General features: G+C 41.7%; 1 protein-coding gene across 2 annotated transcripts; it reads left to right on the top strand.

Annotated features, from left to right (window-relative positions):
- Window positions 1-11,521: 11,521 nt before the first annotated feature.
- On the top strand, window positions 11,522-53,817 carry LOC150081190 (uncharacterized). 2 transcript variants are annotated; one of them, XM_090379002.1, is made up of 8 exons: window positions 11,522-11,559; window positions 11,877-12,051; window positions 13,976-14,033; window positions 27,151-27,270; window positions 30,658-30,705; window positions 47,455-47,596; window positions 49,490-49,704; window positions 52,938-53,817. In XM_090379002.1, the coding sequence occupies exons 2-8, from the start codon at window positions 12,043-12,045 to the stop codon at window positions 53,060-53,062; spliced, it is 717 nt and encodes a 238-aa protein (XP_090235128.1). In that variant the 5' UTR covers window positions 11,522-11,559; window positions 11,877-12,042; the 3' UTR covers window positions 53,063-53,817. The 2 variants fall into 2 exon arrangements, with proteins under 2 accessions (XP_090235128.1, XP_090235129.1); XM_090379003.1 differs by lacking the exons at window positions 11,522-11,559; window positions 30,658-30,705 and having other exon boundaries at window positions 11,821-12,051.
- The last annotated feature ends 18,272 nt before the right edge of the window (window positions 53,818-72,089 follow it).

The following is a 72,089-nucleotide window of genomic DNA, read 5'->3' on the forward strand; positions in this document are numbered from 1 at the left end:
TTCCATTCAATGCCTCCTGTGGTCTTCCGTCAAAAGGATGTCAGATGACTTTTTCACGAATCTTTCAGCGTAAAGCACATTACAAATATTGCTTCCTCTGCATCTAAAAAACTTGGTTTTCTCTTTGGCTCTCGGTGTTACCTTTCTTCCAAACAGCTGCTCACTCTGTATAAATCGCAAATCCGCCCTGCCATGGAATATTGTTCCCACATCTGGGGTGGTGCCCCCAAAACCTCTCTCAGGCTTCTTGATTCCATTCAGAAGAGGGCAGTTAGGTTAATTAATGATTCATCTTTAACAAAGTCTCTCCACTCACTGTCTCATAGACGTACTGTTTCTGCTGCATGCCTCTTCTACAGATACTTCCATGGGCACTGTTTTTCTGAATTGGCTTCTATAATTCCCGCTCTCTCTCTTTCAAAACAGTCCGAAGCCAACATCCATTTACTGTCCAACTTCAAACTCACAGAACCAACTTTTCATCTTCCTCGTTTATTCATTCAACTGCCGTTTTCTGGAACAACCTTCCTTCATACTGTAAGATCTAAAATTTTACAAAAATAATATTTTATAAAAAGTGAGATCAATTTAAAGTAAAGCTTAGGAAATAGCAATATGGGACAGCAAACATTCCCAGTCACTAATATGTTATCGCAAAGGATTAAAATTAGACAAGGTTAAATTATAGAAAGGGAGCGGTAAACAAATGCTAATGGCAATGAAGGGGTCCGTTTCGGTTCTCAGTGCGCAGAACAACCACAACAACGGGAACGGTAGCAGCGACTACTGGCGAGCATGTGTGAATAATTAAGGCTCTGAAAGAACAAAGGGCAGTAGACTGAATATTGTCGGGGACATTCCTTTGATCGGTGACACCTAAAAAAGACACAAGTAGTAAATACGGGTCAAAATTGCTCGGATTAGAAATTAAACTGGCGTCTGGCTGTCGGCGATGGCAAGTTTGGTAGATCGTGTAAAATAAATCCGCTAAGTTTAACCAGGGGTGGCGAAGATAGTGGTGAACTTCAAAGCAGCGGACTGCCTGGGAAAATTTACAAATTTATTAAAATGAGCTCAGAAGGGACAGCTTGAGAAAGTTTAAATGCGCGAATGGGGAAGAATGAAAGTTTGATAAAAAGAAGAAGATTGGTTAAAGCTGAAAAATAAGGCGGACCTGAATTACGAGGGGCGTTGCTGAATTCAGAGAAACAAAAAGAGAGTGCGCGCAGTCAAGAGGGCACACAGTTGAGAATTTGGGAGTGTTTTGCGAAGATGAGTTAGAAGACAGACAGTTGAGAATTAGGGGGGGGGGGTGCTTTGCGAAAATGAGTTAGTGGGACACAGTGTTGTTTTTGAGAATGCTGGTGGGAAAATGAGATAGAGACAGAACCCCGAGTTGAGTTATGTGGGTGTTGATGGAAATGAGTTAGGACGGAGATAAAGTTGAGATTCTTGGTGCTTGGGAAAATGAGATAGTACAGAGAACCGACAGTTGAGATCTTGTGGGTGTTTATGAAAATGGGTTAGTGGGATTCTAAGTTGAGTTTTTTTTTGGTGCTAGGGAAAATGAAATAGTCAGCGGACACAGCAGTCGAGATTTTCGTCGATATAAGTAAAATGAATTAGTAACATGGACAGTTGAGGGTTCTGTTGTGGTAGGAAATATGTGTCAGTTAACAGTTCAGTGTTTGGTCGTGGTGGGAAAAGAGAAGGGTAGCGCCCTGGGAAGTTTTCTTCTTAAAAAGGTTCTTAATAGGGGGAGCGGAAAAACGAGGGTAGCACCCTATGAGTTTATCCTTGTGAAAGGTTTTAATAAGGTGGAGAGAAAGGGTTTGTGAGCTTCGAAAGAGTTTTTTTTTAAAAAGATGGAGCAAAGTCGTAGGCGGAGGAGTAACTCGATGAGAAGGAGCAGAAACCGAAGAATTAGTAGCTCAATGAAAGGGAGTGAAAACTAGGAATTAGTAGCTTGATAAAGAAGGAAACAGCGAATGGAAGTAGCCCGCATAAGGTGGAGAACGACGGAGTATATTCATACCGCTGAGTGCCAGTCCAGTCCAATCCAGATGGAACAGTGAGTTCAGCAGAGTACCAGAATTGTGACCCGCACGAAAATTCCGCTAGAAGTCCGGAGATGAATGCCCTTGACATATGATGATGATGCCAGTCCCAACAAGGAGCTGAAGCCCCCAAAACATAGGAGCTCGATTCGAAGAATTAAGTAAGTGACTACCACAGAGTATTCTCATTTCCCCCTAAGGACTGTAGGAACCCTAATAGCAGATTAGTGGAAGTTTAGAAAGATACGGTGAGATATATATATGTACAAATATACACATAATGTAAAGATAAGTTAGATAATAATTGTAATTTGACAGGTATAACTACATAAATTGAGGAAGGAACTAAAGGGGAGGATACGGGTGTTTAATGATAATAATGACTTTGATTATTGAATAATTAGACATATGTAGAAAGGCAAAGGAGAGAAATTGGATATTTGTTATTAGTTATTGTCTAACATATATATATATATATATATATATATATATATATATATATATATATATATAAATGTGATATATTTTGGAAGGGAAGGGTAGAGAAATACAGAGTAAGAGATAGCCTTCTAAATGTAGCTGGGACAAGCATTAGTCCAGAAATTTATATCAAATATATGATTTATCCTGATTAGAGAAGTTTCTGATATTATAATCCCCAAGACAAAAAGGGGCAGTAAATAAATCAGAAGAGCGAAATTCATAAATCAGTTTACAGAGTAAGAATTTGATTTAAAAAAGGGTGTTAACTAAACCTCTTAAGTATTTATGGATCACGTGTAAAGAAGAAGAAATTATAGCAGTTTTCTGTAATGATATTGATTGTGTTGTATAGAAAGGGATAACCTTGCTAGAGTAAAACCAATGTACGTGTATAACTGATGCTACATAGGCAAATTTGGATAATAATAGAATGTGCCTGAGAGTTGATAATTTTTTGTTGTATATATAAGTGTAAATAAACTATGTTATGTTATATATTAATGTGTGTGTTGTTTGTCATTCTTGAACTCTCAGCCTGTCCGAAGGGAATTATAAATAATTGAGAAGTTCCCTTGAATCTGGAATTCTCCTGTGAAGCAAAGTCAGATGCGTAAGTGGGGGAAATAAGTTAAAGTGGACAAACACATATAAGAGAACAAAACAAAATAAGAATAAGAAAGAAAGAATATTAAACCAAATATTAAATAAGTGATTATACACTAAATTTGTAGTTCTTTAATCTTATAAATTCCACCCTCCACAATATGTATTTCCTGAAAATTACAATCTACAGAAGTTCAAGTCCAATGTCAACAAGTAACTTCTTTTAACTTTTCAACCTTCAACCTATGCACAGTAATAAGTACTGTAGGTGCTAAAAAAAAATAGTATGGAAAACATATTTATTAAACATGATATAATGTAAGATAGTAAAATAATTATAAGGAATTGTGGGAGATGTGGTTTCTTTCTTTGGCAATCTTTACTTTTTATTTAATTTGATTTTACTTTATTGTTTATTATTAGTTATATTTTGCAGTTTACAATAATGTACCTATCATGTAAATCTAAGCAGACGCCATTATAGAATTTTTAGTGCGAACCCCCTGGAACACTTTCTTGAACCCCCAGGGGTTTGCGAACCAACGGTTGGGAATCGCTGCTCTATCATCTCAAGAAAGGAGTATCTACCAAAATTATGGACATTGAGAGTAATCTTGTTATGACCTGAAGAAAGAAAAGTTGAATCTTTGGGCAAAGTTCAATGAGATTTGGGAGGCCAGATGGCTGGAAAGTGAGGCTGGAAAAACTACAAAGATATTTATTGGAAATACTATGTTTGCACCAAACAAGAAGAGGATGGCATGGTTCTATCCTTCAATGACTACCTCTTTCATTATAACTGATCAAGGGTCATAAATGAAAAACTTTTTAACTTTCGATTGGTGGCCAGTCTTTTCTGCTTCTGTGCAGAAAGAGAAGATTGGCGTCACGTGCTGTTTTATTGCCCAGCCTATGAAGAAGAAAGGGCTGGTTTATTTAGTTCCTTCCCTAGTGTCAATGAAGATAATGCTTTTGTTATTGTTGAGAAAACAATTTGAAGCTCTACAGAGATTTTCTCGTAAAGTGTTTAAGACGAGATTGATTTTGTGGGTTTGTGGGTGTGTGACCCACAAACTGCCTTAGATGACCTGAAATGAAATATTGTTTACTGGTTATTGTGGCCGAGTACATGTATTGTCACGACTTTTGACCAGCATTTACTCGCTGAGTCGGATGATTTTAAACCTTTGTAAGATCCACTTAATATTTGTTGAATTATACGGTGTTATTATATAAAATTATTTAATTTTGTCTCAATTTTAAAATATTTATTGTCAGTTCTAACTGTATGTATTTGTATGTTGACTAATGATAACATCTAGGCCTGGTTATTCTGCTGGCTCTTCTACTTGGGGATGTTTCTTCTGAACTTCAAGCGGTGGTTTCCAATCTTTTTTTAATAACGGTTCCCCTAAGTAATTTATTTTATTTTGCGGCACCTCTACTTGATTTCTACTTGTTAGATCTGATTCTCTCTCTCTCTCTCTGTATATATATAAAATATCAAAAAATATAAATATAAATGTGATTACAATAATATAATAATATAATATAATTGTAAAAACCACATTTCATAATAGAAATGATATGTATGTAATAATTTTATTTTTTATGTATATAGGGGTAATAAGTAAACATCTATTATAGATCACCCCAAAATTAAAAAGATTCTGAACACCTCTTTATAATGAATTAAATAAATTAATTAATTAAAAAAAAAAGTTTAATTAACTTAAACCCAAATTACGTGGCACCCCTGCAATGTTGTTGCGGCACCCCGGTTTTCTTCACCGAATTTCTGTAGGAACTACAGAAATTCGGTGAAGAAAATTTGATAAAACGCCTTAATCTCACACCCTTTCAGATCATGAATTGGAGGGATTTTAGGTGCCACCCAAAACAAGAAATCTATATGCACGTGCCCTCCCTTATGACAAAATAAATCTGAACAAAAGCTATTTTGCGTGAAGACACCGTTGAAGTGATAACTTTTCTTTCTTATCTTAGATTAAAAAAAAAAAAGTATTTGCAAAACGCGGACTGGGGGTCGACATTATCAGCGGGTGGCACACATTTGTCGTCTCCGCCGTAGCCGTTTAACACGGCTACGGAGAACCATTGCTTCCGAAACGGGCGACATAATCTTTGTAACTCTGTCGAGCAATAATTAGGAAGGAAGAGAGATTTCAAGTCCTTAAGGGATTTACTCCCCCACACACACAGACAACTCACAGCTGAGCTCTGCCAAATAGTAGGGTGCTGATTGCACAACGAGTTGCACGGTGCAATCACTTCCCGGTTGCAGGAAAGTCACGTCATGTGACAAAAGACACCGGAGGAAAAAATATCCCCCTCCCTCTACCCCCTCCCCTCCTCTCCCCTCCCAAAGAAAATCGAGTGTTCGCAGCCAACCACGAATTGAAAAGGTAAACATGCTGTGTTCTTTAAGGGGAAAGTTTAAGGGTGATCCCTCCTGCAGGTTTTAGTTCTTTCGTAATTTGGACAAGGGTGATTAGAGGTGGGTGATGCTTCTCCCCATTTAACTCGGTATTGTCTGTTTGGTAAACGATTTTAATCATTCCGAACTTATTTTAAATTAAAAAATGTTTCTGAAAAATATCTCTTCGTCTTTCCAATAATTTAAGTCCAAACACTTAAAATCGCTCTTCCAATCATAAACGGTAAAAGAAACAATTTTTATTGGATTCCAACGGGTGTTCATAACCCGGCCTCTCCTAGCAACGTGCACTTCGATCGAATTTTATTGACCTTCTGCGATTCGTCGGCGTTTGTGGAGTGAACTCCGTTTTCGGAGGTGCGTCTGAACAGGGGGAAGTTTCCGAGGGGACAGCGATAAAGGGAAAAGGGGGAAATACAGCGCAACCGAAAGAACACCGAGCTTCATCGATCAAATCGTTGTTGGACAGAGACAACAGCGACGGGACTGGATTCGTCCTTCATTTGGACACGGTTCTGATCAAGCATCGGCTCGGCTTCAATTTCTTTTCTTTTCTTTTTGGGGATGCCGAAATACTCGCTTTTCTTCGTTCTTTGCTGGACGCGTTTCGATTAGACCGTGGGGGAAGGGGGCGATGAACGGAGGCCGGAAGGGGGGTTGTGCAGGAATTCTATTAATAAAGTTATTATTATTATTATTATTATTATTATTAATAATAATAATGCCGTCCCGGGGTGGTTTCCTTATGGAAATAAACAGATAATAATAATAATAATAATAATAATAATAATAATAATTTCACTTCAGAAAATGAATTCTTCGCTGCCGAAACCTCCCCAATACGATTTATGGTTTGTATCTCAACTAGACGGAACTTGAAACCCATCTGGCGGTATTCGCTGAACACCGCCAGATGGGTTTCCAGATGGGTAACAACCCTCGGGGTTTTCTTTTTGGTTTAACAGACACGACAGAGAGAGAGAGAGAGAGAGGTTTCTCTTCGGGCAATGAAGGGGATGTTCGTGCATCTGTATTGGCGTATCTTGAGGTTTTGCGACGCTCTCAACAAGCAACACCAGTCGGCGGTGCACCCAGAAATTTTGTTGTTGGCATTGGGAGGGGGAGGGGGAAGGGGAGGGAGGGTTTTCCTTCGTCCCACATCGGTTGCTTTTACATGCGTAATCATGTGACAGTGCACTTACATAATAAAAACCAAAATGTTCTTGTGGAATTTATCCACCCCCCCTCCCAATGGATTTGCCCTAAACGCACGCACAATCCACATTACCGCTAGTACGAACTCCGCGATATTAAAGAGCAGGTCAAGAGCCTTCTGGGGGGAGGTTTTTCTAGGTCTTTATAATTTATTATATTTATTTTAACCCCTTTTTTATATGTCCTCCCTTATATTTATTCTTACCTAATGAAGGAACTTTACAATTCCCTACTTTGCAATCTGACTCGTATGTCTCGTATCAGGAGCTTTCAGGTTCTAAAGGGGTTTCTATATTATTATGTTCCTCCATTGGGTTGGGCTGTATGTTCAAAATGACTACTTCAATATAGTACGTAGAACACTTCCGTATGATACCCTCCAGAAATTAAAACGAAAAAATCGACAACTTACCGGTACATTAGAGAAAAATATAAATAATTAAATTCAAATCAATTTAACACAATGTACCGGTAAGTTGTCGATTTTTTCGTTTTTTTTCCGTTTTAATTTCTGGAGGGTATCATACGGAAATGTTCTACGTACTATATTGAGGTAAACTCCTCTTATTATTTGTACTGATATTATTATCAACGTATAACATATTGAGTATTACAGCTCTGATTCATACTATCTGTTCAAAATGACTAAACAAAGACTTCGTTTAAAATATAACAAAATTTCATTAAATATATTAACATAAATGCAATAGTTCGATGATCCAGTACATATTATAATTGGCATTGTTCTGTTATTTTACAAGCATAAAATGGTTGGTTAAGATTAATTTTTTCCATTAACAACATCTTTCTTATGCCACTGTTTTTATACATTACTTAGCAAAACATTCTCTGTGTAAATAATGTTTTATTCTAATAGATCGGGCTTGTCTCTCACATTCCAATCTTCCCCTTTTAACAATAAGATCTCTCTGTTAGCAACATTAAGGGTAATTTCTTTCTAATTAGATTATTGATCTTTTCTAATACATTAGCATTCATCTTTTAAATCAATATTTACATCTCAATCTCTAAATTATGCTAGCAACCTTACTTCTGACTTGTCAGCTTACGACAGTTCAGTGTGTCACATAAATAAATATAACACTCTTTCTGAATTATCCCACATCCAAACTGTTACCTTACTTTACGTCACTCAAGAAAATTGTCTACATCTATGAATCTTCCTCTCTTTACCCTTCCTTATCTTGGGAACCTTATCTTAACTGCACATTTTTTTAAGTACAAGTCTCTTATTATATATGTTATAATGTCCCCCTTATGATTCCTAACCCTTCTTTAGAGTACTAGAATTTACGAGTGAATACTCATCTTAATTCGACACTTACTTCTGATACTGAACAGGATCTCTTGTTAGGGCCGTCCGTTTCTCAATGGGCTGTAATCTACGTCTGGTTGGGCATCACTGAGTCTCTTAGGAATTTATGGGCTGGTCTTCGATACTGCTACTTAGCCTTCGGTTCAGCTACTTTGGCGGACTCGGGATTACAAATTTACCTTCTCAGTTCACTTTTCTGCACTGCCTTTGCATGACGGACTAGGGTTATTTCTCTCCTTACACAACACTTATTTGCACTAACCACTTTCACGCCCTTCCGATAACGGACTAGGCTTATTTCTCTCTACTTTATTTCTTCCATCACCAAACAAATGACCAACTACACAAATGTTCTCTTCTTTCATAAAACTTATCTAACCTTTCTTAACTTACTGACTGCACTTAAACTTATCTAACCCTTCTCTACTACATCTTAACTTTGTCAGAACTTTCTCAACTGGCTGACAGGACAGGACAGGTGGCTACCCGCGCTCTTCCTTTTTGTTTTCCGAATTTGTGTAACGCCCTTTTGTGTTGGCCCATCTTCGCACAGAAATTGAACCACTCGTACATCAATATTTAAATTTACATCCCGACTATTCGCTACTGTGGGTTTCCCATGCTATGTCCATCCCCACTAGATTCAACCTCAAATTTTAACATCACTATTCCTTTCCCAGGCCGTCTGTTCTCTTTTGAAGTCGGCCGAGTCACAGACACCCCTTACTACTTCACATCTACCCTAAATTTCTGCGGAACAAGCTATTGCAGACAACCAGACGCTAGCCCTATCGTTTTGGACACGGTAGTAGTCGTGTGCTCACCTCCTGTTTGTCTTCCGAGTCTCTGATCAAAGGGACGCTCCGACTAATTCGGCTCACCTTTCTATTGTTCTACTGGTGGCTCTGCTACCCATTTTAGACCTTCACATTTCTTTACGGACTTAAAGCTGAGTGTTTATCTATCTGTTGGGAGAAATTTCGCGCAGTAATTCCCACGACTCTCCCTTCCCTTCGATTAGCCCTCACCTTAATTTAATCTCCCCCCCTCCCCATTTTTAACGATCCACTTTATTCAATTTATTTGATTCGTTATATTTTATTTTACAATATAACTGTTCCTGACGTATCCTTTCTTATTAAAAATCTCAGTTTCGGAACGACGATCTGTTATCTTTATATACAAATACTTGTAAGATTTTATATCTTACAGAACATGCGTCTCAAACCTTTCAGGTTGTTGATGATCTCTCAGTACCCTGTTCAGTTCCTCTCTCTCTCCTAGGATTGAACATTCATCGCAAAGGATGGACGATCCATCACCATCTATGCGGACTCCTACTAGAGAGGGACCCCTCTGGACGGGACTCTTTCTCACATGTGCGTCGCAACAACTGGACCACATGACCACAGCAGCTCTACTCCAACATGCTGCCTGGCATTCTGAACTAGGCACCCTAGCTCAGTTCACTTTTAAAACCACGTCCCTAGACAGGGAGGGGGAAGAGATGGTCCTCTCTCTTATCCCTTCCCCTGCCTCCCCCTTATTCGCCTGATGGGGCTTGCTCCACTGACACTCCTGGGATCGCCTTCACTTTCGTACTCAGAATTCTACCTGTTCCCCCCCTACCTGTTCAGTCTCCCCCAACTGTACCTTTACCGACCGACCGTGAATGTCCCAACTGCAAGCTGCTAAACTTCAATATGAAAAATTAATCTCTGGCCTCAACAGTGTTCTGTTTCACATGACTAGTACGCGGAGATGGGGGAAAGCCCCTGGTGCCGTTTGACACGATTACACTTACCCTGTTCAGTCCTGCTTACCAGTCTTGTTTGAGGAACCTGTGTGGTTTTAGCTGTCTGCGTGGGTAGCACGGTGGTATCGTCACCGTCGTCCCCACACCGGGTGGAAAAGGCGCGGTTTCGAAACCCGGTCCTTTTCCACCCGGTGTAGGATACGAAAGGCCTGGGATTCGAACCCGGGTGGAAAAGGCCCTGGTTTGAATCCCGGGCCTTTTCCACCCGGTGACGCTAGTAATGTAAGGAACTTTAGTGGGCTTTTTCACTCCGAGGCTGAGTTAGTCGGTCTCAGGCGTAGATAGCTAGGTTTTCACGCCCAAAAAATGGGTTTTTTTCGTCCAGCAGAACAGCCAAATCGACCAGAGAACGCACCCAATTTACAGACAGGATAAATATATGGGTAGATGTAATCACAGGGGACCATATTATCGTAATTTTTTGTGTGTGCGTGCGGTTTTAGTTAATTCATTGCTGGGGAATCTCGGGACGTGTGTTTTCTCTTGCATCGGTCACCCGCATGGTTGCAATCTGCAAATTGGAAGGATTTATGCTTGAGGAGCACGGGGGTACCCATTGATTGTTAGTTAATTCTGGATCGCAATGCTCTATTTGTTCTAGGCTCATCCGGTTGCCATCACCTGAGATATTATGACCAAAACTATCTTTGGTCTGTGGAGGACAAGATGGCTGAATTGCTGGTACCCAGTTAACACCTGTCGCTGCTTGTTGTGGAGTGTCGGTTAGGAACAGTTCTCCCACCTTATCCTGCTTTCTGGTAGTTTGGGATTTCTGAGGACTCAATGCAGTGTTGTGGCTGATCTCTGCCAGAGACATGAAAAGGGCCCCATTTGGAGAACCACACCTCAAGTGAGGTTGGGAGTTGGTTATCACCCCTTCTCCCGGTTAGATCACATTCCTTCGTGTTTGTTTTCAAGCAGAGAATTCTGGGAAGACGAGCAACGTAAATTGGAGAGGACCTTCCACAAAGCCCCCATCTGACCTGCCTTTACCCGTTGTTCCCATATTTTCAAATCGTCTTCGATTAATCACTCACGTGCGGGAGGTGGTAAGCGGGAAACAAATGGACGGAACCCTTTCGCTATCCCGCTCTCTTTCCTCGAGGTAGGGAGGAGAAGGAGGAGGGGAATACGACAGAGAGACGGCGTAGCAGAACAGGGTCAAGGTGAGGATGAGTGAGCACCTCTTTCGCCATCGATGACGTCACCAACTGCGTTTTGTTTTCGAACAGAATCTCGGAAAATCCGTCAGACAGGGGACGAGTTACTTGGGTCTCTTCGAGGTGTCGGATGGCGGACTGTGTCGGAAATGAGAGGCCTGGAGAGCACGTGCGGGTAAACGATATTAGAAGAAAACAGTTTGCACGCCTTATCGCACATCTGTCCGCAGACAGGAACGCGTGAATGACCTCGCTCGAAGGTGACTGAGGACGGATGAAGTAGGACACACCCACTGGGCATCCTGTCCGGTCCCCTTTCGAATAGCCGCCCCACCCAAAGGAGAACGTTTTTAAAACTTGGGTCGGCGTACTGATTGGGTCACGTGACGAACGCAAGACGCCATGCGTAGCAACGAAACCCCGTTGATGAGGTAAGCACACCTGACCTTCGCCGTTCTGTCTGTTCCACGTGTGTGGTATTTTCGCCTCCCGACAGACACGAACAGGAACTATGCGGAAAAACAGTCTCCATGGCAACCGTTAGGCAATCGGACGAATTTACATAATTTCAGCACATTCCCCATTCCCGCGCAATGATGATTTGGCAGCCCACGTGATCCAGGAACGCGATTTTTCCATTATTTTCCTTATGCGCGTGCGTGCCGAACATGCATTGCTGCGCCACTGCGTCTTTGATACTTCGTCACGCGTTTCAAGCTAACAGAACGCTTTCTTTCTTTCTGAGCAGCCATCGTCTGACATACCGACGTGCAGACGTCACAACAGCACCGCTTGAAACCGCGTGAGTACCCTACTCCTGCAGCTAGTCGCCTAGTGTTCCTTTGGAAGCTGGTTGCTATGGATACGACGCTCACTTTCGAGCAGCTCCGTCCAGTGATAGCGGACTGAAGAAGATGTCAAAGGTAAGAAACGCTCTGTGGATTCGTACATGTGTGTATTCGCTGTTGAGCACCGCAGTCCAGTCTGGAATCAAACTATTTCGATCTCCTAAGAGGAAGATCGAAACTGCTTTTGAATTTGCATCCTCTTTCTAAACCCGTTTTTAAATTTCTCGGATGAATTCCGATCCTACCGGAACTGGGTGACCCCGAGTTCATAAGTTGGTCAATTTGTGTCAATCCCAATTGCGGGATTCGCTCTTTCAAACTTCAGCCTACTGGACTGAGGTCGCTGCGGATGGATTTTCATCCCGCAAACGAACAACAGCGAATGTTCGGTACCAAATTGATTGGACAATACATTAATAGATGTCTCACACCCTTACCACTAATACATGCCTCAGAAATCTGGTCCTCTGCATCTACCTCTCGATGTAATAAATTTCTGTCAATGGAATATTGGATTCTGTGGTGGCTGAACCGTCTGGGAGGGAACCCCTTCACAATCTCGAAATCCATTCTCCTAGTCAACCTAGGCATGACCTCCTGGAAGCTAATTGTCCTCAAAAAAATCTGTCAACGCTTACCAAGCTGCTAACTCGCCATATTGATGCCCCATCAATAAAAGATATCATCGTACCAACAAGAGGAAGAAATAGAAGCCACCCCCACTTAGGATGAAGCTATCAAACTTGGGCTCCCTAAAAGGATTGTTCCCATGTAACACCACTGAACACTTCAACACCTTCTCCATTGATCCGATAAAGTTTGAAGTCAACAAAACCTACAGAAGCCAAATTATAGACCAAATCTGGACTAAATCACCAGGATTGCCAATCCTTGAATTCAGTTCACCCATCTGGAATCCTCACACAAAGACTTTAACTAACAAAATTGAAGCAGTCCAAAAAAACTTTGTCCGTTACCTTACGTACCGCAATCCTCTATTCTATCACTCAGTGTATTATGAATCGCTGTGTGATTACTTTCATCTAAGGCCTCTGTGCACCAGACGAGTTACTGCTGACATCGCCCTTCTAGCCAAAGTAATCACTGGAATTTATGAAGCATCTGATATCCTGAGTAAAATAAACTTCAATGCTCCCTGTAGACAAGTCAGGAACCTTACACCGTTTCGCCTTGACTCTGCCAACACGGACTTAATGAAGTTCAGTCCACTGAACAGAATCAGCAAATCAGCAAATGACTCTCGCATTGACTTCTTTGACAACTCCCAATCACTGATGAACTCCATCCACAAGTTTGCCTCTTCACTTAAACTGCAAAGTGACTAGCTCACATCTAATTATTGTAGCTTATTATTTGTTATATTATTTTTCTATTCTCTAACGGATTAATTATTACTTGTTTTACCGGTAACTTAACTTAATACAATCCTCTTTTGTACATATGCTTTATTGTTTGAATTTGTATCAATGTTTATCGTCCTGTAGGATTTCACATTATTGTTATTATGTTTATTGATCTGATCTCAGATACACTCTTCATGGTTACCTGTTGTGTATCTTGCTATTAATAAAATAAAAATAAAAATAAAATTGCTGTGAAAATTGAGCAGTTTTTATTAGAAATTTGATGATATGCCCAAATAAAATGCAATAATGTAATGAATAAATAAATCTGTTATGTTAGTTACTGATAAAGAAGTCAACCTCTTCAATTATCAAGATCTATGTTAATTCAAAGGGAATACATTTATTAAATGTATATATCTATTTAATAGTTATTATTATACAATAATTATATTGTAAAGATCAGAAAATTTGTACAAAAGTGTGTAATGTATATTTTAAAATTTCTGTACAGCCTCCTAGCCCACCTGCTGTACAGGGGGGGAACCTTCTGTTAATAAACTGATAGTAAGTAAGTAAACTGAATGTAGGAGAATCCGTTGGACAGGAGTCAAGAACGCATTTTTCTTTTTCAGGAAAGCGTCAATGCCTTGGCGGGATGGTCCTGTCTGCTGGTCGCCTTCTTCACCCTGGGTAAGTCCTCTCCGAAGAAATGTTTCTTAAATGTTCATTGTCAAACTTTCCTTTTGCAATAATTACTTCTTTCTTAAATGTCACGCCATCAATCTGCGCGAGCACCAAATCTTAAATTTCGACGATTAACGAGCGTTGAATGGATTTGTGCAGGAAGAGTTTCAAGACAGTGACTCTTCAGAGAGCGAGTCGACTCCGAGTGCTTTCGAAGTGCAAATAGTCAATAAGATGATAGATCGGGGGGGGGGGGCGCAATATTTAGTCAATTTGCGTGAACTGGAAGACATGGTCTTGCAAATGGATTTCACGCAGTGGAAGTGGGTTAGGCCGGAGCGCATTCAAGGAATGAGAGCGACACGGCGTGGTCACGTTGGAAAAGATTACATTTTTAGACAGGGGATATTCAGGGATATTCATGTGTTGTTGTGGCGGATCCCAGGGTTTCCCCCCATAAGCCGCTATTGTACCTCTTGTGTTGAAGCTTATGCCAAGACCGGCCAATTGTATGTAGTGTGTTGGACGTGTAAGTGTTATGATGTGTTCTGTTGCTATGTTATCGGCCGGAGCCTGGCTCTTAGCAGATAAGAAGCAGTAACACCTGGTCACTACGTCTCACCCCCCATCCCCGCCACGTGGAGGCGGCCAGGATCAATTATCTCCTGCTGGGCAAGCCCAGGGCATAACACCTGAGAGTGCCCGAAAAAGAGAATGAAGTGGAAAAAGAGGAATACAGAGGGAGAAGTTTGGGATCTGGGAAGGTAAATAGATAGAATAGAGGAGAATCAACAGAGGGACTCTCCAATAGTTAGAAGTGAGAAGAAGTAAAGCAAGAATAAATTAGGAAGAAGTGGAGAAGTGGACTAACTTCTCTAACCATGGGAAACCATCCCATGGAAAATTCCATCCTAGAAACTAGGATCAGCGAAACATCTTAATATACAGTTTGCCTAACCCCTTGTAGGCAGAAAGTCTTCAGTTGTTGAAAAAATAATTGATCTTCTAAAAAAAAACGCAGTGAAAGCAAATTCCACGAATTCTGAAAAGCTCCACAGAAAGACACTATGTGCAATATGTACAATATCTTCTTCTTCAGGAACACAGCAGAATATACACTATGTACAGATTCGTCCAATGTAATGCCATAACCTGGCCCAATAAATAAAATGTTTCAGGGTTAATGCAAAAGTAATATACATGTCCAAATCCTAGATGAGATCACATTAGGCAGGGTTCAAAATTATGTTTTAAAACGTTCTTGCCTAAATACAATTTGTGTGTGGTATTCACTCACAAAGAAATATTAATTCCAAAAACTATGAAACGCTAAAGGCCAAATAGCATCTCGATGAGTACAGCAAAATTCCTTATACAGTAAATACCTATTATGCTGAAAACAGTTCCACATCAAGAACAAGTCTATTATAAAATCCAGGAAAGTATAGTGTAGCACTTTATGATACTAATCAGTTGCAAATATAGAATCCAATCAAAAATGAGAGATATTTCTTTCCTAATCCAATAAAGGATCCAAGAAATCACAGGAACAGTAAAACTAGGACCTAATTTCGTTTCTTCTTTTAAATGCACGAGAAGCAAACACATTCATAGCATTAAAAGCTGTCTGGGACTCAACCAGAATTTTATTGTTGCTGGAGTCCAAGTTAGGAACTACACTAAGTAGGTCACGTCGAAGATCGTTATAATAATGACATTGATGAAGAATATGGTTAACAGTTTCTTCCTGGCCACACAAACAAGATGTTGTTGGTGAAAGTCCCAGTTTGTGAAGTTTACTATTTATACTTCCGTGGCCAGTTAAAATAAACATACCATATAAGCCCGGCGAAAACCACTTTAACTCCTCCTTTTTAATTTCACTTGCTACAGGCAGAAAGACCCTTGTGACTGCACCAATATCAGATGAAGACCACTCTTGCTGCCATTTTGCAATAAAAATTTGCCTTAATCTTGTCTTCTCAGTCTTAATGGGAGCACTTAGATCTAATTGGACGTTATCATAGGTCGATGGTATTTTCTTCAAAAGGTGATACTTAAGGTAGCGGTACTGAACTTCAAAATGGACAGGTAGTTTCCCAAGCAAAACCTGAAGAGCCATGGTGGAGGTAGTTCGACAAGCTCTTGACATGGTCAGGAGGGCAGCCCTCTGTGCTTGTAACAGTTGCTTTACTACAGCAACTTTATTAGCTCTAAAGCCCCATGCACCAGCTCCATAAGAAATTATCGACAAAAACACACAATTATAGTGAAGTCGTAAGGTTTGGCCTCTAAGACCCCAGTCTTGTCTTGTTATCTGTTTAATTCGGCTCAGGAACAATTTAGCCTTTTCTTTCACATACTGAACATGTGGTAGGAAACTGAGATCATCATCAATATAAATGCCTAGGTATTTGGTCTTCGATAAGTACTTAATGGATTGTTCCCTATATTTAATAACTGGAGGTCTTCCATGGTCAAGCTTTCCCTTAAGCAACATCTGAGACGTTTTTGCAATAGAAACCTGCAATTTATGCGTTGAAGACCAGTTGGAGAGTTCTAACAGCACAGCATTTGCTGATTCTTCAAGGCTTTTCCTAGAATTACCCTGGATTAATATTGTAAGATCGTCAGCGTATGCGATCATATGAATAGCTGGAAAACTCTTAACCAACCAGGAATCAAAAACAAGATTCCAGCACAAGGGACCAAGTATTGACCCCTGTGGACATCCTCTTGTAACTCTGCGAGAGATCTCCTGCAGTCCAGATTTGACAGAAATGGTACGATCAGAAAAATAGCTCTTTAAAAGCTTATATACTGTATATTTATGGACACTTCGGCCTCCCGGAACATTTTTAGACAGAGCGAAGCCATTTGAAATCTTGAGAGAAGAGAAGAGGACACTTGAGGAAGTCAAACGACCGAGTGTCTTCATGTGCAGCATGCGCCGCTGTCTTAGGAGAACGCTGTCATTTTGAGGTGTTCTTTTGATGAGAGTTGGAACCCAGCGACTTCAAAGACGTGGTCAGCGGGAGGTGAAAGGATGAAACGGTTCCGTTGTGCGCGAAACACAGAATAATTTAAATTACTATCGCGTGGGATGGGATGGGATGGGATGAGGGAGTTGAAAAAATAACGCCGCTCTTGGGCCGGATTAAAATTAGTAAAGGGGGAGGGATAAGTGATGGAGAAGAAAATATACAAAGTTCAATTCGAACGAAGTAAAATAAAGCGAGGGAAGGGAAGACTTGCTGAACGATTCGTAGCAATGGAGTCTTTTGGCACTGGTAGAAAAAGAAGTTTTGGGATAAATAAATAAATCTTTATTTGTCCTACCAAAATTAAAATGTAGGTGCACATTGGTAAGAGACAAATTCCCTTCACGGCAGAAAATGCCAGAGGATTACCATAAATGTGAATAAAAGAATGTTTAAAATATACACGAACAGATGAAATATAAACTGCATTACTGATCACTACATTTCTGTGTAGAGCCCTGGCAATTGTAATACAATTTCATCTTAACATCACATCCACTGAATCAACTTGTGCGAGATACGGTGCTGTTTCTTGTATTCTGTGTATCTTGTGAACTCCTCTGACCGCTTGGTCGTCCCGGAGTATAAACAGAAAATCCATTCATTCGTTCATATACATTATTCAATTGCGTACAGACAGTTCTTGACAGAAATTCACACAACTACTAGGCAACACAAGAGTTGCCTCAGAGAACCACACTGCGGTTTGTTTCCTATATTTCCAATCTTCTGTGAGGGTCCTTAGTAGCTCAATTTCTATACGTGTTAGGCACTGAATTGATTCTAACGCACTGGCGGGTATAAACCTGTCGGCCATCTTCAGTCTGTTGGTCTTCATTCTTAAGGATTTGGTGCCTCTTAATGCAGATGGCGGGATGTGCCACTCACAAACCTGCCAGAAGCATGGCTATGATATCGTGCCAGTCATCATTTTGATTGTGTTTATTAATCGTTTCCAGGCAATGATGTCTGGTAAACGCTGCAGTTTAAGCAGTTCAGAGAGCTGCGTGGTTCTTAACTGTTGAGAGATGTGCAGAGTACCCGCCCTGGCTCAGCTGCGGTCGAAGTTTATTATTAAATGGCTGAGAAAAGTTTAAAGCGAAAGTCTTTGAGCATAATCCAATGGGAAAAGCTGGTCCAGAAGCTGGGAAGTAGGCCAGGGGATGGTGGCTGCTGATCTCTACCACAACTGTGTTCCAGATTATTTATTATTATTATTATTATCTTTATTTTCTCATAAGAGACACCCGGTTACAGCTATTAACCAGGGGGTGCACATTCATATATGCAAATATAAGTTATATACATAATTACCTATTTATAATTTATACAAATTATACAATGTCTAAATTATACATTTTCTAAATCATACATTGTCTAATTAATTATATTTTACACATCATTGCCTTCTTTTACATGACAATATAGAAAGAGAGCATAAGCATAATCTGCAATTTTACAAGGAATTAGAGAATGTTCACATCTTCAACACCACTATTTACAGCGACTTCACAGAAAGATAAGACGTCCAATATAAACAGCAGCCACCACTCGAGATTATCAGAGAACTGTTCTTGGGGTGTTAAATGGAAAGACTTCGTCTGAGAGGAAGGTTTTGCTGCACTTCGGAGGAACGGATCCACAGGAAGAAGGCCTCCGTAAAAGGTAAAGGAAGGGAACTCCTCACAACTGTTCTTTACTGGGTATCCTTCTGAAAGATGAGATTAATGTAACGGACCTAAACAGATTGGCGCCTCCGTAGCCAGGAGCAGTAGTTTTCATGCCAGAACAATAAAAATACTGACCCCATGTATAAAGGGGAAAAGCGAGGACAAAAAAAAAAGTTCTATTGGCTTTATTAATGGACGTAAAGAGATTAATGTAAACAGATTTGTTGTACAATTTGCTCAAGGAAAAAAAAGGAAAATCCCTCAGCAGCTCCTAAGAGAAGTTTCTAATTTTTCTTTTTTTTTTTGTGGAGTCACGCCTTGTGGGTCTTGGCGGTCGAGGGGGAGCTGTTGTTTAATATAAAGACAATTGCCACTGCGACAATGCTAAGGGACTCCAGAATAAGAAATATGGTAAAGAAGAACACCCCTCCCACACCTCCATCTGGTGGCGAGGTCCATTAAACTACATTCGTTAATGTTGGCTCCGAGGTGGAAACTATTTTCTGAAACAGTTTGAGGCGCCACCTTGTGGCTCACTGAAGAATACTTTAAGATTTAAGGAGAAGGGCTTAGAACATGCTCGTGTGCTTTTGCTGCCATCAGATTTAAAATGGAGCCCTCACCATTTTTGATTTTTGTTAATGAAAACTCCAAGCACGAGAGAAACTACAGCCCTTAGTACCGTGCATCGCGTGGAGGTTGAGAAGACGAAATGGGATGAGGGTGTTGCCGACTGATGGCAGGAGAGACGAAGGCATTTGCTTCAATGAATTCGGACTTAGCAGGATTGATCTTGAGCCCGAACTGGCAGAGGTAAAGATGTGACTGCAGTGAGAGTGTTGTTAATTTCCACTTTTACCAGATCTAGGTCTTGACCGGGGATGATGGGAGTGAGTAACTTGATGTCATGCGCATAGCTCAATAGACACCAAGAATGTGCAACCACTGGGAAGATAATAGATGAAAACAGAAGGCCCGAAAGGACCCCTCCTTGTGGGACTCCTGCGGTGACGGATCTAGTAAGGGTGCGATCTCCTGTATGAAGCTTTATAACTCTGTTATGCAGAAGAGAGGAGAGAAAGAATAATATGTTCCCTGTGATCTGGAAGTGGCATTCCAGGAGAGTGAGAAGTTGGTTTACTTGGACGGCATCAAATGCAGCCTCAATGTCTAAGTAAGTCACAGCTAGTTCGTGCCTTTTCTCCAATGCTGACAAGATAGTATTCGTGGTGGCTAGCAGATTTGTGATCGTTGATCTGTTTGGAAGGGAGTAGTGAATTTGGACTGGATTACTGGGCAAGATCTGCTTGGTGAGGATGGGGAGTAAGGCCTTCTCCAGGAGCTTCAGCAGGCTGGAGGAGTTGGAGATGGGTCGGAAGTGTTTAGGTTTCGATGGCGACTGAACTTTGGCTAAAGGCTTGATGAGATAGTTTTTCCACTGCTGTGGGAAAATTTTGTTCGAGAGTAACTGGTTGAAGATAATTAAAAGTGGCTGAATAATGTATGGACTTAGGCATTTGAGCATGAATTGGGGAACTCCATCATCACCGGTGGTTGACGAGGCAGGTAGAGAATTGATGGCTACGATCAGCTGTTGTTTTGTGATCTGAATGGTGTTCAACGCTTCTCGCTGGGTGGGATCTGTTGGTGGAGTCAGATCTGAGTTTGGCACAGGATTACGGTTAAATCTCGTGACGAAATGGAGCCAGAAGGCTGTACTCTTAGCATTCATAATCCGGAGAAAAACACCAGTTACCAAAGTATTTGGCACTACTTTAAAAGGGTTGCATCGCCGAAAAGCCACTTATTAAAACACAGAGAAGCTGACTACTACGACTGACTCTTTAATGACTTACTGGTTCCTCATCACATTCAACATTCGCTGCAGTTGCTGGAAAGAACCAAGCGGACAGCGACAGTCTAACTGCATCTTCGTATAACCTTTCCTTTTGTATTCCGAGAATTACTCTTCGCTTATTAAGACTTTGGTGCGCGTTAAATGCTAAGACAACTAAAGCTAAGGGGCTCACTGTATTATGTGGACAAACACCCCGAGCTTCCGAGATAAAAAAAAAAGAAAAAGAAAAAAACTTCGCCCGTTCTTCAAATTTATTTTCCAGCAAATGTGGGAGGACGGTGGTTATGTCACCCACGGGCCCTATTAAGAGAATGAACGCGAGTCAAATTTCAGGTAAGAAACACCCCTGCATCAGAAATCAGAGATGGCCGAAAGTAAACGGAGATGTTTGCCCGGATTGTTTAGAATAAGTGCCCAGGAAACTCAGGTCATAAGGCACTATTTCGTGTTTTGCAAAAGAAAAAGCTCTTAACAGTTCCTCCGATGGAGACGGGATTCGAACCCAATCCTTTCTCCTCTCGTGTGGAAAATCCTGTAGAGTTTGCTGAATTCTGTCAATTACTAGTCGCGCTTGCAATGGTAATCGCATTCACCATCTCCAGAGCTGTGTTATTTACCAATTTAAATATCACTCCCTGGGATTTCACATTGCATCCAGGAATGTTCCTCTTCTTTCTGAGGTGTGATTGACGCCCCCAGTCTTCACGGAGTTATCGCTATTCCACGTGCTGGATGCAGTCCCTACTTACCGTTGCATTCTACACTGTGCAACCTGCGCTGTCTGAAGAACTTCTTTCCTAACAACGCAGTCCCCCCTTTTCAATTCATTGGCCTGTGACCACCCTGTGAAATTCTCCGAAGACAAGCGGGAGAGGGTGAAGAGCCTCTCGGAAGCTTTCTGCTAGCTTGAACTATAGAAGTATGAAGAAGAAGAAGCTTGAACTAGAAAGAAGGTAGGAACTGGAACTTTATACATAGGAGGGAATGACCAAAATATAAAATAACTGTTGGACTTTTAAATGCGAATAATTTTCTCTTCTGATGTGTTGATAATTACATTCTGTAAATAATTCTCACTGTTGTAAATATCGTAAACATGTTTTGTAAATAATAGCATTTTTGTACACCCGGTCGGTGGGCTGTATAAAAGGGGTGAAAGCAATCATTTGCGATAATCATAAGCGGATTTAATACTAATAATAAAACACTGGTTGGTCGCCACTCAACCTTTGCTGATCCCCCAACACGTCATTTGGTGTCCGTACGTTGACCCATATTGAAGACCGTCCAGGAAATACGAGCTCGCGGTGTCAAAGTAAGAATGAGCGATCCGCTGTTTTGAGGAACGTCATCTTTTGGACCCAAAAATTTAAAAAAAAAAAAAAAAAAAAAAAAAAAACCCCGGTTGAAAACAGTCCGACCTTTTTTTGGGAATCTTTCGCTCAATCAACGCACATTGCTCACTCGCGAGTGTTTCGCTGCTCGGGAATTTTAAGGACGTCCGTCAGATGCCTCCCACGGGGATGTTTTCGCGCTGCGGATGTTTACAGCTTGAAATGTTCCCCTTCGTCTTGTGACAAACAAACTTCAGCTGAGTCAATGCGTCGCCTTGACCAAGTTTTCTGTGACGTCCGCCTCTGCGGGAAGGTCACCGTGGCAGCCATTCGAAAAGGCTTCCAGCCCTCGTAATAACACGCCGTTTACAGTAACGGAAGGGGAGTGGGGAGGTGAATAAGGGGGGAAGCGTGCCATGGTATGGATATTGCGCGTCCTTGCTCGGCGGGGTGATGTTTCGAACCACTAATAAAACGCGTAATTGGACATTAAAAGAGCGTGGAAGGACACGACACCGAGGGCAGATATGCGCCAGGGGTCGCTGTGCTGTATTCGGGGAAGGGGGAAGGGGAAAGTGGAATTACATTGTTTCGTTGTGGTGGGAACACATGGGAACAGTTAAGTGGGAAAATGACACGGAATGGCACAGCGAAAGGTGTTATGGGAAGGGGGGCGGATAAGATTAGCGCTACCGATTAAAGCCAGATCTCGTGACCACTTAATTCCACTTAATCGCTTCTGTGATACGCAAAAATAGCGCCGCCGAAACAACTCCATTCCGGGCGACCTTTTTTTTCAACTTCGAGCTGGTCCGACGTCCTTGGCCCGTTTCTCGGTAAAAACAATCCCTAGAAGTAAAACTTCCCGCAGTCCACGATAGTCGCAAAAATGTACCCAAAAGCCCTCTCGTGGTTCTACCCTGGGCTAAATACAACCTTCCTCCTGACGGGCCACGGCCCATTTAAAGCAAAACTGAACGCACTCGGAACAATAGAAGAGTCCACATGCACCTGTGGAGAACCTGAAACCTGGCAGCAGATTATGCACGACTGCGAATGCGACGAAGAACACAGAAGTAGACTTATAACTGAGATTCAATCCCATTCCTGTGTCAGCAAACAGAATTTATCAGTTATGCAGACGACTTGAAGCTCCTCTATCGGATCAACGGAACCGCCCGACCTGATTCTGTTTCTGGAAACATTATGAACAGCCTCACGAATCTGATTACATACTTGGAACAGTTCTCTCTTAAGATAAATCCAAAAAAAATCTGCACAAATGGTATTTTCCCTCAAATCAAACCCAACGCAACTAAACCTGGAAATCCACGGAAGCCCCATCACCCCAGTCATCAAGCACAAAGATCTCGGCGTAATATTCGACCCTAAACTCAGTTTCAAACACCATGTTGCAGACATTCAGAACAAGGTCTGCAGAGCAAGATGGCTTGCCAAACAACACCTCCTTCATGTCACAGAGCCTGAGTACACGCTCCAATACGTATACCGGTTTCTGCAGTCAGCCATCACCTACGGGTCAGAAATCTGGGCGTCGGCAACGAAAACCACGCTAAAAACCATTGCATCTGATGAGTACTGGCTTATTCGGTGGGTCCTCTTCAAGCATAAACTGCCACCACTCATACATACTTCAGATATCACCCAACTTCTAAATTACAGAAAAGTCTACAAACGGATATTCGCCCTCCGCTTGCTTTTGTCAATTAAAATGATAGCGGGTGAAGTCAATACGCCAAATTTTTGGCAGATGTGCAATTGGAGGATCCCCCAAAAACCCTTAAGAGCCCTCCCCTCTCTGCAGTCTGTGGCGTGGAGGGTGAGGTATGGGATAGATTCCTGCCCATGGAGATGCTCCACAATGTCCAGGAGATGGATGTGGCCTACAAGGAGTGGATAGAGGACAAATTGTACAGAAGACGCATCGTCAGGGAACAGCTTTCGTCTTCAACCGAGTGACTGCCATCGTCCTTTCATGTGTCTTCATTTCACATGTTAATATTAATTTTATATGTAAAATATGTAATTATATGTTTTATGTCCTAATATATGTTTTAAGTAATTCTTGTATTAGTTATTTAATGTTAAACCCCTAGCATTGTCGCTGTTGTGGGTATTATTGCATCAGGCAATCATGTAACCAATCACTGCCTGCGATAAAGATATTTATTTACTTGCCGAAAAATCAAGAGTACCATCTACTGGATTCAGAAGATGAATACAAAGCCCTCAGCCGATTTGCACTTGACGTCTTCAATAGACGACGAACAGAAATAGCCATCCACAACGATTAGATGACCACAAATAATAAATAAAGGCAAACTGATAAAACATCAACACAGAGGAAAGGATAGCAAAATACTAAGGAAAAACGGCGCAATATGCAGCAGAATAAATGGAGCACCTTGGAACACTATCACTGAAACAGCATCGAGCTAGGAACCAATGGGAGTGGCACCAGTCAGGATTTCGCCGCTCCCAGGATGAACCCACACCAGATAAGACCCACACACCTAGAAGAAGAAGACTAGGCTCCACCAACCAGTGAGCATCGGACAGCACTTGCTGGCGGGCTCTGCAGATTGCCACTATGGTGAACTGGATGTGGCTCTCTTGCCCGGTCCACTTTCTTTCCCCATCCCTGGTGGGGTGAGGGGACGGTCTGTCTGTCCCCTCCACACCATCCCCTCAGATGGAGAATGGGCATACCCCACTGATAAAAAATTTAAAAAAAAATGATAAAAACAAAAAAAAAAAATAAATAAATAAAATAAATAACTTAATAATAATAATTAATAAATAAAAAAATAAAAAAAAAAATAAATAAAAAAATAAAATAAAAAATAAATAAAAAGGAAATTAAACCTATCATCCTGTGCGCTTCCCTTACCCGAAAGTACTATCCACATGACCTTTGAATTTCCCCAAACTGTGGGCCTCTACCACCCATGAAGGCAACTTATTCCAGTAATTTATAACTCGCTGGCTAAAATAAAACTTCCTGCAGTCCAATCTAAACATTTCCCCTCCCCCGTAACTTGAATTTATGTCCCCTAGTTCTAGCATCATTTATAATCGTGAAAATTTTGTCCTCATTCATTTTACTGATGCCTCTCAGAGCCTTAAACACCTCAATCAAATCTCCTCTAAGGTGTCAAGTTTCCAAACTCTGCAACCCACATATTCGAAGTCTTTCTTCATAAGGACGCCCTTTTGCCGATCTCACCAGGCGAGTTACCCTTCTTTGCACCCTTTCAAGAAGCTCGATGTCTTTCTTTAGGTGCGGTCTCCATACTTGAACACAGTATTCCAAGTGTGGTCTAACATAGGCCTTATATAATGGGATTATCACGTCCCTATCTCTACTTGCAAAAGTTCGATAGATCATCGATAGGACACCATGGGCCTTTCTTTCAACCTGTTTACAATGCTCAGAGAATTTCATGTCTGACCGTATCGCAACACCCAAGTCCCTTTCCTCCAGTACTGGATTTAATTGAACTCCACCAAGTGAATAAGTTATTTTGGGATTACTGTTTCCCAGGTGTAATACCTTACACTTTGTTCGATTAAAGCATAGCTGCCATTTTTCTGACCATTCCTGAAGTCTATCTAGGTCTCTCTGAAGAAGCTCAGCTTGACAGTGATCATTAACTACTCTACCAATTTTAACATCTGCAAATTTAGACATCACGCCCTCTATCCCTTCATCAATGTCGTTTATGAAAATTAAAAACAACAGTGGTCCTAATACTGATCCTTGGGGAACCCCACTTCTTACATCAACCCAATCTGAGGAATAGCCATTTATCACAACCCTCTGCCTCCTGCCCTGAAGCCATCCTTCTATCCATCTAAGGATTTTCCCAGTGATTCCAACCTGTTCTAGCTTATAAAGCAACCGCTCATGTGGGACTGAGTCAAAAGCTTTGCTGAAATCTAAATAAACAATGTCGAAATTATTCCCTACATCCAGCTCGTGAGTGACCCTTTCGAAATAGCGAACCAGATTTGTTAAACATGATTTTCCCTTTACGAAACCATGCTGAGTATCCTTGAGAATTTCAATTCGATCCAAATGATCCTGAATTCCACCCTTGATCATTGCCTCCATGATTTTCCCTACTACTGAAGTCAGACTGACAGGTCGATAATTTTCCACTTCACTTTTAGAGCCACCCTTATGTATGGGAGATACATTTGCACTTTTCCAATCCAAGGGAATCTCCCCAGAGTCTAGTGATGCTCGCATAACCAGCCTCAGTGGTTCAATGCACTCGCTTGCCGCCTCTCTCAAGATTATAGGGTATATTCCATCAACTCCAGGAGCCTTACTAGTCTGTAGGCTTGAAAGGTTTTTCATTAAATAATCTTGCGAAATTTCAATATCATTAATTACATATTTTTTAACTTCGCTCCCACAATTTCCCATTGCCACCCACAAAAGGCTTTTCATTTGTAAATATCGATGCAAAATAACTGTTGAGTTCATCTGCAACGGCAGCTGGTGTATTTATTACTATCCCCTTTCCCTTACGTAAAGATCCGATGTGGTTTGTCCTGCTCTTCTTGGCATTTACATATGTGAAGAATTCCTTATCCCCCCCCCTCTCCTCTTTGCTCTGTTTGCTAGTGATTTCTCATAAACTGCCTTTGCCTGTCGAACCTTTTCTGTGGCTCTATTACAGATCATCTTGTAGCTGAATCATCATATACCTGGGGTCGCCTTCCGTATTGACCCCATATTTCTGTCTTTTTCCCCCAGCCTACCGTCTCTCCCCCCCTATTCTACCTATATCACCAGCGAAAAGCGAATGCCCCACACAATGAAAAATTTTAAAAACCAAACTCGACACACTTGCAACCTCTTGCAAGTGTGGACAACGTTGGGCCTCAGTAGGGGTCCAGCGGCTAAACGGCCAGATGAACAACAGAACACAACACTACACATGTACAATATCCATACACTTTTAAATCTCTGGCCTTCCCAGTGAGCTGGTACACTCACAATGAAAGCAACGCGGAGATGGGGGAAACCCTGGTGCCGTTAGACACTAAATACACTTTACACTTAGTCCACGGAAAGGTCAAGGAGAGAGAGAGTATTTTTTGTTGAATGATTTAACGAGTCGTGCTCCCCTACTTCCCCAAAGTGCAGAAGGGGTGATCCATTGATCGAGCTTTTTCCGTCTGTTTCAGGCATTCTGTGCGTGGGATCCCAATGGCGGCACACCCGAGGCGCAGTCAGGACCAACCTTTCGAGTGACGTCACGCTCACAGTTTCCATTGGGTTCTCGGAGATTGCGGTGCAGGTCAGAGGTAAGTTGAGACTTCAATCGGAGTTTAAAGTTGAGATTTATTCTAATTCTCCGAATCCCCTTAATTAACGAATCTTTGATAGAGCTGACTCCACACGGTTCTGAATGACCCCCCTCCCCCTCACCATCACAATGTCGAAACAACGTTAATAAATGGTGGGTCGTCTCGATTTCTGTTGAGGTGACAACCCAATCTAATCATCCGTAAAAAGTAACTTTCCATTTTGGCCTTCAGTTCTGCAGACAGACTCTCCATCTCAACTGTCCCGAAGAACAGCGTTTCCCAGTGACCAACAAGACACTGCACAAAGCTGGAGGCGTACTTTGATTGCCTTTCTCACCTTTGCATCAGTCTCTGCTCACCCCTATGGTATCTAGTGAACGGGCTTTGCATTTGCACCTCCTGAGACGTTGCTTGTTATGCTATAAGACAACCTATAGCATAACCACCCGATCTAGATGCCCTCCTTCGAACCCTCTCCACAAATTCACCTTTATGGACAAGGTCTCCAGACCCGAATGCGAATGACATCTCTCCATCCTTTTACGAAGCGGAAAAACAACATCCTCCTTTCTATGGGAGACGTCGTCTTGTTAGTCGCTTATAGTTCACCCCCAGTCTTCCTGGTTGTCCACTTACACTGCAAGAAAAATTTCGTATCTGCTGGTGCCTTAACCCTTAAGCCTTCCTCATCCTGAACCACCTTTAATTGGACCAACTACTCTGTATGTCCCCCACTCCGGATTGCTCTGCCCCAAATAGAAACCCTATAATTTAACGGGATTAAACTGTCATCTTTTGGACGATATGTGTTGTAGCAGACCACGTGGTTTATGTGATCCCGATTGCTAATCACCCTACCTACCTTCAAATCATCAGCAATCTTTTACAGCTTTCCTCAGGCGGACTTCATCAAAATGAGAAACGCCTGAGGAAAGTCAGAAACAACATTGGAATCTCCAACAGTAAACCCTCAGGGACTGCCACTCACTGCATTACTCCGCTCCCAAAATTGCCTATTAATTACCACCCTCTGTCATTTTTCACTCATTGGGTTTCTGATCCAGTTGAAGTTCTTTTGATCAATCCCAGTACGCCTCAGTTTATCATCAATTGTTTGTAGAACATTATGAATTGAGACAAAAAAATAAATAAACAAATCAGATTACTTATAATTTGATTTATTTATGAAAAATAAACCAAATTATTATATTAGGGTTACTCGCAATTCAGTACATCAACCCATACTTGAGTCTGTGAATTGCGCGTGTTCTCAGGTCGATTTGCCTGTTTTGCTGGACGAAAATGCATTGAGACAATGCATTATTGTCTCGATGCATTATCACGCAATCGAGCAGTGAACTGTGGCTGTGGGATTGGACTTGACCTTCAAAGGCCCTTTAAGAGTTTATTTTCAACAACGTGTTTCTGTATCGGATTTTTAATCGCTGACGCTGTTATATTCACAACCAAAGAAATCAGATTCGCCAGTCCATATTTACTCATTTCTAATTGAGCTCTTTCCTTGGTCCACAATTCGTGCTGGATTGTCTCTGATTTCCCCATTTCGAACGTGCAGTAGCCCTTTAAGATTTCCTTCCTTCTTTCCTACTTTCACATAAGGGAAAAACTGCTCTTTTCCGCTGGCGAATCTCCCACTCCCCTTTCGCTTTAATTACCTTTGTGCAGAAGTGTCGCGCATCTTCTTGGACTCAATGACCACTTTATTAAACACTTCCACCTAATAGCGAGCACATTCCATTTTAGCCCCCAGAACCGACCGGATTCGTCGTGGCATGGGCTCAACTAGGGATGCTAGTCCTTGTTGACTCAACTGCTTCACACAGTTGTTACAAATTGAATGGTTGCGCACCTCCGATTCGTAGCTGAATTCACTCTCACGTTCCAGGAACCAGTTCTAGACTCCGTTAAATAACTAAATTTTTTCTGTTTATACTCCGGCAGGACAACCAAGTCAGTAGAGTTTACAATAAATCGTCAATACAAATATTTATCGTATTTAGTAGTCACGGGCTTGAACCCCGGTCCACTCAAGGAACGCGTGCTATGCACTCTCGCTCCTGACCACTCGGCTACGTCAGGCCTAACCTGCAACCACGTGCGCAATGTCCTCATCTGTGAATATCTCAACGCGCCCGGTCGGAAACAATTTCCTGATGGGGCTCCTTGATATCCATCTGATACTCAGCCAATCTGAAATTTGGACTTCTAACCCGACTATCAAGGAGGCCCAAGGTGCATCACGGTCACCAGTGCCGCCACCGTCCTACATCTTCGATATTCGTAGGGGTGGTCGGTGGAGTCATGCTGTCATGGTAGAACGAGTCCGTGTTCTTGTTTTCGTCGTATTCTGTCCTTCCATCAGCGTGCAGCGGAAGGAACGGAGTCGTCAGAGCAGACATCGTTTACCAATCCTCCACTGACCAGCGCTGATGTTCCAGAGTGAGCGTACCGTCTTGTTTTTTGCTGACGGGAGTGGAGTAAAGTGTATTCGTGTCTAACGGCACCAGGGATTTTTCCCATCTCCGCGTTGCTTTCGTTGTGGTGTTGCAATTCGCTTTAAAGGCAGCAGATTTAAAAGTGTACGGAGAGGGTGTCTAATGTTGCGCGTCGTCGTTCATCTGACAGGAGTGGAACTCGGTTCGGAAGTCGACTACAGTACTCCATCCGTTTCGTGGAAACTCCAGCAGGGTTGCAGTTTCCGAGGTACTCATTGGTGCTTCCACTGCCATGCCATTAAATCTTTCCCGTTGCCCATTCTCGCACTGCATCGCACATTATTTTCCACGCAGCAGTAACGGCATCGCTTTTCGTACGAAGAAGGGATGCCGTTACTGAAGTAGCGCTCCACTTCGTGAAAGGTCAGGTGGGCCTAATAAAGTAGCCACTAATCCCTGACGTAGCCGAGTGGTCAGGAGCGAGTGTGCAGTAACACGCGCTCTTTGAGTGAACCGGGGTTCAAGCCTGTCACTGCTAAATACGGTGCTGTTTCTTGTGTTATCTCTACCTTGTGAACTCCTTTGACTGATGTGGTCGTCCTGGAGTATAAACAGAAAATTTATTTGTTTTGTTTTCAATTTTCATGTGTGGCCTGGTTATGCGTTACTCTCCGTCCCACGTTTCCTCGATTAACAGCGTTACATCTGCCCCTCCCTTGTCACTCGAAGTGTGAGTAGCAGGAGGAGGGGGGTGCAAATTAGAGGGGACACGTTTCGATGCGCACTGCTGGTGCTGTAAAGGGAACATCCTGCCCAAAGTCCATTTTGCCACCTGACAGCTTGCCCTTGATCAAGTCTGCGATTGCAATGCTGTTCAACGTTCGATTGTGACGAGTGCTGATGTCATTTTTTTTTTCTTTTCGTGTAGATGACCTCGCGGGACACGCATTCCAGAGGACGTTTTCGTGGGACGAAGGTAGGTTGACCTTCCAACTTATTAAGATATTTTAGCGTTCTTTCTAGTTATCTTTGATTTTACTTTATCCGCTTGAAGTTACTAAGGGGGAGGGGGGTACAACAATGCAAGAATTGCGATTTTTACACAAGTGAGTATATTTACAGCGTTGTTTACAAAATACGATTATTGACAAAATTGAAAGGGGAAATTATTTAGTCTCATTCAAAAGTGGATTTTCTCAACAGTCATTTCACGTTCGTCATTCCACCTTCTTTATCCCAGTAGTTTCCTCATGGGGTGCTCCCGTTCTATAATTCAGCAAGCTGTGCGCTACAGAGAGGCTCTTCACCCTCAACTGCTTGCCTTCACAGTATTTCGCAGGGTGGTCACGAACCAATCAATTGAAAACGGTGACTGCGTTGTTTGGGAAGAAATTCTTCGGACAGTACACATTGGACAGTACAGAATGCAACGCTAGGTAGGGTTGTCATTACTGCGTCCAACACGTGGAGTAGACATAAGTCCTCAATGACTGAGGGCGTCAATCGCACCGGTAAGCATCTGAGAAAGAAGAAGAATGTTCCTGGATGCAATGTGAACTCTCCATGTTTAAGTTGGAATATAAAACGGCCCTGGGGACAGATGGTGAATGTGTTGCCCGTGACCATGTTCATCCATCGCATTACCACCCAGTACTCGACCGCTAGGAATCTGTTCATGGACGACGTAGGGGCAGAAGACCAGATTGGTGATGCATACAGTGCGATCGGTTGTCACATGACCGCAACACGTTGTAGGCACCGCTGGACGTATCCGACTACATCAACGTTGAGTAACCCCGTCAGCTCTTGTCGAATTGCCCACATCACCGAAAAAGTCTTAGTTTTCATGGTCGAAAAATGGTTTTGAAAAGTGAGGCCGGCCCTCGTCGCAAGTCAAGCCGAGGTCGGTGTGAGACTTCACTTTCCTTATCTGCACTCCGTTGTGATGTCATTTTTGATTCTCTTTTTTGTAAATGTGATTTAGATATGTTTAGTTCCAGACCTATTTGCAGTAGATAGGTTACAAGGCTGTTGATCAGGTGGGTTTGTTCAGGGTCATTTGATTTTATATATAATTTTAGGTCATCTGCATATGATGATAAATCAGTGTACTTTGCGAGGAAAGGTTCAAGGGCAGCGGCGAACAGTACACAGGATAGGACACCTCTCTGTGGTACTCCTCTCGTTATAATGCACTCCTATTGGAAGGATTTATAGCTGATGATGAGTTGTCTTTTTGTAAGGATGAGGTTGATGGTTTTTAACAGGCTTCCAGTAATGCCAAAGTACTTTTCCAGAATGTAGATGAGAGCGGGAATTGAGAGCTTATCATAAGCAGATGAAATATCCAGGAAGATGACGTCCAGCTGACACTTACTGTTGAGAGCAGTTTGAATTTTAAACAGGGTGTCTAGTAAGTTTGTATATGTAGATCTTTTGGGGATCAGAGTATGCAGGTGTTTGGGTCTGTGAGAGAAGCATTGGTCGATCAGTGCTGATAAGATAGCTTTCTCAAACACATTTAATAGAGAGCAGCCCACTGAGATTGGTCTGAAGTCTTAGGTTCCTTTGGGTTTCTTCTTTTGGGCATGGATTGCACCCTGTAGTGATTCAAGATTGTTAGGATTGATCCGGACTTCAATATGCGATTAAAGATTATAAGAAGAGAGTTCCACAATGAAGGCACCACACACTTTAAGCATGAATATTATTATTTATTATCATCTGTTTATTCCAGAAAAGGAAACCACCCAGGAACGGCAAAGTGCCAGGAGGGTGTTAAGTACATATCAGGGTACGAGATACTACGTGCAGTGGGTTACATATACTGAACACGTAGTCTCGTCCCGAAATACATTTTATACACATTTTATGTTTAATATATACAGTATTTACACATTAATGATTGTATACATACATTATACAAATCATATATTTACAATTCACCAATAATTCCATCTATAACTTACATATTAACATAACTGTTAGGGATTTTAGCAGTCAATAGCTTACCAAATTTTTATTGTTCATAAAGCAGAAAGTTTCACTTTTACTCTCAATATTTTGGTACTTTGCAACCGATTCATATTTCGATAAGAATCCTGGAAGATCTCTTTCCAGTATGCTGCAACCTCACACAGTTTTTCGGCATCTTTGTGCATCTTTGGAATTAAATATTTTTGCTACATTTGATGAGAAGAATCTTTGCAGGCTCCTAAGATTGTTCAGGACTGGACGCAGTGGATAATTTCACTCCTCTGCAACGTGTCTAGAAGTGGCACGCGGTTTGACTAGAATATTATCCAGGACTTTAGCATCCACTCTGCCTGTGAGCATTTGTGCGAGAGTGTGTATGTTCCTGTTAATTGTCCGCTGCATCCAGGGTGTGATGTTAAGGTTTGAGTAGAGAATGGCCCTTGAGATAGTAAAAGGATATAAGGAAGCCCTCAGGACCAATTGTAAATTTATTGGGAAGTCTCTTGATGTTATTTATAAGGTGTTGTTTTTTTTAGAGTTATAGTTCAAAGGGCTTGTCTGGACGACTTCAAGACGCCTAGTCTGCACGAAGAGGAAAAGACCAAACCCTCCAGCACAACGAAACAAATAGCCCTCATTCCCAAGGGTTTCACTCCCGCTCTTACGACAGCGAGAGGATCAGAGTGGAAGCAGAGGGTGCTAAGAATCTCTGGGTACGACCAGGCTGCCATGCACGGAAACTGAACTTGGCCTGTTACAACGTAAGATCGCTCATCGGTGAAGAGGATATTAGAGCTGGAAAAGGAATCAGAAAATGGGAATTGGAATATCATCGGTTTGGCAGAAACAAGAAGAAGAAATGAATCACTTATAAGTTTATCAAATGGAAATCTGCTGTACACCATCGAAAGAGTGAAAGGAGCGAAGGTGGACATGCCTTTCTGGTCCATAAAGATATAAAAACCTTTCTGGTCCATAAAGATATAAAAACCTTTCTGGTCCATAAAGATATAAAAAACATTTTAGAATTCAAAAGTACATAACCAAGGGTGTCAAGACTACTACTTAGGATTTCTAAGAGATACAAGCTAAAGGTTATAATGATCTATGCACCAACATCGATCCATGATGATGAAGAGGTTGAAGAAATATACGTCGAAATTGAGAGGCTTCTAGATGAGCAGAAAACCCACTACAATATCAATATGGGGGACTCCAATGCTAAGGTTGGAAAGAGACAAAACATTGCAGAAAGGGGAACTATAGGGAATTTTGGAACTGGTGAAAGACTTGTGGAATTTACAGAATCTCGAAGATTGTCAGTAATGAACACTTTTTTCAAGAAAAGGGTGAACAGTCACCTTCCTGTAATATCACAGCTAATGGAGAAAGCAAATGAATATAAAACACCATTATGCCTGGCATTTGTGGATTATGAAAAGGCATTTGACTCCATACAGCATAAGACAATGTTTCGGGCACTGGAAAGACAAGGCATTGATACCCCATATATTATGATTTTGAAGAAAATATATGACAGTGCTATCTCCTTCATTAGACTAGGCAAAGACAGTAGCAAATTTAAAATCGAGAAAGGAGTTCGACAAGGAGACACAATATCTCCGAACCTGTTTACTGCTGCCCTTGAGGAAGCTTTCAGATCATGAGCCACGATCCCAAAGAATTAGAGGAAAATCTTAATCAGTTATGCACAGTTAGTAAGGATTTAGGACTAAAGATGAATATGGCTAAAACAAAAGTAATGATGAACAAGTATGCCACAGAAAGGGATATAATGATTGAAGGAGCAGTAATTGAAAAGGTGGAGTCATATACTTATCTGGGACAAGTTATTAGCTGTAATAATGATAAATGGCTGGAAGTCAAGAGAAGAATAAATTTTGGATGGATAGCATTCAGGAAATATAGTCACATACTGAAGAGCAATATCCCAGCTTGTCTGAAACGTAAAATAATGAACCAATGTATACTCCCCACCATGACTTATGGAAGTGAAACTTGGGCACTCACCAAAAGAATGGAAGAGAAGCTGAGAACTACACAGCGAAGAATGGAACGAATTATATTGGGAATCGGACTGTTAGATTAGAAGAGAAACACATGGATTAGGCAGAAAGTCAAGTAAAGGACATTCTTATCAAAATTAAAGAACTAAAATGGTCTTGGGCAGGACACATAGCTCGAAGACATGATGACAGATGGACTAAGAAAATAACAGAATGGTACCCAAGAGGAGATAGAAGAAAACCTGGAAGACAAAGGCGGAGATGGATAGATGAAATTCATGAGTCTGTGGGTAGTAAATGGATGGCCAGTGCTCAAAACAAAGGAACTGGAAAGTTGCTGGAGAGGCCTTCATCCTGCAGTGGATCGAAAATGGCTGATGACGATGATGATGATGACTGGAGTGCATGACGAATGCGCTTAGGTTTGTGGTTTTTGGATCTGATGGCACCTCGTTAAAGGTCAAAGATACCCATTCCTGAAATACCTTCTTCTCTATATGGAAATCCTTGTTGAATTTGGATGTAATATGTTTGGAGTGGATTATTTTATTGAGTACCAACTGCCGGATTGCCTTTCGTTTACAGTTAAGGAAGGTCGCCCACTCTTTCTTGTACATTAGGTAGTCAGCTGAGTTATGGTATTTTTTACATATTCTGAAAGCTTTTTATTTCCTCTTGAACGCAACTCCGACTTTAGCATTGAACATGTCTTGGATCTATGGGAGAATTTTATTTGCTTGGAACCAATAATGAACCAATGTAAATTTCTCCTTGGGTGGCAATTTCAACTAGTTGGTTAGACAGGCAAGATACAGCGATGTCTATTGATTCTTGCTGTGGATCCTTCCATTCATTTCTATGAGACGTGCAAGAATGATCTCTGGGTCTAAGTACTTTACGGAATATATTGCTTTAGTCATCACCTCATTCCCGCAAGCTTCGCCAGCGTTTGAGTCGTTGAACTGAAACGTGATTGGAGAGTGATTACAAGAAGGGATGCTGTGGTGTTCAGTGGTCAGACCAAGGTGTGGTAGATTGTGCAATAATAGATCCAGCATCTAGTTCCTCTGGTAGGAGGCGTAGTTTGGTGAACTAAGCCAAATGTGCCAATGGCTGATATGAGATCTTAAGTGCGTTCATCATGTCTAGGCGTAGGCTTATTAAAATCGCCTATAATGAAGGTGGGGTTTTGTGAGCTAGTTTGGCTGCTGTCCATGCTAGCAGTTCACTTCTTGAATTTTGTTTATGGTTGTAATGTAGATATACAAAACATATTTGGGGTTGTATCGCACCTTTCTTAATGTAGCCCGTATGGCTTCGAAGTTATCTGATTTGGTCATCTGAAATCTGGACTGATTGAAACTGGATGAGTACAGTAACGCAACGCCTCCGCAGCGTCTGCTGTCCCTGAAATTATTGAGGCTGAGGTAATCGAGAGGCTGACCAGTGCTGTAATCGTAAAATTAGCAGAAGGTATATTCTATGAATGTTACCTATGTAGAGTATACCAGAAGAAGAAGAAGAAGAACTCTTTATTGCATACAGAACGCACATGCCCTACACAATACCCTTCACGGCTACAAGCCAGGGGTTTACAGTAAAGGCTAATACAAGGTTACAAAGGTTAATACTATATTACAGTAAAGACTAGTAGAATGTAATAAACAAGGATGAGATAGAAGAAAAAATAATATTATTACTAATTATACAAGTATAGAAAAGCAAATGAAAAATTTACGTGTGAACATATATACACAACAGCATGTTATCACGTTAAATTATTCTCCAGGGAGCAGTCCTTTTACAGTGCTCGAGTCCTCTAAGCAGGCGCAGAAAGTTGGAACAATGTAGTGTGGATCCATGGCAGCGATGGACAGGTCCTTGGGAGCTGTTTGTTTGTTATTTGGTTTTTAGGAGCATTAGCCCTTGGGAGCAGGTTCTAATGTCCTGTGACATGGTCCTGAGAAGGAAGTGGATGGAGTAAGTTCTGTCTGTATTTATCCAATGCGAACTTGTAGAGGTCGCCATCCAAAGAGTGTATGAACTGCAGCATTTTCACGGGTAAGAACCGATCGGATAACTTTAACCGGTTTGGGGTGGCCTGGAGGACTGGATTGGCCCGAAGGCTTGGGACTGGGATCCTCCAACCGCAGTTAGCCCAGAAGTGTGGTTCCGAAATAATTCCAACCATCATTTTTACAGCAAAGACGAGTCTTCTCTCATGGATAATGGCAGGAAGACGTCTGATGTTTACAGCTGTTGCCATCTGGGTGGTCCATGGTGCAGGGGGAAGCCGAAATTTCCATATGGCCCACTTCAATAGCCAAAATTCGCCTGCAAAAATCCTTCTCAGATGCGTTGCGGCAGTTGAGGTCCAGACTTCTGCGCCATAAAGTATGACCGGATAGACACATGTCTTAATATACCTGCACCCAAAGGCAGCCAGACAGAACATTTTATAAACTGCAGGTGATACAAAATGCACCCCCATATCATTTGGCTGGTAGGGAATTTCACTGTAGACACCATACAGTCTCGATGGTATTCTTCACCACGTCTATGGCTGGGGACTCATTTGTCTGCCATCAGAGCCATGCAAGTTGAATTTCTTCTCATCTGAGAAAATAACTGACTTCCACTGCTCGGGGGTGGATCCATTTGACATGCTCTTTACACCAAATAAATCGGACCTTTTTATTTTTAGTGTGAGGACGGGCTTCTTCTTAGGACTACAAGTCCATTTTTGAAGAGGCGTCTTCTGACTGTTACTGCACTTATTTATTCAATTTATTACATATGCTTCACTCCTGAACAGCCTTCAGCTAGGACGGTGCCCCTATACATTTGTATATTATAACTTAGAGAGCAAACATAGAAATGGTACATAAATTACGCATACATAAACATTAGTTTCTATATTCCAACAAATAACGTCTAAAGTGAGCAAATAAAGCAGATACAAATATATACAGTGACACAAGCAAAAGGTAGAGACATATAAACACATACGCGTCCTAATGTGTGCATATACAGCCAATACATCTGTACATACAAAACACATAATGATTTAAAACAAATTAATTATTCAGCAAAGTAGAGTTGATGGGAGATTCCATCCTGAAGGAGATAATCAGGAAACTTCTACAGTTGTATGTGGTGGTACATGTCCTGTATCTTCTCAGATCTGTACGCTTTCTCATCACAGAACTTGTGGGGATCAATCTTCAGGGTGTTGTACGTTTGGAGGATGTTAGACGGAAAACATCTTCTAAGCATAGTTAAATTCTCTAATAAGATTCTTCTTAGGGGAATCCATGCACTATTGCAAAGGGCGTGGGAAAGCCTAGAACAAGATTATGGACATTTGGAGCGTCAAAGCGATCGATGAGGCGTAGACAGAGATTGCGCAGATTTCCTGCAATGATCAACTGATCCCAAGAAGTGCAACCAGGGTTAGCATACATGATTGATCTCGAGATGGTGAAGGGGTAGCCATTAACACGGTTCAACCACCTTAAAATCCAGTACTCGATACCCATGAATTTTTTTATGTTAGTGAGGGAAGTAGAGGACCAGATCGTCGAGGCATACATGGGAATCGGAACAAGGCATGTTTGTATGTAGTGAGTGGCAAGTTTTTAGTTGTTTATTCCAGTAAGTTCCTGTCTTATCGCCCACATTGCTGACAGAGTTTTTGCCTTAGTGTTGGCGAAGTGCTGTTGGAAGGTCAGGCCTTCATCCCAGGTGAGCCCTAGATCAGTGTGATGAGAAACCTTTTGGACCATAATACCATTGATGTTGATGTCTATGTTCATCTTCTTCTTCAAGTTGGTGAAAGATATTTGTGCTGACTTGGTCGGATTTATGAATAGGCCAATATTCTCAAGATAATGGTCAAGTTCTTCTATTAGGGCAGTGGCATGGACGTTGACTGCGTCAGATTTGTCACCGTTTTTTGACGAGATGAAGAGTTTTATATCATCTGCGTAAGAGCTGCAGTCAGGATGCGTAGAGGAAGGGGTCCAAAGCGGCAGCAAAAAATAGTGCAGAAAGGACGCCACCTTGGGGGAATCCTCTGTAGACGACGTGGTTCGAATGAAAGGTTCTATGTTCTACTCTCAAATGCCTTTGTTTGAGAATGGAAACGATGACTTTTAATAGGCCTCCCTGTATTCCGAAATTCCTGTCAAGTATTGTCATCAAGGAATTGATTGAGACATTATCGAGAGCAGCTTGAATGTCTAAAAATGCTACATCAATCTGTTGTTTGGCGTTCAGAGTCGTTTGGATCCGGATAGTGTGTCCAATAAATTCGTCACAGTTGATCTCTTTGGAATCACAGTGTGTAAATATGGTGGTCTTTTATGGAAAAAAATGCATAACAAGAATTGGCAGCAGAGTCTTCTCGATAATGTTTCCATATTTCAGGGATAATTCCAGTGTGTAGGGTTTCTCTAAATATGTGTAGCAAGACTTCGATGATGAATGGACTGCTTACTTTCATGATGAAGAGGGGGAACATATCGGGGCCAGAAGTGGATTTATTTGGGAGACTATTTAATGCCTGAATTACATTTTCTTTGGTTGTGGTGATTTCTGTTAGTAGAGGTCTGATATCAAGATTGGATCCGGAAGGAGTCATGTTATTCATGTAATTTACTAGCCAACTGGTTTTGTCTGGTGCGAGAGAGTTATACTTTAAATTGGGATCTGGAGAGATTCTGAAGTTCGCCCATTCCCTAAATGAGGTTTCGTCCATGATGAAGTTGGTATTCTTATTGTTATTGATTTTTTAGACTGTTTAAGCTTTTTAGAAATTGCAAAGTTGTACTCTTGGTGTTTGTGCTTTAAGAAACAGGCTCGTTCTTTTTTGTAAGCGATGTAGTCTTCAGCGGTTCTGGTTTTCTGCCATTTTCTGTAAGCCTTTTGTTTTCTTACAAACACAACCTTCATATTGTTGTTAAACCACTAGTTAGATCGATGTGAGATCCGAATATCCTTAGACGCACCAACACAAGCTATTTGAAATAATTCTTCAGCCAGGATGGAAGCAGCTTCAGGCCCTGACTTTTCTAACAGACAGTTCCATTTATACGTAGTGAGGCGATGGAGGATTATTTCTCGCTTAATGAACTTGTTTGAAAAGAATCTTCTCGTATGCAGCGGGCCACATCCTTCAACCGAGATATTAGAGAGGTCAGAGTGGGCATAAAATTCACAATCTAACGGTTGATGATCTGATTTGAAAAAGAAGGTTGGTTCGATAAGTTCTGCATGAGGTGTGTTGTGAAAAATGAGGTCGAGCTGCTGATTTCCGCGAGTTGGGAGAATTTGAAGAGGATGAAGGTCGAACTTATGTAACATGTTTTCCAGAGAAGACCGAGCCGTTGAGTACCTTGGCAGGGGCATGATGAAGTCCCCTACGAGAATAGTAGGGACGTTGGGTTGGAGATTGGTAGTAATCCAGGTCGCTAATTCCGTTCTAACCTCTAGGGAGTGTTCTGGAGGGAGGTAGACAGTGCAAACCTGTATTCTAATTTCATCGAAGTCAAGGATTACAGAAATGGCTTCAAAGTTTTCGGAACTACTTGAGTTGGTCCTATGTCGAGAAAAGGAATTTTTGTAGATGATTGCAACTCCACCACTGCGGCGAATGGCCCATCCATTAACTTGAGCAGCATAGTTCAAAGGGAGGCAAAGAGTGTCAATACATCTATTGTGGTTCATCCAGGTCTCCATTAAACAATATCTTACTCTGCAGTAAGGAGAATAGATTGAAGTGTATGGAGTTTGCAACTTATGCCTCTTATGTTATGAATGTAGCATCTGATAGTTACAGATGCGGGTGTGGATGGGACTCTGTAATTGCTATACCTGAGTATTATTATGTCCCCTCTGGAGCACGCTAGCTTTTCTGTCTTCAAAAGGTTTGATTAGAGTATTTTGTGGCCATGGGTCCAAGCTTATTAGCGGTTGGCAGGGGTCAGCTGGCTTTGAGACAATGAAAGAGGCACAAGATACATGTCGCGTACGTAGTTTTCTAAGATCTACTTTGATGGAGTATTCCTTCCAATACATTTCTATGATTGCCTGAGTAGTGGTTTTTGGATTTAATCTTGACACAAATATTTGGTCCCGAGTCAGTACAGCCGTCATATTGTAGTTATATGCTGGGCAAATCTTTCGTTGATTGGGTTTCGGATGATGTCTTATGATACACTTTTCATTAATGTTTGTTAGAGATGGAGGGAAATACGACACAGCGCTGGGATTAAGAGGTTGGTTCTCTTCATGGGTGCCGTTTTGGTTGTCTTTACCCTTGGGTTGGACGCCAGTTGGGCTAATAGCGGTAACGTCGGCATAAGATCACCAAAGCGATTGTTTTTGGTGTGGCGGGTTTAGGCAGCAGCCGACAGCCTCATTGACTGTATCTACTGAATTAGTACCAGCAAGTGTTACACCCCTTATCTTCTGAGTATCCTTTTTCAATGTATCCTCTGTTGTCTTTTTTTTTACTGTATGAATTTCGATGAGGAGTTTTTATGCATTGAGATGCAGGTCTGAGAGGAAACGGCTATCACTCGCTACCACTCCTGTATGTTCTTCCCATTCTGTTTTCAGCTCAGACTAGGAAGAAGCTTTACGGTTTTTAAGACATAAGCGCTTCAAAACGCTGTCCTGTTTTGGCCTAAGGACTGGTTTTCGTCCAGTTCCTTTTTTCCTACCAGCAGAACCAGTATTGTTGAGTTTGGAAAGAAACCTACTCAATGTCGACTGATTACAAGACACTCTCTCCATAAGCAATATGTCAGAAGAACATCCTTCCCCACTTAAAGCAACTCTTTTTTCGTGGCGCCAACTGCACGTAACTCGCCATCCTGACACAAGCAAGTGATGACTGCAACTCTTGCGGTGCGTGCTTATATAGCTGAAAGTAACAGCTGATGCAATATTACGTCATCACCTACGCGTGTCAATCTTGTATGACGCAATCTGCAAGAAATATTGCCATATACTTACGTTATTCGGACGACAATTACAATTTTAAGGGGTGATGCACTTTCTTTGAACACCAGTGTTATAAGAATAGCTAAGTATGATAAAATTTGCATAGCTGGAGGTGAGAATTACTAAAAAATGTGCCAAGGACTAGAAGGGTAAGGATAGTAGTAGAAGAAAGAAGTAATGTAGATTTGAAAAGGCGAAAGAATGTTAATATCCTAAAAGGTATGATGAATTAAGAAAATTACGGGCTGAATTGCAAAGCCAATTTGGAGGTGGGGGAACTGTAAAGTAAAATTATTAATACGAAATGGTTAAATAAAATAAAATCGAGAATAAATTCATTATCATCTGCTATGAAGTGGTCACTTCTATTCGTATTTGTACAGCTGTAATATTATTTGGTGGGGTTTCTTCCACTCGGTGAGTAATAACTGTACGTGATTTCGTATGGAATTATTTTCATTGGAATGATTGCTTTGTTTCTTTACTCATTGAGTTTCTACTTTTTAAGTGTCCACTTCTTTCACGTATTCATCTGATGTAAGTTTTTCCAATCCTTTATGAAATTACTTATAATTCACTTCCCGTGTTGAGACTTGATTGATATTTCCTTCTTGTCTCCAGGCACGGATAAAACACGAAGGTAAAATGCAATTTTTTTGGTCTTGGATCTTTCAAGTATTAAAGCGACTTTAAAATACTCGAAAGATTTGAAACCTTACAACTCTACCTTTTGAATATCCGGCTTTGGATTTATTGCTACTTGAGTCTTATAGCAACCATTTGTCTCCAGTCAGCTGATTATTCCTTTGGATGTTTAATAACCTCATTCACTATTGCGCATATTCATTACTACTGAAATTTAATTCAATATTTCTTCATCATTGGATTCTTCAACTCCGTGGATCTGTGTGACTCTTTATTTACATTACAAAAAGATATTTGTATAAATTTTTTTAATTTCTACGGTCTCCTTAGGATTTGATGCCTGATTACCCTACCATTGGGTCTACAGTCATCTAGTCATATGCATCCTCGGATTTCTTTCCTATCCTTTCATTGCTGGATTTAAACTAGATTTCCTCATCCTGTGCGTACGCCCTTTCACATTTGGATTCACATCTGAAGCTACCTTTGGATTTATGCCACTCTATCAACGATAGATAGATTCATTTTTACAGAAATGGTTACGGATATTACTTCAGTTTTGGTTTCACTCCATTTTGGGCTGCAGGTTATAACTGTTAAGTCTTAACCGGCCTCTTCATCTCAGGATTTTTTGTTGTTCTTTGCATATTTCCCGCTATTTATTTTACAATTTGTAATTATTCATTTCCAGGATATCAAAAAAAATTATGTGTACGCTATACCCCCTAATCGGTATAATTTAAAATTTATTTAGATTATACAAGGTCCTTTTTCTCTAAGTTTCGCTAAGTAGCCACATTCCTTGGTCTACTTTCTATTCATTTTATTACGGCCATGTTTAAATACTTCTTGTTTATTTACGAACTGATTTATTTTTATATATCTTTTGACTTTATTTCAGTAAAGTCCTTTTATTCCAACCACATCTGTACGTTATAGATATTTCTCTCTCTTTTCTAACACCACTCTCATCTATCTCTGGGCTCTTAACCAGAGCACGTCTCCATTCTGGTTTATTCAGACAATGCTTGAGAAGAGGCCCATTATTGTCCGAGATAGCAATCTGCTTTACACCAGGAATATTGAGACGCATGTTCCCAGGAAACACGGTAGATCTGATGAACAATCTAGTCATCGACCTCAATGGAATCTGCGAGCAGCATACATACAGACGTCAGAAGCTAAAGGACACATATGCAAACGTACACTTCTGAGACGCCACCAGAAGGAAAATACCACCACAATGCATCCCCTTAAAGATAGGTGAAAAGGAAAATAAAGTGAAGCCATCACTGGTCCTCTCTCTCTTAGAATCTACTACTCCAAAGACGCCTGGCTGCACTATTACGTTCAAGAGTGAAGAATTGAAGAGATCCCACGTGCAACAACCGGTGAAGGACTGCCTCATTTCTCTATATTTTGTATATTTCTCTTATGCTTTTGTAATTTATAGCAATTTTGAGAAAATAATGTCCTTTAATTCTTTCAATTATGTGGAATAATAAACACTAAGTTCTGTACCTTTCGTGTTAAGCATACATTGGCCCCATGTAACCGCCAGGCACATGTCGCTGTCTTAACCTCTGTGTGTAAATATCACCCCCCCCTAGCCTTCTGCTGTGCAGAGGGTGGCTCTTCGGCAGAGCAATAAACAGATTTAATAAATAAATAAAAATAAATATTACAGCTGGAGTCCCGCAAGGCGGGGTCCTGTCCGGAATCTTGTTCTCAGCTATTCTCGTGCCATTTGTGATAGGCCGAACTGATATCCTCACCTTTGCCGATGACATAAAACTGTTTACTCCTATCAGTCCAGGAGACACTGCTGAATACATCAATACCTTAATCCTTCAGAAAATCCGGAACCTTGAGGCCTTCCTCTCCTGTTTCGGATTTCAAATCAATCCTGAGAAGTCGAAACAGTTGATTTTCTCTCTATCAGACGGAGCCCAACAATAGTGCAACCCATTTTAAGAGGATGCGCGATTTCTGCCGTCCAACAACATACAGATCTGGGCGTTCTTTTTGATCAAAAGCTGTCCTTTCTACTGCACATAGACCACTTGCAAATAAAGTTCTGTCGACTCCGGTGGATGAGTAAACAACAACTAATGCACGTCCATGACCAGGCTGTTGGGTGCAGCTGTATTAAGACATTGTCTATCCGATCATACTCTATGGCGCCGAATCTGGACTTCAATTGCTTCCACCCATCTTAGACGGAATTTCGCGGGGCATTTTTTGTCTACTAAAGTGGGCCATATGGAAATTTCGGCTTCCCCCTGCACCAAGGACCACCCAGATGGCGGCAGCTCTGAACGTCAGACGTCTTCCTGCCATAATTCACGAGAGAAGACTCGTCTTTGCCATCAAAATGATGGTCGGCATTATTTCAGTACCAGATTTCTGGGCTAATTGCGGATGGAAGATACCGGTCCCAAGCCTTAGGGCTAATCCAATCCTACAGGCCATTCCAAGCTGGTTAAAGTTCCTACCCGTACAAATGCTGTAGGACGTACACTCCTTGAACGGCGACCTCTACAAGTTAGCAGCGGAGGCTTGAAGTGGTGAAACCCATGTTTAGTCTCTAGAGAAAAGTTTCCGGCACCCCCCCCCCCCACATATTTCTCTTTCAACTCATGCACGGTACTAAGTACTATACGTTTTGATACCTTTCGTGTTTGAGGTTTCCATAAAAAAAAAAAAAAAAAAAAAGATAAGAAATATAGTCAGAACGTAGTCGGTCGACTTCCTTCCCACGACCACGTAACAGGACAGTAGAACTTGCTCCCGAGGACCTGTCCATCACTGCCATGGATCCATCACTCCAGTGTTGAAACCTTTCTGGAGTCATAATGCTGTTTTTGTTTTTTGTCATTTTTCTCTTTGTTTATTATGTTGAGTAATTTCTTTTATTTAAACCCCTGGCTCGTAGCCGTGAAGGGAGTTGGATACAGCAAAGTGCCTTCTCTATATAATAAAGAGTTCTTCTTCTTTCTTCTAAAATACGACTATAGAGGTCACTATTTCCACATCTATTTCTACTTCTTCACAGCATTCTATTAAGTCCGTTATGCTGCTATAAATTGCTTTATCCTGCAGCTAAGTCACTAATGTTTTAGATCCATTCATCTACTCTACTAAATACGTGTCTTTATTTTCTCACCATCTTCCTTCCTCTTCGTATTACTTGAAAACTCCACGGATCGTTCCCTTTGTTGTTATACTTTAGGTTACAGTTCTTTTCTAGGTCTGCTTTTTCCCCTGAAGTGCATGCATTTGATATTCCTCCCCTTTTTATACCAACCCTTACAAAACCAATCCTTACTATAAGGTTGGGCTTTACAACCCCAGCTAGCTGGGTAAGTTTTAATAACTTTTTCTATACATTTTACATTTCTACTTTCTAATTCTACCTTTCTTCCCGTTCGTAGAGCCGTTAGTGCAATACGAGGGTGATGCGAACGTTCCAAATATCCTCATTCTATCGCTATTTTCTTCTTTGTTTAATTACGCCTTTATCCCTTCCCCATCCTCAATTTAATACCTCTCCCCATACCGTGTGTTCTTCCTGTTTATTTTAATTCTTCTCATTTTCCACACAATTCCAACACTAAAATGTTTTTCTAAATTTACTTAAAAATCCGCATATATTTCAAAACCTTTTTCCCATTCTGAAAACACTTAATCACATTTTTTAGCCTTCTCCTTATTTTTGACTTAATAATTTTCTACACAAATGAGAGCTTAGATGAGCTCAATTTTTCCTACGTTCTATTAATATTTTAGACATAAAGAAGGAGTTACATTTTATTGTCAGAAGAATTTATTCTTCTTTACCAAATCTCTTTATGCGAATAAATTACGAAATGATACGTTGAAACAAAATTACATAATTTAAAATATTTTAAAATCCTTTAATTTCATTGGTTTATCGTACTTTTATCTCATTTTAATAGTATTTTATTCGTATTCCAAATTCGCGTTTATGACAAAATGTCTTCCTTCACTAGAGGTTGCGTGGGGGGTTTGATATATCTGGGATCGGGTTGGGGTTCGCCGCTGTGATCCTGGGGTGTTGAACTGTCCGTGTGTCATTAGTGAGGAACACATTATGAGTTCGAAATTATGTAATTTTGTTTCAACGCATCATTTCGTAATTTATTCGCATAAAGAGAATCGCTAAAGAAGAAATCCTACTGACTGAATAAAAGGTAACTCCTTGTTTATTTCTAAAATCTTAATAATTTTCATACTATTGACGCTGCGTTGGGACTATCTTGTCCATACTGTAAAAGAATGTGCTTGCTAATTTTATCCTTTTTGGCTTTATTTCACCTCTCTTCCACTGTTATGGACAAGTATAGAAACGGAGTTCCTGATACATGGTCAGGTGTAGTCCCCTGATGAAATATCTGACCAAAATTTATCAGCCTTTTCTATTCTCACATTCTTATATACTTTTGCATTCTTTACTGCAGCTTTGAGCGTTTTGGTGCGTTTTTCATACCTTTCTTATTCATCTTTTCCATCTTTGACTTTAAATTACATTTAATATATATATGACCTACAAAAATCCGGAGGTATACAGCGTATATCCTTCACTACAGCCCTGGGTTTTAGTGGAAGATTCTTCTAGTAACGTAATGGTTTGTAGAGGGTGTAGTTTGTTGCATGTACTGCGCACATTTGGTAGAAGCATTTAAGGGGAAATATTGAGAAAGAGCGATTGGATGAGGCTGACGTTGGTTGTTGTCCCTATGTTGTTGTCGATCTCATGCGGTAGGAAGTTCAGTTGCCTTTTGAATGAAAGGTAGTTTGAAATCCCCTTAAACAGAGCTGACGAGCATCAGACTCGGACGGAGTTGTCCCGATTATCAGGGGCGACCGCGAAATAAATTTTCCTAAATAATTGAAACTTGAAAAAGGAGAGAACAAAACGAAGTTTAAAATTTATTGATTGTGGTGGAGGGGGGGGGGGGGTTGTACGCACAGCGTGGGCGCTAAATCTTCCACTCGTAAATGAGCTATGTCCCTCGGTGATAATTTAAGTGCGTTTATCATTTCAGGTTCGCTGAAAGAACACTTGAAGAGGGCGCTGCTGGAAGGGTTGCCCAACCCGGTGCTGACGGTGCTCGAGTTCCTCCAAGAAGAGCGAGGATGGGGGGTGCAGCTTGCTCTAGCTGGGCGCCTGGTCAGAGTTCTTCTTTGGTAAGTACGATCTCGTCACGTGCTTTTCATTTTTTGCATTTTTCTCATTGACGTCAGCAGCTGCTGACGTCAATAGCGCGAGGCCCTCAGTCCCTTTCTGCTCTAATCGCGAACCACCCAAATTGTTTGTACTATATTCCCATTCTGCACTAACCAAAAGCCCCCATGGGCCCCTCCAGACTGTTATCTCCTCGCGCTAATTAACTGCGCTGACTGTTGGGGGACCTGCAGCAGTTCAGATCTCTCTACGAAGGTCAACAGAAATCGCTCGTCGTGTTTGCGTTAGCGGAGGTCACACGACTTCAGTGTGAACTGTTTACTGCGACCACCCCTGCTTTTTTTCCTGTGGCTGGAGGGTATAGCGCTTCCCAAGGAGGGAGGCCACTTAAATACATAAAACAGCGGCCAGTCGAACACACCATTTCTTTAATGCAACAAGTTTCTTAAAGTTAAGAAACTTTAAATAAGAAAAATGGAAGTTGCAGTTCAAGTCAGAGTGGAACTCATGTAGCCACAGATCGTGCGTACTTATTAATGGAGAGAAGGTTTCTCACTATCTCTTAAAACACCCGGATCTTATTTGATAATTTCGATGGCTGATACTTTCCTGTTGTATTCATTAACCGGATCCGTAGGAGACCTCCTCTTTCCTTTCCTCTCCTCTCCTTTCCTTTCTTTTTCGGAGAGCATTTTCCCCGCTTTTAGCGTTATGCAAATTTATTTATTTGGAGAAATTCAGCGCCTTGGCCTACCTTCGACCTTAATGCCTGCTGCTATGCGTCGTGGAAGACTTACTCCTTCTCTAAAGCAATCACGAATCCCTCTAATGGAGAGGGCCTTAGCCTTTCCCTAATTCGGCATCCAGCTTCATTCCAGAGATGTTTATTGAGTTAAGACCCGAGTCCATGGCTGGGTTCCGCAAAGTTCTGCCGGTATTCTCTTCTAGCACGAGTGCGCAGCCCTTGCTTTACAACGTGGCGCATTGTGGTGTTGGAAGATGTAAGGGCCGCTTCCATAAAATGGCCGCAGACCAGGACACACCACACAGCTGTCCGGAACACGATGCGAATTTCATTTCGATATCAAATTCGTGTGGGCTGCACCTCTTTAGTATTTGTGACACGCACGCAGCCCTCTACAACCCGGGGACATACTCATAGAGGGTGGTAGCTCCACACTCGGATTCTGTAAGGGAGTAGGGTATGTTGCTTGCGCCTGCCCAGACCTTTCTTTAGCGCGATATCACTCTGCACTTCCATTTCTTCGGTTAACATTTTTGTAATTTGGTCGATTTCGAAATGTTCAATTTGTAAGCAGGGTCACCCGCAGACATTTTGCCCACTTGACGATATCCCGACTGCCATCTACTCCTTGCAAGTCGCTGATCATCTTTGCAGACCAATATAGTTCGCAATCAGAGTTCTGTCTCAAACGTTTGGTGGGGGATGGCGTAGATCGTTTAGACGAAGCGTTAAAGAGAATTTTGAAAGTGATTTTGGCGATGCCGTGTGGAATGACTGAATCCAAAATAAATACGCGTTCTGATTCATTTGGAAAACTTCGGATGCACTCTCCTTTCCAAATAATTAGAAATGCACTCGTACGTGGATGCAATGGGTTAGCCCCGTCGAATCTGAGCGTGGCACAAGGGACGAAAATCTGAGAAACGCTGTTATGTAAGAATATCGTAAGAGAAAGGTTGAGAAACCGTCAGTTCTGATGCCCTTCATTTTTAATAATTTTATCTGGTGGGGGGGGGGAGAGAGAGAGAGAGAGAGAGGTTGGTTGATTGGGGATTTATTTGGCGCATCAACATCTATGTCCATAGTGCACCAGAGAGAGAGAGAGAGCACAACAGGTCTTTGTGTCTCACGACTTTTATTTTTTGTTCAGGGTGACCTTCGCCGTGTCTTCTTTGACCTCCATCTTCCTTTACTTTGGTCACACGAGGATCGGATGCTGCAGTCTCCTGGCCACGTCTGGTTTGTTGGTGGCCGTCCCCACGCTCTACGAGGTCTTTCTTCCGCAGGAACGATTGTTGATCCGAGTTCCGGAACAGCACCTCGTCTTTGCACGTGGCTGGACGTGTGAAGCTGTCCTCTGCTGCGGTAAGTGCTTCTTTCTTTCTTTTCGAATCCAAACTTCATTCACATCCGGTCTCTTTTCGCGTCCTAAAATCGTGCATTGACCCCAACGAGGGACTTTAAGAAAAAACACGTCGCTAAGAAGTTATCTTCTCAGAATTACACGCTGCGCCATCTATTAAGCGAGTTACAAACCACATTCACTCGCAGAATGCCTTTCGCAGTTCTTCTCAGTGCTAAATTCGATGCCCATGTCCTTAAAATCACGAGGAAAGCATTCAAAACACTGGGATTCATCAAACGGAATACATACAAGTTCAAAAGCTACAGATATGCGGTTATCCTTTATAAAACTATTGTTCTGCCAATCCTTGAATTCAACTCATCCATTTGGAATCCTCACACAAAGACTTTAACTAACAAAATTGAAGCAGTCCAAAAAAACTTTGTCCGTTACCTTACGTACCGCAATCCTCTATTCTATCACTCAGTGTATTATGAATCGCTGTGTGATTACTTTCATCTCAGGCCTCTGTGCACTAGAAGAGTTACTGCTGACATCGTCCTTCTAGCCAAAGTAATCACTGGAATTTACGAAGCATCTGATATCCTGAGTAAAATAAACTTCAATGCTCCCTGTAGACAAGTCAGGAACCTTACACCGTTTCGCCTTGACTCTGCTCCACGGACTTTATGAAGTTCAGTCCACTGAACAGAATCAGCAAATGACTCTCTCATTGACTTCTTTGACAACTCCCAATCACTGATGAACTCCATCCACACGTTTGCCTCTTCTCTTAAACTGCAAAGTGACTAGCTCACATCTAATTATTATTTGTTATATTATTTTTCTATTCTCTAACGGATTAATTATTACTTGTTTTACCGGTAACTTAACTTAATACAATCCTCTTTTGTACATATGATTTTAATGTTTGAATCAATGTTTATCTTCCTGTTGGATCTGTTATTATTGTTATTGTGTTCATTGTTCTAATCTCAGATACTCTTTTAATGGTTACCTGTTGTGTATCTTGCTATTAATTAATAAAATAAAATAAAATCTGATTTTATTTAATGTCTCTTCTTCTTTGTGATACGACGGGCGTTTGAAAAGTTCGCGGTCCAGTACGAACGAAAGGTTAGTGGCAAAGTGGGACCGATCTCTCCCATCTTTAAATAAATAATCTTTATTTGCTCCCCCATTCTAAATAAAGTGTTACAATGGTGAGTGACAAATTCCCTTCACGGCATTTTTACTTATTCGCACGACTTCGTTGACCTCATCGGGTTTTTTTTTTAATTTCAGGTCCTGATGAGGTCAACAAAGTTGTGCGAATGAGGAACGTTGACCAATTAACATTTTGGAAAGAAGGGACGAGCGCCAAAGGCAATCCACGAGGGTATGGTTGCAAGATTGAGGGAGGATGTCTCTTCTGTTCCGTCGTTAAGAAGAGAGCGGCATGATTTAAACGAGGGAGGGAGGGAGGGAGGGAGCAAGATGACCCACGCTGTGGAAGACTCGCAATGTCCATCACCTCAGAAGTTGGTCACAGTACGTACGATTTGGCGATGGGTGATCGACGAGTGACAGTTCGGCACACGGCCAACGTCTTGCGTATCTAAACTGGACGGGTGTGCCACATGGTAGCAGAGGTTTCCGCTTTGAAGAAGGAATCAGGACGAGGAGCCCCAAAGTCGTTGACAGAAAGATCGAAAACGCACGAGTCATTTGGATGTGTAATTACTTGGAAGAGGGGTTTATGTGATTGTTCATTATCGTGTTAATGATAGTGAACAATCATTGAAAACACTACCCTATTATATCACGTGGTAGGTTAAGTAATTTATTATTGAACTGGTAGAAATTAAAAGAAATTGAACCACCTCAATTGCCAAACGCTCTACGTTTCGGGAACTCAGTGTGTCCAGTCTTCAGTTCTACGAGAGAAAGAAGTTTCAATTGACAATGATATTAGCATTAAGTCAAACAGAGGAAAACTCGATTATTTACAAAACAATGTGTTCTGATTACATCTACAATATTATAAACACCCGATTAAGAAACTCGACTCCAGACTGATCGCGTGAACCCCTTACGCCAAAGACTACAGTTAGCAGCCACTACAGCCCACGTCCAACAGCATCAGGAGCAGTTCCGTGTATCGAAGAAGATACACAAAGTTCTCGGAGCGTTGACAGTCCCAAAAATATAATTTTAAAAGAAGCAGTTATTGATGATGATTCTGAAAGCAGTTTTAGCAGTCAAAGAAAGCTCCTTGAAGAGACGATAGTCTGATGAGGAAGTACCCTGTGGTTATGGTGACACTGTTTTTCCAGCAGGAGATCTCTTGGATCATCAATGGCCTCTAAGGGGGAAATCCATCCAACTGATAAAGATGTTTTATATACTTCAAGAGCAAACAGGTCAGTCCTTCCGACCTAATTTAGAGAGCAATAAGTGAACGCATTTTTCATTTCAATAAGAAGCTGCTAAACCTCCCACGTGATATAATCGTCCAGTGTCTATGAATTCATTAACATAATATTCGCATCTTTTTAGAGCAGACCCAGCAAATTTCCTCGATTGGTTTGTAACCATCGATAAGAGGTGGGCCAATCACTTTCAGCCACACGCAAATGAAAAACGATGGAAAGAGAACTCCACTTCCCCTCCAAAAGAAAGCAAAGTCGATTTCTTCTGCTGGCAAGGTGATGGCATCGGTTGTAAGGGATGATGATGGAGTGTTGCTACTGGATTACGGGCAATAAAAAATGAAAGTATGAAAATAAAAAATGGCGTGAAATCATCAAAGACACAGGAAAACTGAACAAACAGTTTTGTTCCACCAGGACAACGCGTCTACTCACAAGTCTGTATTTGCCATGGCAGCACTGCACGAGTGCGTCTTTGAAATCTTGGATCATCCCCCATTTTCAGCAGACCTAGCCCCATCGGACGTACTTCCTCTTTGAAAAAATACCTGTCTGCCATCCACTTTACCACCGACATTGCTGCAGCGGATGAATTCCAGGAGGTCTAACGGAACTTTCTTCGCCGCGAGGCTGCGTTGACTCCAATGGCGACTACGTTGAAAATACTCCTCAAATGAACCCTTCGTACTGAAGCCACGAACTTTCCAAACGCCCCTCTTCATTAATGGATCTGAATCCGTGATAAAAAAAGTGATATTTTATTTAATTGAGTCGTTATGGGATGGGAGGTGAACTAACCGAAGTGTTTGCGTTCCCCACAGGCGTTGTCCTCTTCGTCCTCGGCCTATTTACGATGACCAGCACCACCAGGGGGCGACACCTGCAGTCGTACGTATTCGGGACTTACAGAAGATCGACGAAATACGTCACCGGTCTCCTCCACTAGACGGAGCCACTTGATGGGGTGAGCGAACTTCCCATTCTCAAAGGTCATAGCACCGCCACGTGTGACTGGCACCGCTGTCTCTACTAATACGGAGGAAGGGAGCGCGCCAAAGTCGCCAACTACGTCACAGACGACGTGTTTCTTACTTTCGGCATCGTGCGGCGGAGGAACATTTTTTTTCCACGGGCTGCGAAGCAATCCCCCCCCCCCAAGGAGTCGGGGCCGGACAGGGACGAAGGACACTACGACGGCGACTTCTCCTTCGCCAAACGAACACAGCAGTCAGTAATCGGAAGAGCGTGATCACAACTTCGCCTGCGACGCGGGCCCATCGACGTTAAAAGGGGCACGCGTTGATGTTACGATTTAAAAGGAGGTTCCCGTGGTGCTTCGGAGATCGTGAACATCCGTTGCCGATGTGCCACGAACTGCGAAGAGGTTCCCTTCCTGTCGTCGGGTGGACGAGCTAATCGTGACGACATTGAGAGGTCACGAGTGACTCGAGGGATTCATTCGTTGAAGTGGATGGTCCCACCGCCGTGTCACCTTGAGAAGGGGTGCTCGCTGTATCAAATAATTTCAAATAAATCGCAATCAATCGATTCGTTCATTTTGAAAGTGAGGGTTTCCAATTCATCGAATGTGACAGAACGCGTGGTTCGGGTCAGGGACCACGTGTCTTTTTAATCGGCTTGTTGGTGCATACTTTCCTCCTCAGCAGAATTTCCTCCTCCACAAATTTAGCTCGGGCTACTGGCAGGAATGGTCTCGATGTGTCGTCAAAATGACGTCGCTGTTATGAAATCCTGTCAGGAGCCTTTCGGGTGGGGGGAGGGGAGAGAGAGTACTCCGATTTGTCATTGAAAGCTCTCGTTGAAATTAAAAGTCCTGATTTAATGAAATTTTAGGACTTCTAATGAAATTAAAAGTCCTAAAAGAGTTTTAATTATGTTTCCAATGACATCTAGTGGCCGACTGCTCAATTAAGAAAGTTAATGTCAAAACTTCCTCCGTAGCCGCCCCCCTCGCAAACGATCGCCACTGATGGCCAACCCAAGAGCAGTCGAAATTGAAAGAAAATAAAAATTGTGGTCGTGACTGGAATGATCTCATTGCAGCGCGGTCTGTTTGACTCTTTGGAGACTCCTGGGGAGGGCGAAGGGGGAGATGAAATTTGAAAAGAAAAGAGGGTTTAGTGGGTTAAAGGAGGATCTCTTTTGATAAAGGTTTATATCTGAATGTGCCCCCCTCCCCCTGGTGAAGAGCCGTCAGCGGTGTCTCTTTAGAAGAAAAGAATAAAAAAACTTTTCTGCAGATGCGTGAATCGGCGTTCATCCCACAGCGGAAAACCAAGTGACGGCGGCCACTTCTTTCGCCATTTCCAGAGGGGGGTTGTTAAGTGCCCGTGCGAACAGCGGAAGCCCACCTGCGGCTCCACTTGTGTCTGACTTTCCTCCACTCTTCTTTCGTCCGAAGGAGTGTCGCCCCGAGTTTCCACACAAAACCAAAACGTGCCGAGACGGCGTAAATTCATCGGCTGACGAAGTAGAGCGGATCTGCGACGGTGCTTGCTTTCGTCTGACGGTGGGCGTTAATTAGGGTCAAACGAATTGCGTTTCCGCTTACGAAGAATGTTCGAGCGCTATTTTTAGGATTTTTTTTCTGAAACACCGAAGGCAATTGTGAAATTCACCGAAGGACACACGATTGCGAGTGTGGGGGGGACAGAGGTGGGGGAGGGTTGTGCAACCCAAGGGAGTGACGATTAGGTGATAATGGAAAAGAAAATCTAAAATTTGCTTCTGAGAAGCATCCAGAGCGAGGTAAGTTCGCGCAGCTCCGATGACCTCGTTGGAGTGGAGATTACGTAAGATGGGGTTGAGAATGAGAACTCTGGTAGCGGCGGTGTGGCCTTGACAGGTGGGGAAGGAGTTCGAGCTGAGTAAAGGGATTCGTATTTCCTCCTGTTTCCCCACATGCGAACATCTGAAGATTCCTCTCCCCTTCTGGAAACGAGTGTGTCCTCGAACAACAGATTGTGCGTGGTCATTTAACCAAACCATTTTGTTCGCTCCCTCTTAAAATTCGTGGAGATCCTTGTAGATTGAACGTTGCTGAATTGAAATGTGGCAACCACGTTTCTTATTCGTTCGAATGTGGCTGAAGCACCCACCAGTTTTAACGGAGAAGGGATTAAAGCCCTAGAAAAAGAAAATGTTCCACGCAGTACTAAATGTTGAACATTTATTTACAGAAATGTTCATCTCATAACAAAACGCTTATTTTGTCATTTATTTTTTTGGCCTTTTATGATTGTCCATTAGAGTCTTCCGTACAAGATTCCAACAGTGGTGTGCCAACATGTTTGGACTCCATTTCCCTTTTTTCCATTTTAAAAATGTCTTAGTGAAACCTATTGTCGTATTCATCGGAGACCGTTCTCGAGTTTCCAGGAAAAAAAAAAGTGTAGATGGGAGGGAATGTAGGAAATGAAGCTTTCCCAACTGCTGTGTATGCTAAAATGAGCTCATCCACAATTTCGTGATTCCTCGTGGCCTAAAAAATTCCGGAAGATGTTTTCGAATGCCTTCCACGCTCTGTAGCATTTAATTTTGGAATTTCCTCGAGGACCCACAAACATTCCCTCTTATCTTTTTGGCCTCACTGATTCCAGGAAACTTTCGCCTCAAACGTGAAATTCGTTCTCCTTTTTTGTCCATCGTGTTCACAAATATTTTAATCAAACGTAGCTCGATGTCCAATGGAGCTAAATAGATTTTTGACTTATCCACCAAAGGACGATGCGCTACAGTTTTCTGGCCTTTTTTTCTTTATTTTACCCTTTAGTGGCGATCCTTCTCTCCCCTGTCCCGCGCGCATAAAAAGCAGCGGTATTTAGTGTATCCACTTCGCAGCCAGTCAGGAAAACTTCCACCCTTTACAGTGAACTGTTACCCCCACAATGAAAGCAACACCGAGATGGGGGGAAACCCCTGGTGCCGTTTGACACTAAATACACTTTACATTTTTAGGTCGGCACAGATATTCCATTTCTATTCTGGAATATCTGTGCATTCCAGATCCATTTCATTGGTCGCATAGTCTTTTCCCAAAAGAACCTCTAGGTTCTCGTACGTTTCCTTCACATGAACTGCTTGAGACAATGGTATAGGTGTATACTTATTTCTATTATGGAGTAAAGCTGCATTCAAACTGAACTTGGATGAATCAATGAAAAGCCTTCACTACTCGGGGACATCTTCCAGATGTAACTGTTTCATTGCCTCTTCCTATAAAAAGACACCTTGGGCGCCTTTTCAAGAAGGTTGCACTGCCGAAGCCGTGATACCAGTAATTGAGCTTTGGTTTTGGAGAGGTCAAATCTCTGACCAAATCGTTGAATTGTGCCTCAGTGTCAGACCCGGCTTTGCAGTATCAAGGGTTGAAAAAAGCCTGGATATGTACTCGTTCTGTATCTTCTGGAGACTCCTTTTCTAGCCTTGAATCAGAATCAAGTCCATAACTTCCTGGTGGCTTTGGCACTGGCATTGAATCATCGTGAGGAACCGGCCTTAGAGCGCAAAGTACGTTGGGATACTCCACTTTATGGATTTCGACTTCTCAGAAAAACCAGAAATATTAGTCAATCAAAAGTCGCAATCGTTGATGTGTTCTCGAGGTTCCAGCCACATCACCCTAACAGCAAAATTAAGTTGAATTAAATAAATCTTTATTGTGGAGTGCAGAATCATAAATCAGTGCCAAAGTGCGCTTCAACGGAAGCACCCTTCAGTACTCTGTTCAACGGAGCTTGAAAAACTAATTCATCCGAAATTCGTTTCAATTAATTCGTGTCATTCTGCAAAAGACAACGGGCTTCCCGCATAAACTACTTCAGTCCGCATCCGAGGTCAGTTATTGATGTAACGTAACGTGACGAACCCATTAGATTACGTCACTTCGGGGACCCACCTGAAAACGATTTGGTTTTCTTATTATTCGGAAATGAAAACGATCAAAACAGTTACGGTTTGTGGAACCTACGGATGACCCGAGCGAACCAAAGGGATTCGTAACACTCGTTTGATCGACAGCACAGGCAGCCAATGGGACGTGTGCCATTGGCTGCGTGTGCTGTCAAATAAACCAGATGGTACGTTTACCGAGATCTGCAGTCTTACTTTAGGAAACAAAGTTGCAAATCATTTTAGGGGTTCTCTGCGCCGAACAGAATAAGCGGTGTTGTAATTAATTTAGGTTCGTCAGCATTTGCTAAAGAACAGCAGATAATATAAAGTAAAGTTCAATCCTCTCTCTCTCTCTCTCTCTGTGGATGTTTGGCCGATGAGAAAAGCTGAACGAAGGAAAGAATTAAAATATGAGGTCTTCAATTTCTAATGCACGTTCTCTCGAAGGTGTTTTTACGTAGTGTGGAACCATTGCACTGTCCCCCCCCACCTTAAGTTGTCACAGTGAAAAGATTTCAAAGAGCACCGCACCAGAGAGTAGGATACGACGAAGGACACTTTAATGAACAGATCGCGGTTACAACGACTCGTTTCGATGGGTTCCGACGCATCTCTGCATTAACTGAAGCTTCGTTCCGTACGACCTCCGACTCTCTTCCGTTAATGACCAGACCGTCGTTGAGGGCGCAGCAGAAGGCACTTTCGTTGGCATCTGTTGATGGCATCTTCGTGAGTCATGGATGGGGGTGGGGTGGAGGAAAGTTTGCGTCATCTCTGGCAGCATCTGAAAGAAGAAGAAGAGCATCGTTAAACCCAGGGGAGAAAGGAGGGGGGAAGTGAATGAAAGGCGAGTTGTCGCCGGAATTTTCTCAGGTAAAAGTCCCCTTTAACGCGCACGGTTCGCTGGTCAGATGGAGCAGCGGGTCGCTTAAACGAGGTGGCCCCGATGTTCGACATCTGAACTAATTCGCACCATCTCGTCCTATCATACGCGCCCCTGCATTAGGGGCACGCAGAACAGTTCACACGACGCCAATAACTTTCCAGCGATGCCGTCTATTTTGAATCCCGCTGATGGCAGTAATTAGTGGACAACCCGCATTTTGCCCCGAAACGATAACGAACAAAGCGGAGCGTACGTTTCGGGTGGGGTGTTTCAGCCGTTTTCAAGAAGTGCTCTTTCGTACTCAACGCTAAACACACTTTTAATGGCGATAAATACTAAATTAATTGCCTTTTTAATTTCATTTTAAACTGGATTTAAAATCTGTACAAATCAGTAAACAATGAATAATTAACTTCATTCATCTCTGACACCGATTAAGTTCTTCAATATCAGCCTGCAGAATCGTAAGGTTTAAACATTATCGGCCCATTGTGGGCATATTTGCGGAGCAGAATAAGATGCGGGGTTCCTCACCTTTGTCCCTCAAGGAGCTTGAAGCGTTCCTTCATGAAGAATTGTTCAATGTTCCTATTAAGACAGTTCGAGATTTACTTCAATCTATTCCATGCCGAATATTAGCCGTTTCAAAAGCAAAGGGTGGCCTAGCATCATATTAGTGCATACCCTAACTCTTAAAGGGGTTCAAGATGACAAAGATTTTGTGGTTATTTTGTCCGTCCTCTGTATTTTCGCATTAGTAATTCTGGGAACTCGGACTCGTGAAATACGCCTTCGTTGCCGATTACGCGAATAAGTAGAATCCCCTTGACGGAGTTGAGGCACAGAGTGTATCTGAGTTTAAGACCGGATTGGACAATCACTTTTTTTGGTGAGGGGAGGGTAGATGCCGTGCATTGTATGACCTGATCGATCCGCTCGACGTGGAGGTTTATTCGCCGGGGCTTCTACTACTGTCTATCAAGGAGCATACCAGAAACTATCCTCGGACACTCCATCAATAACCTAAACGAAATCAGATATGAAAAGAAACAAATTTCCATCCTGCTACTTCAGACCTGGCAGGACAGATGAGCAGCTACGGATCAAGGGCCCATCACTAAGAAATTAACAAATGAAAACTTGCTAGAATTAGGAAAGGAAAAGCATCAAAAAGCAGGAGAGGACACCACCAATCAGGCTCCCCCACCAACAAGTCAACTGACGGTAAAGCGACTAGTACAGGCTTTTACTGGTACCACAAATCAGCAGCTGTTGCCGTTTTAGAAGAAGACAATCGAAACATGAATCAGTTCCTTGGTGCTGGCAAATGATGGAATGCATTTCTGCGTACTAAGAAATCCTAGGAGAAAAACCAAAAACTCGAGTCACATTGGAATCTTTCTTCGGCAAAAGAGTTTTAATGGAATCAGGAGAGCCTTCGTCATCGAGAGGGGAGATGGCGCATCCTAATTGGACGCTTGCTGCATCTCCTATTCCTTCGGTGTCGTCGGACTGTAATTACGAGGGCATCATAGCACAGATTTACACAGTATGAACTAAAAGGCAACCCTGACTACTGGCTTAAGTACGCACTTTGCATATAAGACTTCTTATGTGAGACGGGCTGCGCATCTTCTGAAGGCAGACTTTCAATAAGCAACATTAAAGTAATTAAAAAGTAAAAAAGAAATCAAAATTAAACTTTTCTTTCACGCTCCTTACTTTGTAGCGAACCTTAAAAGTAAAACTTTTAAATTTTATTAAGTGTTTCGCCGATTATTATCATTTCTTTAAATCGTGGGGATGGACTTCGTTCGGGTGATTCGGAATTCGTCAAAGTGCTAATTTCTCTCATTTCGGGCACCACACGCAATTCTTAGGAACCCCACATCAGAAGGCATCATTGCATATCCCTGCATGGAGAGCTGTGGCTGTTAGGTTGCAATTACACGAAACGAAACCCACCCTGACATATTCCTCATCTGGACTCGTGGTTGCAGCCAAACCAATACTTTGTTCGAAATGTTACGCGAATATCAGAGACGAAATTTGAGAAAAACACAGATTTGCAGCACCGAATAAATCTCACGATTAAAGTAATCTCGTTTCGCGAAGAATGCTTTTCATTGCTAAGCAAAGCGGGTGGACATTTTCAAATTGGTTATGACTTTTTAAAATTAACTTAAATACCCTGTGGTTCTCGATTCTATTGATATAAATGAGTGAATCGAAATTAAAACAGCGTTCAAAATGATTATTAATTCTGACATTTATTGGAAATGTATAATTAATTGCCAGAGTACCGCTATAAGCGAGCCTGCCTACAAATCGAAACTTGAAAAAGTGGATTTAATGATGTCTTCGATTGGCCCATGCAGTCCTTAAGTTGTTCTCATTAATCAGTTGGTTACCGCAATTAAGACCACCTAAGGTTGTTGTCAATTGAGGATTTTGTAGAGGACACTAATAAAAATTTCAAACACCTGAAGTAGAAGCATTTTACTGAGATTTAATGTTTGATCTGTACATTCACGTGCAGTTACATTTCCAAAACGTATTTAGCGAAGAACTATCAAAACAGTCAATTAAAAACAAAAAGAGGGTAAAAGTACCCGCAATATAAAACATCGATGTTTATTTACACGTTATAGCGAGCTAATACTTTTGGCATCATTAAAAAAAAGACAGAAAAGAAAGAAAGAAAGAAATTTCTAAGACAACTTGAAACACCCAACCTGAAATGAAATTCTTTGTAACGTGTGTGGTTCAGAGATTCGCTGCAATCCAATCGTAGCAAACTGGGATTCTGCACACTGCGCAGCTTTCTGCTATTCATAATCTGTTCACTTTCCAACGTGGAATAGAATTGAATCTCAAACATGCCTTCTGTTCAGGCTTTTCATATTCACTACAACTCTTTGCCCGAATGAAATTGATAAAAATCCATCCAGAACTTTTGTTACGAATGCCAAGTAAACAGTCCACGTTGTAATATCGAGTTTCCTCACTTAACGACCCCAAAGCACTGGTGGTCGTGGTGTCAAGAATAATTTTTACACACGTGATCATCCTCACTCCCATTATTTTCATAACTTTCGATGTTAACACAATTTATTCGCTTGGTACTTAGCCGATGATGAATGTTACCACCCTGTTCCCAAAAGGTTTTGCTTCTTTTTTTGCTGGTCCAGCAATACAAGGTGAATGATTAAGGATTACTTTAGTTTTTCTGGGTTTTTTTATTTTTTGACTACTGGAAAGAGAATCATTTTCAGCTGCGCAACTGTCTAGTCCATTACTTCCTGTAATACAGTTCTGACCATTCACTGATGGAAACAGCTTTACAGTCTTCGATGCCATAACTTTGTGAATGCAACATTTCCTGAGAACTTGAGAGACTTATTTTCAATCGTTTTGCTGGACTGTCATAAATTTTATAGAAGACCGATTTATACCAGATGTAAACGCTGTATTTCCCATGTCTCCAAATTGGTTCTCTCCTGGTTTCTATTCCACCTACCTCCTTACCAGACACGGATCACTTAACCATAAACTAACGTCCATGGGAATCATTGACAACCCGTACTGCGCATGTGGTGAAATAGAAGACTGGAACCATCTGGCATACACCTGTCCATTTATGAGAACATCCGAAGCATCTTGTTCACGTGTATACAATACATGCCCTCAAGGAAATGAACACTTATACATCACAGAAGAAAGCAACTACTACGAGTTTGCGCAAGCACCCTTCACCAGACGGAATACTCCAAACATCTGATCCAAGACCTCATCTTTCCTAGCCATACTGGTCTACCGGGCTTAACCCAGGTAGGATTAAGTGGCCCTAGGCCTAGGGCCACCTGAATCGCCAATGGCGACTTACACTCAATCTCTTGCTGTGTGCCTTATTTATCCTTCTCCCCGGATTCCCCTTTCGCCTGATGGAGCCTATTGCTCCATTGATAACCAGGAGGATGCCTTCGCCTACATCCTCCATATTTCTAGCCATATCCCTCTCTTGAATACATTCCTCTTTTCTTTTTTTTTTTATTTGTCTCCATCCAGAAAGCTCAGGCGACCCTGGCGGAGACCAGCCACAGAATAATGGGCAGCCTGGCTACCCCCTAGCCGTGTGTGCGGGAAACTTGGAGTCCCACAAGGGCCCTTCGGCCAAATGCCAGGACACCGAACAGAACCCAACACAATATTACGTTTTCAACACAGAACACTTTTCTGGCATTTACATTGGTTCTGTATTTCTTCACAGTGTACATATGGCGCAGGTGTGGGAAACCTGACCCCTAACAATATGCACACTATGTACACTAACACTGATTTAAATCTTTAATTAAATTCTAATTCTCTCATTTAAATTCTAATTTGCGCTGATCAGATCATGGTGTGAAGAAAGCCCAAGTTCCTCCTACGAAGGACCGCATTCGAGCTCAGATCTTTTTACGCTAGCCGTGCGTTAAACACGAGTTAAAGTAAATAAAGACTGAAGGGCGAACTCGTCTGCCTGATCATTACCTTTTGGCGTGGCTCAGTCGTAGGCAGTGTGCGGGAAGGTTCCAGATGTCCCCTTGGCACGGAAACCATATTTCGGGTGAGCCTCGTAGTGCACCACTTGGACCTTGCCGTTGGGGTCTAAAAAGGTGTAGGATCCTTTAACTAGTCCATCAGCGGTTCTCGTTTCGTACCTGGTCTGTGGGTTGTGACTGTCGCCAGTGTCGAATCCAAAGCGGTAGGAGTGCGGCCCTTCCATCCCCTGAAAAACAAACAAAGAGAATTCTTATATAAACCGACCATCCACGGTCTTAAGAGGACTGAATCCCTCGATGTTTGAGGAAGACACTCGTCTTCTTAGGACGCGCTGATACAAAAATACTAAGACCTCTATTGGAAAAAAAAAAAAAAAAAAAAAAAAACCTTGAAGAGTGTGAGATGTGATTATATCGAGATTAATTTGCTGATATTGCATTAATAAAAAGAACAAATAACATTAATACAGTATAATATAGTAATAGAATAAATTGAAATGAAAGAAATAATAAGCTCACGTCCCAGCCAGTGAAAACGTGGCTCGAAGTGCAAAAGTCCACTGGTACACCCAAACTTAAGGTTGGATCCAATAGAATACCTTCCGGATTAACTGGAACTCCGAATCAGCATCCCGCCATCCTCTGTAGCTGAACTGGCGATTGAACCGCAGGACTACTGCACAAAACTTGAGTCGCCTCCTCCTCCTACACAGGTTCGTCGAAAATGCTCCATGACGAATCGCTGGTGACAAAAAGGCCCACGTTATTGATCCATTAATTAAAACTCACGTTTTACCAAACGTGTCGGAGTACTTTTCGAAGGTAATGTTCATAGATTGTACAGTATCGTGTCCCACTCTGCGGCTGTGGTTTGGAAGGTGCCAACTGCAACTTGAACCTCACACCTGAAACCTAGACGTCACACCGCATTTCAGACATGTAAAGAAGAAAACGTACGCAGCACCGTGGACCTCCAGACAGGAGCTGGTAGGTATCAGGAACCCTGACCTGGTTAAACAATATATTTTGAGATGCGTCATCCCCATCCCTCTCTACGCATCTCAGATTTGGTCTTCTGCCCAAGATGCTACCATCGAGGCTTTCCTGGGTTTAGAGTACTGGATGCTGAGATGGCTAAACAGGATCACTACGCAGCCATTTACAATTTCAAGAACCATTTTATATGCCAACTTGGATGTCACGCCTTGGTCTCACATAATTGTCACCAAGAACATTCTCACGCTTGCAAAACTGCTGACTCGGCCCTGCATGACGCAGAGGTGGGCGAATCAGTAGCGCGCTCACGCAGCTGGAAGCGATTCTTTTCTTCTAACACCATTAAGATGTTCACCGATCTTCAAGCAGACCCAGAAAGGCTTTGCACAGAGAAGAAGTACAGGATTGAGGTAGGGCTTACAATACCGGTCAAAATCTTAATACCGGTATTTTTAATTTATGAAACCGGGATACCGGTATTCCAAAAACAAACGGTTTTCTCAATAAATTTTGATGACAATTAGGTGCAATAAAGTAAGGAAAAAACAAGCACTGTAATTACTTGAATTCATGTTTCAAATAAACTTTTATTGCAATAATACTCTGAAAAAAAAAATCATTAAAATACAGTTATTCTTAAAAGAAATAAATAGATATTGTTACTGCAAAGTTTAGTTATGTTTAAGCATCCACACTACCTGTCCGAATAAAGTGAGCTCTTAAGAAACATTAGCAATCAATCGTTTAAAATGGATCTAATTTTGGTACATATTTGATTAGAAAACGCCCTTTCGGATTCTATTCTGGTACTGAGATAATCGTTGACGATCTCAGTCCATATTTTCTAGGCTTTGAACTTTTTTAGCAAAAATAGTTAAAGTATTTCATTAATTTCCGACTCAAGTTCATCTTTTAAAATCTCATTGGAGTCAGGCAATTCCTTATTTTGGAAAGAATTTGCGGAACATGATGTTCTGTTCCATGTTGGTCTTCCATGGTTGAATTATGTTCATCATTTTCTGAAGGAGAAAGACGTTTTATTAAGCGAAGTATAATTTTCACTATACTATCTTTACTGAGTCTGGGAGAGAGCAAAGAGTGGGGATAAGGATTAAAGAAGAGAGCAAAGAGTGCAGTTAAGGAATTCATCATATATATAAATGCAAAGAACTGAAGGACAAATCAGATTGGACCCTTATGTAATGGACGCGAGATAGTATTAGATAACATAGCTGAAGTTGCAGATGAACTCAACAGTTACTTTGCATCGATATTTACATAAAAAAACCCTTTGTGTTGTCAGTGAGAAATTATGGAAGGGAAGTCGAAAAAATTTAATTAACGATGTTGAAATTTCAAATGATTATTTAATGAGAAAAAACTTTCGTGCCTACAGGCAAGTAAGGCTCCTGTGGTTGATGGCATATACCCTATAATCTTAAAGGTGGCGGCAAGTGAGTGCATTGAACCATTAAGGCTAGTTATGAGAGCATCACTGGACTCAGGAGAGATCCCGTTGGATTGGTGTAAATTGGAGCATAAAGGCGGTTCTAGGAGTGTAACAGGAAATTACTGACCGGCCAGTCTAACTTCAGCCGTAGGGAAAATCATGGAGCAATGACCAAGGGTGGGATTCGGGATCATTTGGATCGAATTGAAATTCTGAAGGATACTCAGCATGGTTTTGTAAAGGGAAAATCATGTTTAATTAATTTGGTTATCTTTTTTTAACAGGGTCACTCAAGAGCTGCACTTTGGGAATAATTTCGACATTGTTTATTTGGATTTCAGCAAAGCATGACTCACTCCCACATGAGTGGTTACTTTATAAGTTGAGCAGGCTGGATTATAGGGAAAATCCTTAGATGGATAGAAGGATGCTTGAGGGCACCAGGCAGAGGGTTGTGATAAGTGGTTATTCCTCAGATCGGGTTAATGTAAGTAGTGGGATTCCCCAAGGATCAGTATTGGGACCACTGTTGTTTTTGATTATCTTAAATGACATCTATGAAGGGATGGAGAGCGTGAGGTCTAAACTTGCAGATGATGTAAAGATCAGTAGAGTAGTTAATGATTGCTGCCAAGCTGAGCTTCTTCAGAGTGAGCTAGTTAGACTTTCGGGATGGTCAGAAAAGTGGCAGCTGTGCTTTAATTCAGCGAAATGCAAACAGCAACCCCAAAATAACTTGTATACTTGGTGGAGTTGAAGTAAAGTCAGTAGTGGAGGAATGGGACTTGGGAGTTACGATATGATCAGACATGAAGTTGTCCGAGAATTGTGGACAAGTTGTAACGTTGCATGGTGTCCTATCAATGATTTATCGAACATTTACTAGTAGAGATAATGACGTCATAATCACATAAAGGTGATTTTATAAGCTTTATGTGATTAAATTATAAAGAATTATTATTTTTTAATTAGTACTGAAAACCCAGTATTTTTTGTATCAATACCGGAAAAAAAATGACCGAGATCCCGTTATTCGAGATTCCGGGATCCCAGTATTGTAAGTCCTAGACTGAGGTGTTCCAGAATGTATTTCTCCACCTATAAATGCTGCGAGAAAGTGAAGCTCACATAATCAGATGAAAACAGGAAACGAAGAATGAACTGAAGTCGGGACTGTTTTTGTTCCTCACTGGTGCTCCTGTTATGTTGATATTGGACGTCTCGTCTTTCTGTTTTCTCGCTGTAAATAGAGGTGTAAATGAGAACATTCTCCAATTCCTTGGAAAATTGCAAATTATGCTTACTCTCTCTCTATTTATCTATCTATTTATCTATCTGCCTGTCATGTAAAACTAAGGCAATGATATGTATAATATAATTTGTATAATTTATTAAGACAATGATATGTATTTAACTTATATTTGTTTATATGAATGTGCACCCCCTGGTTAATGTTGTAAGCGGCTGTCTCTGAGGAGAAAATAAAGATAATAATAATTAAAAACTTCGAGGAATTTTTCGAAGAAAATGTTTTCAGACTGGGCAAAGAAGATGCGTGGAGTGCTGCTTCTGCTAAACCAAGAACTGGAAGACCGTCCCACAACGGAAAAGAAGTTCGTCCAGTGCGCTGTCCCGGAGGATAAACAGAAGTTCTCCAATCGAAATCAAAATCGAGTAATCGCCATTGAAATGAACGCATCTTACTGGGTTTGCCAGCCCGCGCAGTCTTTCCGTAAACGTGTAAGGACCCATCCTTATAAATATTATTAGTAGTGGCTTTGTTAAGTATTGGAAATTATTTGTATTTTCAAACAGTCAGCCTTCAGCAAAAATACCGGGTTTTTAGAAAACAATAGACTGAAAATTGTAGTTCAGACACTCCCAGCCTTAATTATATCTCTTGTTCGGCCAAAAATCTTTAAGTAAGTCTTTGATTGAAATAGCAACGGGTGGGAAACGGTTTCGAACCCGCGGAACAATGCATTCACTGATCTGGAAAAAATTCATAGTGAAAGTATTCTGAGCGAAGGCAGAACCCCACCCTTAATCAAACAATAGACCGCTACGAAACCCATTTGGGGAAAGAGACAGCACACGATAGTGGAGGATATTCAAAAATGGGAGTAAGTACTTAAAAATTTCATGGGGGATTAAGGGCATGTGAGGTCACAAGAAGACCCGGAACTTCCGGCCATCCTTCTAGAAGGATCGCGAAAACTTCTGGCTGTCGGAAGTTCAGGCAACAAAGGACAATAGGAATGAAATGAGCGAATGAGATAGGAGATGAGAGGGGCGAAGTAGCGAATGATTGGTTAGAAATGAGCGGTAGTGGAGATACAAAAGGGGATGTGAGGCGAGGAATAGGGGTTCCCGAAAGTTTTTCTGATAGGGTGTGTTCACGAAAGTTTCCTGAGAGCGAAGGTTCCCGAGAGGTTGTTCCAGTGTTTGTTATGAGGATGGTCCCTAAAGAGGTGGTTCCTGAAGAGTAGGTTCTGATAAAGTTTAGGTCTGTCTGTTAGAGTTAAGAAAGTTTGGCAAAGTTTTAAGATGGAGTAGTGAGTTGTGAAAGGTTAGATAAGTTTTAAGAATAGGAGTGAACGGTTAAGTAGTTGTTTTATAAGGCTAGTGATGGAAGCGACAGTAGAGCAGTATGCGGACAAGTGCGCCAAAAGGAGAAATAGAGCCTTGGGCAAATAAGTGAAGTCTAAGGAGAAATAAAGCCTAGTCCATCATCAGAAGGCAGTGACATTGGCCACTGTGCAGATAAAGAGAGCCGTGAAGGTAAAGTTGCAGACCGAAACCGAGTAGCAATATCAAGGACCATATGATAAATTCCTAGAAGATGTAGATGATGCTCAGACGAGAACAGCAGTCCCAATAAAGAACGGAAAGCCCCAGCGGAAGGATCATGTCCATTATTAGCAGTAAGTGTCTGATTAATATTCCCATGTATTTAAAAAAAAAAACTCTAGAGAGAGGATAACAAATACAGAAAGAGCAAATTGTAACAGATTTATATATAATAAGAGACATGTACATAAAAATGAGTAATTATGATAAGAGAAGGGGGTTTCATAGAGGTGGTAAAATACCCTGATTAACGGAAAGTAAGATAACAGTTTTGGAGGGGAGTAATTAAGGGAGATTATATAGAGAATGTTATATAAATATATATGATGTCTAAAATGTGGTAGAATGACAAGTCAGAAGTAAAGTCGTTAGCATGAACTTAGGCAATGAGATGAATATTGATTTAAAGGATGAATGCGAATGTATTAAGATAAAAATCTAAATAAGAGAGATTTATCATAAATATTGCTAACAGAGGAATAGCCTTGTATAAAGAAGATAAGTCTGCCCTATTAGAATATAAGGGTGATTTACTTAGAGAATATCTGTATCAAGTAAATTATGGAAGTATTATTATCCATGTGATGTAGTGAAGGACAATGTAAAAGAGTATAGCTTAACCTAGCCAAACATTTTATATTTGTACGGTGAAGATAATATTATCAACTGTTATATGTACTTAATTATTCACCAATTCATTTCATGTAAATAATCTTAATAAACAAATTGTATACAATGCATATGAGTTGTGTCAGTCATTTTGAACACAGAGCCTAGAGTCCGGGTGAGGAATATAACCACTGGGAACTCCCCCGAAATCTAGAATCTTCTGAGAGATTAACAAGTCAGGTGTTAATGTGGAAGGGGGAGAATTAGGGGGAAAATAAATATAATACAAAAATAACAAAGAGGGTAAAATAAATAACATTTACATCCCCCCCCCCCCACAAATGTATAGCCACAGAACGCAAATCTCCGTCTGCATAAATGAGGGTCGTTGGCTCCTCCGCCGAAGAATGAATTTGGAAGAGAGGACTTCCAGCCTGGAACTGCTTCTCGTGATCTGACCCACCTTTCGTCGTAGTGCACGACACTCTCAGTGCTGCGCAGCATTTTGGACAGTTCTGTTGCATTCCCAATTCCGCGCAGGTGGGCCTTTGTACGTGGAAAATTGTTGCGGACGATGACCACCGGTAGAAATTAAAATTTGGAGGGCCGGCCGGGAGTGTGTGCGTGTCTCAATCTGCCACCGTCGTAGAGCAGCAGCTATTAGAAGCTCGAGGAAATAAAAGTTAAAATTGCAAGTCCGGACCAAATAAAAAGTAAATAAAAATAAAAGGCGTACCAAAGAAGAAATTACAGAAGCGAAGAATTTGAAAGGCCCTGTTAAGAAGACACTTTTGGGCAACATCCAACCACTTAAAGTTCGTCATAAATCTTAATTCTAAACTCGCAGAAAGGATAAAAACGAAGTGGACCTGATAAAACCTGATGGACAAAACGCACGTCTTCTCTATCATTTTGGGCTTAAAAAAAAAAAGAATAAAATGGAAATACGTGGGATCCGTGGGCACCATTTCCTCAGGGAGGTAAAACAGCGGCAGAAAAAAGAACGGAGCGTTTCGATGACCCTTTAAACGTCCCTCGGACGAGATCCTTTGAAACGATGCTAACGCTGATTTTCTTCTATTTAATTATTTAAATTTATTCTTAAATCAATGTCACATTTGCTATTTGCAGCTTTGGAGAGAAATTTATTTTAAACTTGTTTTATTATCAATTCTTATTTTTAGTGTTTTTTTTTAGTGAATTCTTTATGAACTAAGAATCAGTTAATTTTATTAAAAACAAAATGAATGAGAAAATCATGTACGGACTTTGAAGCCGTGGGTTCCCTGACCAGCTGTTTCGCGTCACTGAGTCATCGAAATAAAAAAGCCACCAATCAAACAGCTGTTCAGCACCCCCCCCCCACCTTCTTCCTCTGTTCAGTGGAGCGATTAGGTCAAGTGGTTCCCGTGTGAGGGATCGCAGACAGTTTGTTTTTGCCACCATTCCGAGAGCAACCTGGTGAAAAAAGGGGGTACTCACCTGCTCCAAGAACTGGGTTCTGTCCCCGTCTCCGCCATGTCCGCTTTCTGCAACCGACTGATCTTCCTTCCGAACATCTTGTCCACGTGATTCCGCGGGGGCAACCGTTTCTGTCCTCGCTTTGGGTCTCCTCTGCTCCGCCTGCTGGGTTGGCTGCACTTTCGCTACGTACACCATCGGCGTTGGGTTCCGGGTCGCTTCTCGTCCGTCTTGTTCCGGGCTGTCGTACACTTCGTCGTACTCGCTGTCGGCGTACTCTTCGTCTTCTTCGAGCGCGAGCGCCTCCTGGTCGTCGTCCAGGGCCTCGTAGCGCGGTTCCCTTATTCTGCAGTCTCCCACCGCAATCAGTAGTAAAACCAGCGCCACCTGGTGCTAAAATTTAAACAAAAACAACGTGTTAAAGAACGCCTGTAAGCGCGCGGTGGGTTGTGAACGCGTCTTATGTACATAGTCTGCATAGTGTTAAGGTCAGGCGCCCCCTTTGGTTTCCGACATCTGCACCACATGTACGCTGTGAAGGAATACAGAACACAGCAGGTAGGACTTGGCGAGAAGTTCTCGGAAAGTGCTACCTGCAGACACAGATGTAAGAACAAATAAAGAGCACTAAGAACCTCCATAGAGTAGCTGGCAGGAATCCCGACCTCATCTGGAAACACTCTCCTGGATATGCCTCACCTACTCCACTCCACTCTACTCCCCCAGAAGAAACAGTAAAAACGAACATTTCACGCTGCATTATATCCCTGTTCTGCTGCGAATAATCCGTGTAAATATGGTGATGTTATGCTTTAAACGCAGTAGTATAAAATTTTTATCGTTTATTTATTAAGTCTTAAGCAGATTACAAGTTATTAATGTATCGTCTAATTCTCATAATAAATGCTACGTGTATTAGTAACGAGTGATATCATATGATTTAAAATTGTATATAATATTATTGTCTGCTGCATAACAGAATATGTATCTACACCCTCTAATCAATGGCTGTAACCGGGTGTCTCCTAGGAGAAATAAAGATAATAATAATAATAATAATAATAAATCCCACGCAACAAACCGTAAAACAACCTAAAAATATCCTCGGAACACTGATCACAAACCTTTGAACCAGAATCTCAAACAAGGAGCAGAAACCAGGGATCGGACAAGAAAGATGGGGAACAGAAATATGGGGATGCTCTTGTAGGCCTTGAGGCCAGTCTTCGGGCCTTTAATCTTACACAGTTAGCGACGCAACCAACTAGAGCGAGTCAAGCGCTGGACCTAATCTTGCACAACTTGCAAAACATCAAACTCCTACTAGCAACTTTCGATTCCAATTCGACCACTCGCCAATTGCATGTAAACTATTCTTACAGAGCAATTCCCTTGGGTTCCCTCACGAGTACTCCGTCGACTTGCCTAGAATAGCCTTCTCTACTAAATGTCTGAAGCCAGAGATCATTCTCCAATGCTTGATTGAATTTGACTGGGGGAGTCTCTATTCTGAGCCATTGGTGGATGCCATTGTGCTCCTGTCCGAACAACTGAAGTTAATTACACTACATGGTGCAGCCAGAAACACCAGGATTGGTAACAGGTCAAATCGGAGTTTTAATAAGGAAACTAAGACGGCTTTCATCAGGAAGCAGAAGGCCTACCGGAAATGGCAGAAAACTCAACTTCCCTCAGACCTATTCATCTTTAAGAAAGAGCAGGCTTCTTGAAAAAGAAAAGGCCAAGCTGTTCTGAATAGGTTGAAGAAGGGTACAAGGATCCTTTCGCATCATCATCTAGCCGTTAACCAAAAGCCTGTCCAGGAATGGGCACACTTCAGCTTTCTGCAGGCACATTTTCCTGATTGTGATTCCCCTTTCTCACAGGAGGATTGATTACTTAAGAATTGATACACTTGACTGTCGAAATAACTAGCGAGACCATAATTGACGTCATTAGAAGACGAAGAAGAACTCTTTATTGCATACAAAGCGCACACGCCGTACACAATACCCTTCACGGCTACAAGCCAGGGGTTACAGTAAAGGTTAATACAAGGTTACAAAGGCTAATACAAGGTTACAAAGGCTAATACAATATTACAGTAAAGGCTAATACAATGTAATAAACAAGGATGAGATAGGAGAAAAAAAAAACAATATTATTGCTAATTATACAAGTGTAGGAAACCAAATGAAAAATTTACATATACACAACAGCATATTATCACGTTGAATTATTCCCAGGGAGCGGTCCTTTTACA

This window comes from Mastigoproctus giganteus, chromosome 8 (assembly GCF_048544385.1).
Source record: "Mastigoproctus giganteus isolate SK-2022 chromosome 8, ASM4854438v1, whole genome shotgun sequence".
NCBI lineage: Eukaryota > Metazoa > Arthropoda > Arachnida > Uropygi > Thelyphonidae > Mastigoproctus > Mastigoproctus giganteus.

Excerpts from the sequence above, each read along its gene's own strand:
- LOC150081190 (XM_090379002.1), top strand. Across the intron at positions 27,271-30,657 it reads GATTGCGGTGCAGGTCAGAG|ATGACCTCGCGGGACACGCA; the intron begins GTAAGTTGAGAC and ends CTTTTCGTGTAG. Across the intron at positions 47,597-49,489 it reads CTGGTCAGAGTTCTTCTTTG|GGTGACCTTCGCCGTGTCTT; the intron begins GTAAGTACGATC and ends TTTTTTGTTCAG.